General features: G+C 36.3%; 2 protein-coding genes across 2 annotated transcripts; one reads left to right on the top strand and one right to left on the bottom strand.

The window, feature by feature from the left end:
- Positions 1-31,022: 31,022 nt before the first annotated feature.
- Positions 31,023-33,203, top strand: LOC131017600 (LOB domain-containing protein 1-like). The gene is made up of 2 exons (XM_057946407.1): positions 31,023-31,394; positions 32,487-33,203. Exons 1-2 carry the CDS (start codon positions 31,131-31,133, stop codon positions 32,820-32,822), a joined length of 600 nt encoding a protein of 199 aa, XP_057802390.1. The 5' UTR covers positions 31,023-31,130; the 3' UTR covers positions 32,823-33,203.
- A 15,007-nt stretch (positions 33,204-48,210) lies between these two features.
- Positions 48,211-54,233, bottom strand: LOC131017527 (uncharacterized). The gene is made up of 7 exons (XM_057946311.1): positions 52,445-54,233; positions 51,181-51,598; positions 50,499-50,643; positions 49,713-49,828; positions 49,560-49,638; positions 48,995-49,228; positions 48,211-48,888 (listed from the first exon to the last, which is right to left on the bottom strand). Exons 1-7 carry the CDS (start codon positions 53,592-53,594, stop codon positions 48,559-48,561), a joined length of 2,472 nt encoding a protein of 823 aa, XP_057802294.1. The 5' UTR covers positions 53,595-54,233; the 3' UTR covers positions 48,211-48,558.
- Positions 54,234-60,723: the final 6,490 nt, after the last annotated feature.

The following is a 60,723-nucleotide window of genomic DNA, read 5'->3' as shown; positions in this document are numbered from 1 at the left end:
TCATCAGATTAAATCAGTCAAACACGTATGCTTCAACCCAAGGGTCAAGCACGTAATGCATACAGACAATCTCTTGTGCATTTAGTAGGACCTTATTTGTGTATTTCGAAAACGATGATCATTTCGATACTTTTGTATGCCCCTATGTTGGCTTAGTTATTTTGACTAGTATTAGTACGGAAACGCTGGTTAATAGGGCATTTTGGAATTGAGCTCTTTCATGATGAATTTGCAAGATAGTCAGTTCATCATGTATAATGCTTGGATAGATCACCATATCTATATTCAAATGTTGATGAAATAGTTCTCATTGATACTAATTTCCCATGTCTATGTAGCGACCCTATCAGTCTTTCGCGACAAGTCGAACCGCTATGTTTTATTTATATGTTCGCTTAAGTTTTAGCAGGAGCAGAACTCGATGAGTTAAGGAGTAACTATAGAAATGATAGTATGTCCTTATTGCATTTTAATGCGCTGATAACTTGTGTTTTTACTCATTAGAATGCCACCAAGACGAGGGCATCCGAGAGGAGGGGGAAGGATTCCCCGGAATGATGAGAGAGGCCCAGAAGCAGGGCCAGAACCTGAATTAGTTCAACCACCTGTTCAGCCAGAACGGCGGATTGAGGAATTATTCTTGCGACAGAACCCACCCACCTTCAACGGGACAGGAGACCCGGCAGAAGCTGAAACTTGGGTTCGCGCTATTGAGCGCATTTTCAACTTCCTGCGTTGCACCAACCAAGAGCGCCTGACTTGTATGTCCTTTCAGTTGACTGGGTCAGCTGATTTCTGGTGGGAAGCACGGATGAAAACGATGACAGCGGAGCAGTTAGAAAACCTGACTTGGGAACAATTCAAAGCCGGTATATATGACAAGTATATACCCAAGAGCTACCGCAAGAAAAAGGAGGCTGAATTTTATAATCTGAAACAAGGGAAGATGTCGGTAACTCAATACGACAAGATGTTCTGCGATATGTCTAGATATGCGCCGGAACAAGTTGACACAGATGAGAAGATGGCTGAAAAGTTTTGTGCCGGTCTGAGGCACGAGATTAGGATGGCTTTGGCAAGCCACGGAGGATTGTCTTACACTGAGTCGCTCAGCCGAGCGTTAGACATTGAGGCAGCCATGCCAGGAGAAAGACTTGCAATTGTACCTACGCCAACACCTCCACATGATCAAAATCATAATCAGAATTTCAAAGGAAAGAGGAGATGAGACAACAGTAACCCGAACCAAGGCGAGAAGAGGCCATGGCAGGGACGGGTCTTCCAGTCACAGGGCTATGGAGGCCAGAGTGCACCGAAACAGATGGGAAATAACCAACAGAGGGCCCCACATTGCCCCAAATGTAACAAAAATCATGTGGGAATCTGTAAGGCCGACAGTGATAGTTGCTATATCTGCAACCAGAAGGGGCACTATGCAAACCGGTGCCCGAATAAGCAACATGGGATGAGTTCAAGGCCGAACCCACCTATCCAGGCTCCGCATCTGCGAGCAATCCAAGCTCTGCCCCAACCATACCCAAGGCAGCAACCACAGTATCAGCAGCCACAGCAGCACCAACAGCTACAGTACCAACCACAACCTCAACAACAGTATCAGCAACAGGCCCGCCAACAACAGCAGCGACAACAGAAACAACATGAAAAACCTCGTCATGCTAGAGCCTATGCTATGAGGCAGAAGCAGCCCGAGAACAACCAGGGAAACCTGGCAGGTATGGGCATGCTACTCAATACTCCTGTTGTACTTCTATTTGATACGGGCGCATCGCATACTTTCATTTCAAGTACATGTATTGATACATTAAAACTTAAAATGGAAAGAGCTGGCCAGGAGTTGAGTATATCATCACCTATAGGAGGGATGACGACAGTAGATCATGTGTGCTTGAACCTAGAACTGAAAATAGGGTCACTCAAGCTTGTAGTGAACAACTCCTATGTTATACCGATGGGAGATGTGGACATAATCCTAGGAATGGACTAGCTAGCCGAGAACTATGCCACCATTCTTTGTAACGAAAGACGGATATTGTTTCGACCCCCAGGAAGGGAGTCGTCACATTTCCACGGAATTAGCATGGGGAGAAGAAAGATGATCATCTCCGCTCTACAAGCAACGAGAATGATGAAGAAGGGATACCCAGCTTACCTCGTATACCTGCACGGAGAACCGGGAACTGAAAGGAGCATAGAAGATGTAGCAATTGTACGGGATTTTGCAGATGTATTTCCAGAGATTCTGCCAGGGCCACCACCGGACAGACCAAATGAGTTTACCAGTGATTTGGAGCCCGGGGCAGCTCCCATTTCGAAGGCACCATACCGGATGGCTCCTAAAGAGTTGGAAGAACTCAAGATACAACTGCAAAAACTTTTGGAACTTGGATTCATTAGGCCAAGTGTATCACCTTGGGGTGCACCCGTACTTTTTGTAAAGAAAAAGGACGGCACATTGCGAATGTGCATAGACTATAGAGAACTGAACAAAGTGACACTCAAGAACAAATATCCTTTACCACGGATAGATGACCTCTTCGATCAGCTCAAGGGAACCAGCGTGTTCTCGAAGATTGATTTGCGATCTGGTTATCATCAGCTGAAGATTCGACCAGAAGACGTACCTAAGACGACGTTTAGAACTAGGTATGGCCACTACGAATTTGTAGTTGTGCCATTCGGGCTAACCAACGCGCCAGCCGTATTCATGGACCTCATGAATCGAGTATTCCATCCGTACTTAGACAAATTTGTCTTGGTATTCATAGATGACATCCTGATCTACTCGAAGAACGATAAAGACCATGAGGAACATCTGAGAATTGTTCTAGAAACGTTGAGGACGGAGCGCCTTTATGCCAAATTCAGCAAGTGCGAGTTTTGGCTCAACGAAGACACGTTTTTAGGACATATTGTGTCATCAGAAGGGATTAAAGTGGACCCTGAAAAAGTGCAAGCAGTGCACGAATGGAAATCGCCTACTAACCCTAATGAGATAAGAAGTTTCTTAGGATTGACAGGTTACTATCGGAGGTTTATGGAAGGATTTTCCAAAATTGCAAGGCCAATGACGCAACTATTCAGGAAGGGAATAAAATTTTCTTGGACAGAGGAGTGCGAGAAGAGCTTCCAAGAACTCAAGGAAAAGTTTACTACGGCACCAGTGTTAGCCGTCCCAACAGCTGACAAGGAATATGTGATCTACACGGACGCGTCCAAAAATGGACTCGGTTGTGTACTAATGCAAGAAGGAAAAGTGATAGCATACGCGTCACGACAGCTTAGGCCACATGAACTAAATTAACCGACTCATGATCTGGAATTAGCTGCAGTGGTGCACGCACTAAAGATTTGGAGACACCACCTATATGGAGTTAGGTGCGAGATATACACAGACCACAAAAGCCTGAAATATTTTTTTCGAGCAAAAGGACCTTAATATGAGACAAAGGAGATGGCTCGAACTAGTGAAAGATTATGACTGTGGTATTAACTACCACCCAGGCAAGGCCAACGTAGTGGCTGATGCATTGAGTCGTAAAACTCAATCTAAATTGGGAACTCTCATCACTCGAGAGACGGTGCTCATAAGGGAATTTAGCAAAATGAGCATAGAAGTGATTAAACCACCAGGGACGATAGCAAGCGTTGTGGCAACGGTACCTAACTTGAGGAAGACGATCGTAGAAGCACAAAGAAAAGATGGGAAGGTGGAAAAAACTACGGGAAGCAGTAAGGAAAGGAGGCGTCAAGAATTATCAAGAAGCATCAGATAATGCTATCCTCTTTGAGGGAAGGATATGCATCCCCCATGATGATGAGCTTAAGGATAAAATCATGAGTGAGGCTCACGATACCCCTTATACTGCCCACCCAGGCAGTACTAAGATGTATCAAGATCTAAAGAAGCATTTTTGGTGGGAAGGCATGAAAAGAGACATAGCATCCTTTGTAGAGAGATGCCTAGCTTGCCAACAAGTGAAGGCCCTACACCAAAGACCATATGGAAAGCTACAACCATTGGAGATCCCAAAATGGAAGTGGGAGCACATAGCAATGGATTTTGTGACCAGTTTGCCCAAAACAAAGAGAGGAAACACTGCCATTTGGGTAATAGTGGATCGACTTACAAAATGTGCTCATTTTATACCAATACCGATCACACACGGGTCAGACAAGCTAGCTCAGTTGTATGTTCGAGAGATTGTACGCTTACACGGTGTACCCGTGTCAATTACTTCAGACCGAGACTCAAAATTTACTTCTAGATTTTGGATGAGCTTACAAAAGGAGTTAGGCACGAGGCTAAATTTCAGCACCGCCTTCCACCCGCAGACAGATGGGCAGTCTGAAAGGACAATTCAGACCCTCGAAGATATGTTGAGAACAGTGGTGTTAGACAGAGGTGGAAGTTGGGAAGTAGTGCTGCCGTTGATTGAATTTGCCTATAATAACAGTTACCAGGCGACTATCGATATGGCACCATATGAGGCATTATATGGAAGAAAATGTAGATCACCACTTTACTGGGATGAAGTGGGTGAGAGAAAAGTTTTAGGACCAGACATGGTCAATGAGATGGTTGAGATAGTCCGCCAAATCAGAGGGCGAATAAAAGAGGTACAAGATAGACAGAAATCTTACGCTGATGCACGTCGAACTGAATTATGTTTTGAAATAGGAGACAAGGTCTTCCTAAAGGTATCTCCTACCAAGGGGATAACTAGGTTTGGTGTCAAGGGAAAACTTAGGCCCCGATTCGTAGGACCTTATGAGATTTTGGAGAGAATAGGCCCAGTAGCCTATAGGTTGGCGTTACCGCCAAACTTTGGAAACGTTCACAATGTTTTCCACGTATCATAACTCAGAAAATACGTTTTCGATCCAAAGCACATAATCCACCAAGAAGAGATGATCCTTTGCCCAGACTTGAGCTATGAAGAGAGACCAGAGGCCATTCTAGATCGAAAAGTACAACAACTCAGGAATAAGGCAATCACATCAGTGAAAGTCTTATGGAGACACCACGGACAAGAGGAAGCCACGTGGGAGCTTGAAGACAAAATGAAGGAGAAATACCCCGAACTGTTTTAGAAGAAATATGCAAATTTCGGGACGAAATTTTTGTTAAGAGGGGTAGTATGTAGTGACCCGCTCTTTTATATATTTTAAATCCAGTAATGAGTGTTTATTTTTGTTCATCAGTAAATGAAAACGGTTATTATCCTGATATGAATTCAGCTTATGATCCTGAATTTATATTGTTAAAGCAGTCAATGATATTATTTCAGAGTTATAACTGACTTAGCAAAGTCACGTTATTTATTTAAGCGAGATGGAATTTTATTTTATTTTTACTTAGGTCGTGAGTTATTTCCGACTCAAGAAGTTAATTAAATCTGTGGATTTAATTTAGATATCAGAACAACGAACGAATTAAATCTACGGATTTAATTTAAATTCATTTTATAACTTATCGATTTTAGAGAGATATCACATGTCGAAATCGAGATTTATGTAAATACAGTATCAAGCAGAATCGAAGCCAGTATTTTATTACAGTTACAGAATCACCGAGACATAGAAAATACATCATTAATCCTACACTACATTATTATTATTTTTTTATCTTCCACTACTTTGCTCCCCACTACTTTGCCCACCACTATATTTTGCCCACCACTATACTTTGCCAATCCTCTATTAATCATCATCTCCACCATCCTGCAATTATCGAAGAAAGACTTCATTTACTACTGCCAACTTCAAAGGAGTTCCAATTCATTCAACTCAGCAACAACAGTCAACCAACAATTATACTTCAAGGTATTAATTCTATACCAAATATTCATCCAGTTCGCATATCATCCAATAAGCTTGATTAATTAGAAAGAGCAGACTGTATAGATGTATATTTGCATAATGGACTTAGCAAAGTCACACACTTATGTAATCTAGAATGAGCTTGAGTTAGTACAGAAAGAACAGCATAATCGGTAGTCACCTAGAATAACCAACAACCTATAAGCTTCCACACAATTCAATTGCATTGAGAATTTGCATAATCAGTAGCAAAACCACAGCATTTCATAACAAGAGTATAGAATAACCATGATTTCACGAGCTATGAGAATAGCAGCAGATCGAAGTGCATAATATATGATCGAAAATAGAATATCATAGGATTGTAGAACTTAGCTTCGAATGGGAAGGGGGCGACTGCCCTATTCAGCCGAGCTGTGACGAAGATTAAGACGACAGTTCTTGCTGTCACGGTGAAGTCCGAGAACGGCAACAGCAGCGGCGTGGCATAACTCGAACCTCATCGACCCCGGGAACAGCGATAGCAACGGCGGACTCTTCCCTGGTCGCCGGAGGAACGCGAAGGAGATGGCGGCAGAACCATGGTGGCGGAGGTGGAAAAGAGACAGGGCTCGACTCCCTGCCTTGACGTCTGAATCAGAACTGAACGGCTCCGAGGAGGAGGCGAGGCGACACCTTTCGCTGGAAATTGCACAGCAGCAGCGGCGCCGCTCGCCGGTTCCGCGGCGGTGGCGGATCGAAGCAGCGACACGGCGAAGCCGGCCTTCCAGTAGCAGCGGCGTCGGGGCTCGGGAAATCGACGGCGGCAGTGGCCAGGTGTTCCTGCTGCCCGTCGATTCAGAGAGAGCAGTGGGTGGACGGCGGCTGGACGCGGGGGTTGGTCGGCGGAGGGAGAGATGTCGGGCCTGCTTCAGCGAGAAAGAAGAGAGAACCAAGGAGCAGTGGTTGTCGCCGCTCGCTCCGGCGAGCTCGGACGGCGGTGACTTCGGGAGAGAGAGAGAGACGAACAGATCTTGAGAGGGAGTCGGCGACTGCTCTGAATCGGAAGACGGCGGCGCTGAATCGATGGAGCCCGATTTGGTGGGCTGAGAACGAGAGAAAGAAGAGAGGCGAGGAGGCGTCGGACCTTGGCGCGGCTGTCGACCTCGCCGGATTTCGGAGCAGCGGCGGCGAACCCTCATTGAAGAAAGAGAGTCGAATGATTTTTGAGAAGAAGAGAGGGATTGAGTTGAAAGAGAGAGGGACAATGTATCTGAAGAAAAAAAAAAGAGAGAAACGTGAGTTTAGAAAGAGAGAGAACCGAGTGTATTTTTAATTGGGCTTCTTTCATTTATGAAAATTGGGCTTTGCTTAATGGGCTTGTTATTTAATTGATTTGGGCCTTCTAGTTATTATTTTATTGGGCTTTGTTATTTATTTTCAGTGGGCTTGAGTTGGGCTGGATTATTTATTAATTTTGGGCCGATTTTAAATTATGAATTGGGCTTCTGAATTTATTTATATGGGCCGATTTTATTTACTGATTGGGCCTCTGAATTTATTTATTTTACTCAGATGGGCTTTTATTACATTATTTCATTGGGCCGAATTTATTTAAATAGAAGCCCATCTATTTTATTTTAATTGGGCTGTTATATTATCTACGTTGGGCCTCCTTTGATTTATTTAATTGAGCCCAGCTAATTAAATAATTATTTATTGGGCCAAGATTTATTTAATTACTTGAGCCGATGAATTATTTCAATTGGGCCTCTCATGTTAATTATTCAAGCCCACTTTTACTTAATTATTAGGTTGCCTTATGTTGAGCCTTTTAATTATTTAATCTTATAACATTACTTATTCCTATTTATTAAGCCGATTAATTATGAGGTTATAAAGCGAATAAGCTGAAGTATTTATTTATTTTCTATTGACTACGAGGAGCGGAGTTTATTTAATTGACGGATTAGAACACCCCGAAGAGAACGGATTAATTTTTGTTAATTATCCGGCTTCATGAGACGAGACTTAGCTTTTGTTTAAATCCGATAGCCTGGATTAACAATAGAAATTCCCTGATTATTATCTCAGAATAATAGTTCATGCATACGAGATTCATGCATAGTTTAATTACACATTCTCATTTAATTGAGAATTTTCCCTCGATTTAAAGTCTTACGTTATTTTCTCGGATTAAAGGTCGAGCGCAAGAATAAGAGCTCGTCAAGGAGTCACTAATCTGTAGCAAAGCTTTGCTATCAGGTGGGCATTACTTTCATATATATCAAATGAGTTTAAATGTTACGTTCAAGCAAGTTATTTCATGACTAAATTAATTGAAGTTATTTCAAATATTGTCTTGCCATAAAATGTTAAATTTCAGTATGATATCTATCTGATGTGGCTTCGCCAGTTATTATGCAATCGAATTCGGGTCCTGAGCAGTTGATAGCTATCCTGCCAGGGCTAGTGTACACCAGTGACCGTGAGTCATCTAGCGGGTTGGCCGGTCAAGTGACCGTGAGAGGTGGCCACCTCTCCGGCACACAGTTCCAGATATGATAGATTACAAGAGAACTTAGTCTGCAGACGAACTTTAAGAATCACAAATGAATTTAGTAAGCTTGGGCCTTTTTAGCGAAAAACTCCCTTGCTGTACTGTTTATGATGGCATGACAATTTACAACTTTACGAAGCATGTTATATTTCATAGTAGGCATATGTGCCCACTGAGTACTTTTGTACTCAGCCCTGCATATATTTCTAAATGTGCAGGTTGAGCAGCTGCCGATGGTGATGAAGTGACGAGCGGGACTCTTTTGTCTTATTATGTATTAATGAACTCTAGGGTTACATGTCTTCATACATGTAATCAGAACCTTATTCCGCTGCGTACTCAGAAGTTTTATGTTATTTTGGATAAGTCGGAGTTATCCGAACTTACTAGTTATTTGAGTCTATACGACTAAAACTCCGTTATATTATAAATATCCCTGTTGTTAACAATGATACTGCGATCCTTTCTTGTTTGATTATTTCCCTTTCTACCCCGCTTCTAATCTCCCTCCATTAGTCACGGTTTCCCCGGCTTAATTATCCTTAATTATGTCCGGTCGTGACATTTTATTTTTATTTCTAACGCTTCACTAATGTAGTTGCCACTACCGAACAAGGTGGCAAAGTGTTACTCACATATTCTAGAGGTCTCAGGTTCAATTTCCCCAAGCACCTTTTTCTTGTATTCAGTTTTTTTTTTCAAATCATCTTCGATTTTTTTTTAATATTGAAAAAAATATATATAAATGAAAACAAATCTTGGATTATTTCCCCCAATCACCTTTTTCTTGTATTTCGGTTTTTTTTATAAATAAAATCATCTTCAAAATGTTTTTTTTAATATTGGAAAAAATATATATAAATGAAACAAATTTAGGATTATTTTGAAGGGAATCTCTAAATTAGTAGAAACAAAAAAAATTAACATAAAATTTGCAAAATAAAAATAATAATCAAAAACTAAAATAAATGTGGAAATGAATCTAGGATTAGTTTAGGAGAATATCTAAATTAGTGAAATCAAATCTAGGATTATTTTTTAGAGAATGAAAATCTCTAAATTAGTGGAAACAAATCTATGATTATTTTAGGAGAATCTCTAAATTAGTGGAAACAAATCTATGATTATTTTTAGAAGAATATCCAAATTAGTGGAAACAAATAAAAATAACATAATTTTCGAAAAAATATAAAAAAACAAATATCCGGAAAAAACTACCATGATTTTCGAATATAAAAATACAAAATTTCAGAAAAAAATATTTTCGAAACAATAAAAAAATAATATGTGGAAACAAAATAGGATTATTTTTAAGAGAATCATAAAATTAGTGAAAACCAATAAATAAAACATAATTTTTGAATATAAATAAATAATTTAATCATCAATAAAAATAAATAATATTAATTTCGGGAAAAAAAAGATGGAAACAAATATAAGGAAACAAAAAAAACAATACATAAGGTAACCGAAAAGCATAAATTTCGGAAATTAAAAAAACGAAATACAAACAATAAAAACAATATACTCCACTTAATAAGGGATATTTTAGTAAATAAATAATTCTCTCTAAAACCAGCTAATTATGGATTAATGAGAATCGCCCGGTTTTGACCGAGTGTCCTGGACACTCGGTGTCCAAATAGCTTTTCCGTTCCATAAATAGCAAGATGTGGTTTTGTCAAAATTAGTTCCAAAAATGTTTTTAATTGTTCAATGATGAAAAATTATCCCAATTACAATTAAAAAATCAGATTATTAGTGCGGATCTTTTTGTTGGTGCGTAACAAATCTTATCTCACTAATTAACCAATCTATCTGGAATCATTTTCGTTTGTGCTTAGCTAATTATTGAAATAATTATATACGCTAATGGCATCAATAATGGAGACAGGTATCGTTTTCTTGTGAAAAATCAAATCTCTTTCTCAGCTCCACTTTTAATTTCTTATCAATTGACAAAAGTGGATTTTTCTACAGCACATAAACAAAGAAATTTTTAGAGGGAAAATTAGATTATTTTTTTATTATGGTGATTAATTAATGGAAGGAATAATCATTACATTTTGGTTTGCTCAAATTTATTAGGTTCGCAGTTTGGTAACATTTGATGTTGACTGCAATGGAATTATATAGTATGATTTAATTAATCCTTTCGTGGTGTCCTAAAGTCGGGCCAATGTCAAGGAATTTAAGAACCACCGTCTCTTGAGATTGGCTATTTATTCACTATAAATTTAATTTTGGTTTCGGAAGTTTTTTTACCCTAATTATTCACTTTAATTATCTATTGTCACGTCATGGAAATTCTTTTTTTCTATTACCCACCTCAAATAAATTTATTTATACTCCTATTAGCACGCGTGAGATATATATATTTAGAGAGAGATATATATATTTAGAGAGAGAATATCATCGAGAATGCTAAATATTTTGAGAATAGAGAATGCGTCAAAAAATAACGAAATAAGTCTATAATTTCGATGAATAAATCAATATAGCATATGAATAAGATTTTGTTCTAGGTTCGAATCCTGAGAGGGGCGAGATTTTCACTATATTTTACTTTTTTTTATCAGAAAAGATAATATTATAAAAAGGAGCTTTGGGTACCAGAGGTATCGAACTGTCTACACGATTACATTGGAGATGCAATTACTCATCCATGAAGAAAAGCTCCTGGCCTCAACATTTAAATTAAAGATCTTACTCCAACTCCAAAGCCTAGCCTTAACTTCTCCACAAAAACGATGCACGTCCCATGAACTTCCTTCGAATCTGCTCTTATTACGGCTCGTCCAGATTAGCCAAATGATACACATCCAAAGTGCCGAGAGAAAGTTTCTGCATTCCTTCTTCCCCAGATTAGTAAAGACGTCGAAATGGTTAGCCACATCTTTCGGTCTTGGTGTGCACACTCCCAACCATCGTTGAATTTCACTATATTTTACTGTATTTATTGAATACATCTGTTCATTAGTTATGATGATCTGTTCGTAAAATTTAGAGATTTATTCATTATTCTTCATTCTCTCGAAAAATATAATTCTCTATAGATCCTACCCCTATATATATATAGGATGTTTAATAATATAGTTCTATACATAATTATATAACAAATATTAATTATATATATTAATATATATATAGGATGTTTTATAATATAGTTCTATACATAATTATATAAAAAAATATTAATTAATTATATTAATTAATTTTATATAGCTTTAATATTTTATTTATAACTTGTATTACATAGGAATACAATGTTATAGATATAGTGTCCATTCACCACCAAACGACAGGAGGATGTCAACGTACAAGTGAAATTATACTATACATGATTGACCAGAACTACGAAATTTTACCGTTAATTTGGTATTTGGTCAACAATGGAAGAGGAAAAGGAAAACTTGAGTTTGATACCATAAATTATACTTTCGATATTTGCCTTTAATTTCATACATTTGCGTGTGTTTTTTCTTTCTCCGATTTTTTATCGAACTTCCAGAAGAGAACTAAATATATATATAGAAATTTATAATTTTTTTTATAGATTTATCCTGATACTATTTTAATTATTTGTTTAATTTTATATGTATTTGTGTCCCATAATTTTTTATATCATCGTGCCTCGCTATTAAATTTGTTATATTAATGATATTTTTAATAAAATAAAGTTTATTTTTTCAAAATAAAAATAAAAATAAGGTTTACTATATATAATAGTAATATGAATTTAGGGCCTGAGGGCGGGCGGGCATGGGCGACGGCCCAGGGCCCTAAAAAATTGAGGGCCTAATTTTTTAATATATCCCATTAATTATAGGCTTTATGTATAAAAAAATATTAGATAACATAATTTATTGTCAAAAATTCAAAATTCAATTTAAAATCAATTTCAAATTAATTTGATGATAATTTTGTAACATAATTTTGAGGGCCCAAAATTTTAAATATATCTCATTAATTATAGACTTTATATATACTAAAAATATTAGGCAATACTCCAAAAAAATTTGTCAAATTTATATTATATTAAAACTTCAAAGTTCATCAAATCGAAATATAAAATTATGCTAACAATGTCAGTTAGTTACTAACAGACTGTTCTAAAATGAGCTTCTCAAATTTAAAATTGTTGAAAACGTATTTGAGATCGTCAATGTCCCTAAAGAGATTGAATGATTTGACAATATCTATATACATATATAAAAGCTCAATCACTTTCAAAAATAGTAAGTTATGTTTTCCTGCCAAAAATCACCTTACTATTTTTGAAAATAATTTTTTCTTTCTAATTTTTTTATCAATCTACTCTAGATAATAATAATAATAATAATAATAATAATAATAATAACAACATAAAAATCATACAAAAGCGTACTAAAAATTTAATAAATGTAAATCATATTAGAAATTCTATTTTTAAGATATATATATATATATATATATATATATATATATATATATATATCTACAAATTTATATTTTAAGCTAAAGAGTTCTAAAATGAAAAAATATAAATTTAATCTTAGTAACTGCATTAAATTGTTATAATAAAAAAATATAAATATAAAAATAATACCATATAGTAAAAATATAAAAAAAACATAATAAAATAAACAAATTTTAAAATGTTATGATTCTTGATCATGACAAATTTTAAATTTCATCTTTGCTAGGTTCTATTTGTTAATTTTATCAAAATATAAATTTTAAAATTAAACTATATATTCATTATATATATAGTACTGTGTATATTTCAGTAGAAATTTTGTATAAGTTATTTTAATATAATGTGTGTATATTATATCATCTTTAATTTTGTCATGTATGAACGAAATTAAAATTTAGGGCAAATTCATGAATGAGCTAAAGTTTATGTATTTATATTGCAACTTTATATAGTTGAAAAAATAGTAAAATTCACTAATAGTTTGTGGATTTACAGCCAATTAACGCCTCAAAAAAAATATTATGAAATGCAAATTAGTAAAAAGTAATTAAAAGTTCCAAAAACCCTTTCAAAACTAATGGAAAATTTGAAAGAAAAATATCTAGATATTTTGGTGGAATTTTTTTAAATAGATAATAATAATTGTTAGTTAAAAAGGTTTTGTCAAGATCTTGGTCATTCATTTTATATCTTCCAATTATAAGATGGTTTTGTCTTCATTTTAATTCTATTATCTTTATTAAGAGATTTCGGATAACATAGATTTGAACAATATCGTAGATGATTTTGCAAGTAAAAATACTAGATGAAGTCATTTTATATAAGTAATGGAAAATTTTAATTTTCAATATATTGATGTGCTACTATATTGAGGGCCCATTTTTATAATTTCCCTCATGGCCTCATTTTTCTCAGGATGGACCATGTATGAATTATACTTAATTTTTATTTAAAAAAAATATGCACCTTAACTCTGAATTTATCAATCCTAATAATAACGAACTAAAAGTGAAATTAAATGATAAAAAATAATTATATACCCCAATTGAACCAAATGAACCCTATTTAACAATCATAAAAAATTAATTTAAAGCATAAAAATTAATTTTTTTTTAAAATGTGAAAAAAAATATAGAAAATTAAAAGTGAGGACATAAAATGAGACCCCAAATGTGGTACACTAAATCACAAATGATTATATCTATGTCTAAATAGTTTATTGGTACACATGAGTCCTAATTCACCAATAATCATCTACATGTAGATTAGTAGCATAATACATGTAACTAAACAATTAATTAATAATCATGATTGGTATATGTTGGTTGGTATGTGAGTGCATACATGATCAACGAGAGAAATTTACAATTCATTATTTTAATAATTCAATTATGTACTTATTTGTTTGATATTTCACAAATTTCCAAGGTATAAATATATATCTCTCATTATTCTCACCATTTTCTTTTTGACGGAAAAAATGCAAACCGTTATTTCTTGTCTGAATGTACATTAATATCTAAAAATCGAAACAAAAAATTCGACTTTTAAATCATTATAATTTGGAAAAAACCAAATTAGTTTGCTAAACTTTCAACTATCCAATTGGCTTCAAGTCGGGTATGAGAAAACTCCAAAATCACAATCTGTTTTATCAAGCGTAGGTTCCAATGTGATCATAATCTAATTGCTATGTTATTATTTTATTTTATTATTATACATCGTGTATATTATGTTACTACTATAAATGGGTATGAATATAATAAATATCATACTAGTTCACAACTGAAAAGTCATTACTCGTGAATTAATCTTAACTTTTGCAGTACTTAATTAATTTTCACGTGGAAAATACTAAACTGTATGTACAACAATATTTATTTTAATGATAATGCTTTCAACATTCTACAATAATATTTTTTGTAACAATCATAGATCACATATAAAATTCAATGGTGCAAACTTTGCACATTGGTTTGACTAAGGAAGATTTTTACTTGAACAACTCGTGGAAACTATGAACCATTACTTCTTTATGTATACAAAATTTGCATATTGGTTTTATACATACATTAATGCATTTTATGTTGATGTTAATTTTCTATGCTTTATATATATATATATATATATATATATATATATATATATATATATAGGGTGTGGTGAGAACCACATTATTTGTGAGAACGTGAGAATCATCAAATCTAATGCATCCACTGTAAAAATTAATGCATCCGCTGTTAAAATTAATGCACTAAAAAAAATAAAAATAAAAAATTGCTCCCTTCAGGATTTGAACCCAAGTTCTGCATTCATCCAACAAGATCAAGATGATGCATCCACCATAGATCTTGATGATAGAATGACTGAAAATGGTTCTCCGTACTTTTTTTATTTAGTGGTTCTTTCTTGAACATCTCTCAGGGTGTGGTTCTAGAGAGAACTACATTATTTGTGAGATCGTGAGAACCATCAAATCTAATGCATCTACTGTAAAAATTAATGCATTCGCTGTTAAAATTAATGCACTAAAAAAAATAAAAAAATTGCTCCCTTTAGGATTCGAACCCAAGATCTGCATTCATCCAACAAGATTATGCATCCACCGTAGATCTTGATGATCGAATGGCTAAAAATGGTTCTCCGTTCTTCTTTTATTTAGTGGTTCTTTCTTGAACCTCTCCCTATATATATATATATATTATTGGGAACTTAATGAAATATCCTAATCCTAATTTTGATGATACCAAAATCGTTTCTCTTGTAATAAACTAGAACTGCTAGAACTCAAGTGTTAGAGTTATTTTCTAGTTGTGTTGCTGTTCTGAAGACTGAAGACTGAAGCCGAAGGATTCAAGACTGAAGACTGATATTGCCGACTAATGTAACGATGAATGACAGAGTCAAATACTGATATTTGACTTACCAGTCCAAGAATCAGTTATGACTAATTACTTAATGCGAGCCACGTGGATTCAGCGGACTGATACTGAAGTCAAAGTATCAGTTAAACATTCTTCCTCGGACTGAAGTTCCAAAGCTTAAACGAAGCCACACACTCCAGAAGTATAGCCGCATTAAATGCAGAGATCTCAGGATTGTCTTTTCTCTGCAGAGCCCTTCCTTTTTGGTGATTACCTTTTCAGAGATGTCCTATCTCCTGCTCCAAAGTAGTCGTTCTCACCAAACAAAGGAACTTCGAAGATTGAAGCCTCAGCAAAGTTCAAATCATCTCCAACAGATGAATTCTTAAAGACCATTTCAGCCAACGGATCTATTGAAGACATCTCCTATCAATAGAGCTCGAGGATCACTTCAATCTTCACCGATTCAATTACACAAGCTGAAATGCTGCTGAATTCGTTACTCAGCAATACAAAGCCATTCCAAAGTTTGAATCGAAGAAGAGAATCACAAAGCCAAAATCAGTCACCGCTGATTACATACATTCTCTTAGACCTTAGGCAAATATTGTATATCCAAAGCCTAAGTATAACTGATTGCAGAGAACTTGTTCTTTGTAATCTAGTTGGTAAGTTTTCGAACCTCTATTCAACCGACCGAATTGAGAGTTTGAGTTGTAAGAAGTTTAGATCAGTTCGAAGAGATCTTAGTGCCCAGTGCGCGCTAAGAGTGAGAAATCCAACCCAATGTGTTGGTACTGAAGATAGGATCTTCGGTTGTTTAGATTTGCTGTGCACCTGTAAGCACAAGCCCAGTGAAGTTGTCAGTCTGATCAACTGACCGTGGATGTAGGAAGTATTTTCGTAACCACGTAAAAATCCCCTTGTTATTTATAGCTTTCAGTATTTACCTTTCTTATCTGTGCTCAAACGTTTTATCAACTGAAACTAATTAATAGCAAAGTGGAACTTAAATCTTGACAACTCACTTAATCACAAAGGCTATTTCAAAAGAAAAGTTTTCCGCTGCCAGTAATATTAGTCTAACTGTTCAATCTTCGGATAGACAGCAGGATTCATATTACTCCTCTGTTTTTCAAACTCGACTGAAGCTTAATGTGCATCAGTTAAAGTCTCTGACTTAACTGATAACTCTTTACTGAATAGTATTCAGTATCAGTCGTCAACCCAAGTTTTGGTAAACTCTTTTAACTAAAAAGGTTGTGTAAGTTTGTTTTCGATTTAAAATAGCCTATAGGTGTATTCTCCTCCCCCCCCATACACCTATTCGAGACCCTCAAGGACCTAACATATATATATATATATATATATATAGGGTTAGTATCCAGTGTATATTTTATCTAATTGTGAAACTTAGGAACTAATCTAGTCCATTAACTACTCGAGATCTAAGGGTGGATATTTGATTTTGAATTTAATTAGATTTAGCATAAAAATGAACAAAAAATCGAATTATAATATTGAGGGGCATTTTGGTGAACATAACCAAATCCCTTAATTACTGTGAATGAATTTAATTACTCCAATTCTTTTCACCTACCAACCATTTCTATCACACTCATCGATCATCTTCCTCATTTTGAATTTTAGAAGCTTCGAAATCCGGCGTCTTCAATATGTTTGTTTTTTTGTTTTATTTTTTTCCTTTTTGGGTTGCTTTGTTCATTCTTTTCGTGTATATTATCGGTCATATTCTCCGTTACTATACAGCCTTCCATCTCCGGTGCCAGCTGTTCGTCTTCTCCAAATCTGTGAACAGTCTATTCATCTTTGGCGCCGACAAATGTGACATATCTCATGTTGAACAAGAGTGACATGAACATTGAACATGAATAATGAACAAAGCATATGTTGTATATCTTGATGTCGAACAATGGCCTTAATGAGAAGAAAATGTCTGAACATTGAACACGAAATAATGAACAAGACGCGAACATTGAACACGAAACAATGAACAAGACGCGAACGCGCGTATGGACGTCGAACAAGGGCCTTCATGGATTGAACATATTTAATTTGAACAACGTATTTATATCAACTAACAAAACGTGAACGCACATATGAACGTCGAACAAGTGCCTTCATGGATAGAACGTGTTTAATCTGGACAAAATATTTATGTCAACGAACAAGATGGTTGGCGGATGTACAGACGGAATAGAATAAATTACAACCCTAGAATGTAATATCTAAATTGTCGCCAAGAATAGAAGATCTCATGCAATCATGGACGCATGATTATAGGATGTGATATCTACATTTCCGTTATCAGCCGTTAGAAAATGACAAAATGACCCTTTCTTAATAAAAAAAAGCATCAAAATTCGCATGCTTCATCAGCCGTTAGATTAGCCTAAATTGAGGATGTTGGTTGGTTCCTCATTCTCACAATTATCCCTTATTTACACCTGATCATTTTCCTATATATATATATATATATATATATATATATATATATATATATATATATATAGCAACCGTGAATTATGCAAAAATAAATAGTTCAAATTGATTTTTAGCTAATTTAAGATTAAAAAATTATTTAATTCGCTGTTTAAGCGAAGGGGAAATAGACCAAACCCACAGTTAAGTCAAGTCACGAGCACTTTTTCTCCATGTATAATCTTTTGTTAGTCATAGAAAGGGACTCTACTATTTTTTTAAAAATAAAAATAAATAATCAGAAAATGAACCCCTTTTCTCCAACAATTTTCCAGGCTAAGGCCCAACTGTATTAATTGACCAAATTTGTCAATACTGAGTAGAAAATTAACACCATTTATGCATTGTAATAAGCAGTACACATTTTCAAAAAATAGAAAAAAGAGAAAAAACAAAAATTGAAAGAGCTTTTTCCTAATGTATGACGACTTCAAACGAAGTCGCATTCTCGCAGTGCACGAGCCTCAGCGGTACTTCATCTACCTTATTGTAAACTGACACGTAATAATTTAGTTCGCCAAAACACGCTTGTCTCACTCTCCGGGCCTCAACAGTTGTTTTGCCTGCGTTAAAAAGTCGGCAGCGGAGGAATCGCACCGGACCGCAACCTAGTCTTCGTGGCATTTTATTGGGATAGTTAGTATGCAGATTAGGCCCTATAATTTAGCCGCCTCATATAATTAGCATTTCCACTTTAAATTAATTATTTTAATAATATTTATTATAAATAAAAAAGTTATTGCAATATTATAATTTTTAATTAATACATTTTAACTAATATTCATTACCAAATTGGAGTTAAAGTTTTAAATATTCTAATAATGAAATACTTAATCTTAATAATTAATTATTAATTTAAAATTTTGAAAATTAATTACTTCATGTGTCTTATTTGATTTGGTTTGTATTCCTTCTTGGAGCGTCCCATTTTGGATTGTCTTATTTTTTCTTTGGATAATAATTTTATACTATATTAAATATGGTCTGTCATACCTTTGTACTACAATTTTACTATTATAAATAATATTGTCGAAAAGAAATAGGTAAAGTCAGCTGGGACAGAGAGTATATATCATAAATAAGTATAATCAATCCTAATAATTACTAAAAGATTAAGATAAAACACAAGAAATTATAAATGAAGAAAATTTACTAAAATAATAAAAATATTGTTCTATGTTCTTATTTTATATAGTGATGAGAGGTTTATATAAAATGAAAACGGAGAATCATTCTCAATCCTTCAATCATCAAGACTTACAGTGGATATATCATCTTGCTAGATGAATCTTGAAGAGAGCAAATTTTTTAATTTTTTTAAACACATAAATTTAGCAAAGGATATACTACTAATTTTACAACAAATACATTATTATCAAGTTCTCACAAAAAAAATATAGTTCTCATTTTAAAATCTAAATACATTTGGGATTATCATTTTCTAGGGGCCACCATGTACGATCATCTACCTCGCATCCCTCAAAACCTTCAATATAGAAAATAAAATTATGCATAGCAAGTTTTTTTTAGGAGAATTATACTCCCTCCGTCCCACGAAGCATGACACAATTTCTTTTTTGGTCTGTCCCACGAAGCATGACACGTTTATAATAATGGCAAAAAATTTACCCTTTATTCATATTTTCACTTTTTCACCTACCACACTTAATGCACAAAATACCAATTTCTTAATTCTCGTGCCGAAAAGAAGTGTATCATGTTTCATGGGACGGATGGAGTATATAGCAAGTTAAACGTATAATATAAATAAGAAGCCTGCACATTGCAACACGGCCATATAAATGAGATACATTTTCTTCGACAATAATTCCATCTAATTACATAAAGACTTGGATGAAAATGAAATGATTCTTGATGCTACTTTCAAGTCTATATATAGGACAAGTAAAAAAAAAGTCTATTTATAGGAAAGTTAAAAGTCATCGAAAGCGTTGTCTAGCTTAGCCACTAGTAACAACGTTTTAATTTATAGACTCATTTTATGTAGTAATTAACGGTGCACTATCCCCACTCTAATTTGAAAGCATGATAAGCATCAATGTATAGTAAATCGTTTTAATTTTTTATTCACTAGGGAAGAAAAAAAATCATTTTGGGTAATCAAATGAAATAATTAATTGATAAAAGAAAGTGGTAATTGAGTCAAATTAAAACTGACATATAGAAATGAATAAAGTGCTATAATATACGAACAACCATTGAAATTTGGGTTCGAATTTTAGAGGGGGCGAAAATTTCACCAATTAACTGAATTGCGGTTATTCATGCATTACAAGCAGTTTATTCAATACTATATACTGTCTTATTTGTTATTTCGTGATTTATTATTGGGCTTGATGATATCTAACATTCATACCTAAATCTAGACGAGTAAACAAGGCGTTTGGATTAACCTGTCTAGTCGCAAATGGAGAAGAAAACTTGCAGATGAAGAACCTCTAGATTTCTTAAGATATTTTTCGCGTGTGAATAACGGTGGATTACATGAGGTATTTATAGAATTACATTAGGGCGAAGGGTAAATCAGACTTTATAGATCATTCACGTACTCCACATGTGGTGTACGATTGTGAGTCACTATTTACCGGAAACCTTTTCTAACTAATTTACATCTTTATGGTGAACGTGCGGTCATTCCATCAACGCTGATTTCTTTCAACTTTCGTCTGCGCTGACTTCGTCTAAGTGAGCCCTTGTCTTTTCACCTTGGTCTTCTATTTGATGCTATCGAACTCTTCGTCTGCGCCGCCGTCTGGTCTCGTCTACGCAGCCGCCTTTCTAGTTCTTGCTTCGGCTAGGGATGTTTCCTTTCTTGAATCTTCTTTAGGCGTTATCTCAGGGTCGAGCCGCCCTTTGGCCTTGCTGATTCTATGTGAATTCTAGTCTGCGCCGGCCTTTGTCTGCGCCGCTGGCTCCCCTACTTCTGATTACTTGGTAGCACATCTACGCTCTTTAAACCAGGTGTAGTTTAAGCAGAAGTCGGCGCTGCAGATTCTCGCTTCTATGTCCCTTTCCTTGGAATAGCGGCGCTGATGAGATCCTTACTCCTCATCAGGGCTAAGTATCAATTTCACCCCTGACATATAAGCCCATGTCTGGCACCCTATAATCCAGGTTGGGTCGACTAAACCCCTGAAGTACCTAATTTCCTCCAATTAAGCCCTCTGCCCTAACGGAGAGTTAACTCCGTCCATTTTTTTTATTTCTATTTTTAATTTAATTCCGTGGGCCCCACCATTAATGTTTGCGCGGGTTTGTTAACTGCATATGCATACGAAACGTTTCTTTCTCTTCACTTGCTGCAAATTTCGAAGCGAAGAAGAACAAGACTTCAGAGGGCGAAAAAGAACACTAAGACGAATATAATCTCATCCATAGTGCCTTTTTTTATCGATCAAATCTCAATTAAGGTAAGTATTAAACCTCACTTTTTTGGGAAAAAAGTTATTTTTTTTTCTGAGCATGCAATGTTTGGACAAAAGTAATATGAACTTTCGTCTTTTGATTTTTTTTTTCCAGTATTATGTGTAGGAATTTATGATTGTGTAAACGTTTGTGTTTTCTTCTTTTATTTGTTGCAGCATGCCGTCGAGTGTGACTTTCGTTTTTAATTTTTGGGGTATATAGAAGAAAGAATCTGAATCGGCAAAAATATTATATGATGGTTATTATTTTGAGGAAATTATTGATAGCATAGAGAATATGACTTATGATGGTTGGAAGTGTGAATGGCTCCTAATTCAATGAAGTTATTTGAAGCTGCAAAATCTGATGCAATGACTTGCAATGTCATCTGGAATGGGGAATATGGATATGAGATTGGGGAGTTTGAGCACTCAGTACAGCCTGTTCCAGGAATAAAGTTCTGGAAAGTGAAGCAAAATGATGGCATAGAGCCTCTTCTTATGGAGAAGAAGACTGACAGACCCAAGAAGATGAGAGTGAGAGATCCAAACGAGCCTAGGAGAAGCAACAAGCTATCAAGAAAAGGTCAGAAACAACATTATAGCATATGTAAGAGTGCAAGTCATAAAAAAGATCACTGCCCTCAAAGACCAAGTCAGGTATTATTATACCCATAAATTCAGACACTAAAAGTTATTGTATTCTACAAATTGTTAATTTGCTTAAATACTTCTTAGGCGACACATGGAACACAAGCTTCTACTTCATCTCTGCCTACAAAGTTCAAGGAATGAAGGAGTTCTCAGGGCATGGATTGTATATCAATTCTGATAGTGGAAGGACAGTTCTAAATGTAAGCTTCCACAATCCTAAGGGTTTTATTTCTTCATTTCCCTCTTAATATGCTATCACTAAGTTGTTGTATGCAATGTAACAGCCCAATATGTCATAATCAGTGGCCATACATGAGGGAAGATCCATAGAGCCTGATCCAAACACACGATTTGCAATTCCAAATGAGAATGAGTTGAGGAAGAAGAAGAGAAAATAAGTACCAACCAAAGGGGATGGAGAGACATCCAAGGTTAGGAAGGTGGCCTCCAAGTCATTCAAGGCTCCACGAGGAAAAGTGGAACAGGAAAATGAACAAGTTGTCCTCATAAGATCCCCACAAGAAAAAAATGCTACTTCAACTTTGGGTTCTACTACAACTAGTTGAAGCAAGCATTTTGGATTGCAGCTATTGATGATTAACTGTGAAAGAACATGAAATACTTATTTTTGATGCCATAGTTTGATTAAGTTATAGATGGATTTTATACTTTTATTTTTGGATGGCAGAACTTCAAATACTTGTTTTTTGATGGCACAAACCTTGGATGTAACAAAGGATGTTTTATATATATATATATATATATATATATATATATATATATATATATATATATATATATATATATATATATATATTTTTGATAAATTTACAATATTAAATAAAGAAATTAAAAGGCCGCACCACAGGAGACTCGAACCCAAGACCTTTGGCCTTAGACATTAACCCCTTACCGCTTGGCCAACACACGCACACACTTTTTTTTTATATATTTAAACAGATGGATTGTATCATTTCTTCATTCTTCATTACTTCTTGTATTTCTATTATGATGGATGTTTTTTGATGCCATACAATCTGTAAAATGTTGTTACTTATTGATTTCAAGAATCAAGCAAAGGTATATAATCCAAAATGAACTTCCATGTCATTTCCAAAAAAGAGTTCATCCAAAATTACAAAGGCTTACTATGCTAGTGCAAAATAAGCTAACAACAACCAAGAAGCAAGTAAAAGGCAGTAACTAATCTACTTTTCTCGCGAATGTTGTTTGAATCTTCTGTCAATGCTTGCATAACATCCCAAAGCTTAGCAATTTCAGTCTCCACATCTATGGCTGCCGAGCTTGAGCTTTCCTTCATCTTCATGAGCTTCAAATTCTCCTTCTTCAACTCATTTATCACTTGCTTAGCTCTTTCATTAATTGGTTCATCAAGCCAATCAAAAAAGCCACAATTCTTCATCTACTAATTGTAAAACAAGAAAAACAGGGATTTCAAGCCCTTCCAATTTCAACTAAATCAACAAAAACATAATTAATGAAACTCACAAATATACCTTCCAATTTCGACATCCATAGAACTTCTACCCGGCTTCTCGTTCGTCCATGATTTCATTATCGAAGCCCTTAACTTTTTACCTTCAAATTCGCACTCACAAAACCTTGGATTATCGGAGTCCCCAAACTGACGTCGATCGCACCACGAGCTCGACCCACACCCACCAGAGACGGAATTGAAACTCATGATTCTCCTCGAAATGTAAGAACACAGTGAATCACTACTAGAAAAACGCTCATAGATAACGGATTTTATCCGTTATCTATGAGCAAAAAAACCGTTGTGTATAGTGGTGTTATCTATGATACGTATCATAGACAACGGTTAAAAAACCGTTATGTATGTGAGAATAGATAACGGTACGAGACGCTCATACATAACGGTATGAAACCGTTATCTATAATGATTATACATAACGGTTTATACCGTTATGTATGAGGATTTTTCCGTTATGTATTAGAATTTTTTTTATTTTTTTTAATCATAGTTAACAGTTTTTTGCACTTTTTATAACGGTTTTAACCGTTATCTTTAATAGAATAGATAACGGTTTTTCACCGTTATGTATTAAGATTTTTCCGTTATGTATTAATTTTTTTTTTTTTTTTATCATAGTTAACAGTTTTTTGCACTTTTTATAACGGTTTTAACCGTTATCTTTGATAGAATACATAACGGTTTTTTGCACTTTTTATAACGATTTTTTGCACTTTTTATAACGATTTTTGCAGTTTTTATAACGATTTTAACCGTTATCTTTGATTAGAATACATAACGATTTTTAACACCTTTTATAACAGTTTTTTGCACTTTTTATAATTGTAGTATATTTTTAAATTTTGCAATTTTTATAAAACGACAAAATGATAAAATCAACAATAACAATATTATATATCATCCAAAATATTCATACATTATTATACAAATGAACCAAATATCAAGTATACATCATCATTGCATATTCCGATTCAAAAGAGAAAATACCAACTACCTTATAGCTAAAACAAAAATCTACCATACAATATTTCTAGCACCAAGTCCTCAAGAACTAGTTAATCAACCTGCTATGATTCTCCGGTTGTCTTTTGACCTCAAGCCATCCCAAGCTACCATAAATTCATTACGCATTCTTCTAGTTGCCTCATGCTCAAAAGCATCGCCACGGGCGCCAAGTATGCTGTCAACCTGCACTCGGCACATGGCGAAAGATAGTAATGAAGCCAAAGCAGGAATGTCTAAGTTGCACTAAGCTACTGGACAAATTATTATGCACAAGATAATAATGAAACCAAAGCATGATTATTGCCCTTTGTATATCATCTTATGCTATGGACAAATTATTATCCAACCCATCATCTCAATTATGCCCGGTTGTCTTAACATGTATGTCTAGATTTCAGGAACAAGTGTCATCGCTAAGCAACAGCTCTCAGTTCAAAACACATACAATTATAAAAGATCAACCTTATTGAAAAAAATAAAATATACAAAGCTTAATTCTGTGCATGAGTCAAAATAAAGCAACTGGCTAACCTTGAACCCATTTTCATGAGTGCATGGGGGGTAGGAAGTTCTGAGTCATGAGGTCTACCTTCCCCATTTCTCTCCTACAAATAGAATCAGAAATAATTCATTCGGATCCAGACAGTTCAGCAGATTTCAAGATTTAACTGCAGAGAAGGTCGTAGACAAACAAAAAACTAGTTAAGGTAAACATGTTTACTATGTCATTAGAGGGAATGCTACCATTAGGAGCAGCGACCCTCCAAGCTATTGTAGCCGCCAGCTTTTCTGCGATTCTGTAAAGCCTTCACTTCAGATCCGGATTGCCCCCTCACAGCAGCAGCGTCCTGTTCAAATCACAAGTCAGCCGCAGCACATTTAAAGCTGACTAGACTAAATCAAACACAACTATAATCTATTAGTGAACTTCGTTTGATAGCAAAAATTTACATAATTAATTAAGATGAACTTAAGTAATGACAAGAGGAAGAGGAATGTTGGTAGCATCATATAATTACTAACATTATCAAAAATAGATGACTAATCAACTCATTGATTTCAATTATGTATACCTTTATTAAATGTCATCTGATATACCTTTAAAAATGCATATATAAGATCTCTCTTTCCCATCAAAAAGCTGCTGTCAAATAATCATTCATATTCAAACAACTTTGAGACACCTAAAATGACTTAGTCACACATAAACCTCTATGTTAAAAGGGGTAGCACGCATCTTAGCCTTCAAATCCCATCTGAAATGGCTGTGGATTCACCTTTCTCGACCTTCCCCTAGGCCTGCTAGTCTTGGAGATGCTCGGGGGGTGGGGGGAGGGGGGGTTGATGGGGGGCTTCAGCTTTTTGAGTTTTCTTCCACCAACTGTTTGTGTACCTGTTTCTGAAGCAAGCAATAAACTAAGTGCCATAAAACTTCACCATTCCTTCAAATGCAAACTTTTATGACCAAGCAAGAAAATACTACAACTCAAAACCACAAATAAGATCACCCAACTGAGCAAACTGAATACCGAGACAAATATTGTTCATCAAATCCTTATAACTCCCAGCAACCTCAATTCAGTTTAGCCAAAATATGCATAACTCTCTCCAAAACCAATTTTCTTCTAAGTGTTAAGAAGACCTAAATTAAATCTAGAAAAAAATGTAAAATACTACTATATTTAACAACATACAAGTTCTCTGTTTGATTTGCATTCTAATCAAATTAATTGAACCAAGAGATCATTCCAGTTGCAGAAATGAATATAAACCTTATGCCAGTTGCAAATCTAGAAAGATAAGAATTCAGATTATCAAAATGAAGATCAAAAAAAAAAAACACACGTATATACATATATAAATATAGATACCTGGATTAGAAGTGCAATTTAGATCCAATAAGGCCGTGAAGGTTGTCTGAGACTTAATGTGCTGACTACTTCCTAAACTTCTACCTGATCTGTTGTAACAATCGGATAGGTTGTAACACCATGGACTTGAGCATTCATCACAAGTGAACATATCAATAAACTCAACTAACCAGCTATAGTGCTGATGCCCTTCGCCATTCTTTAAATACACAAATTATAAAAAATACTCCATGATTAGTATTCGACAAAGTGTTGGAAACAGTCACAACAAACAGCAAAAGTTAAGACAACTAAATATTGGAAACAACCAGATACAATAGACATACTTTAAACTAATCATTTATAATAAACGTATTCTAATAGATGAGAAATATAAATTAATTTCATCCAGAAAAGTGGTTGATTAACTAAAAGAGAAGTAGAAAATGCTGACTATGCAAGTGCTCAAAGAGTGTTCCATTTGGAGCATACTCGAAAACCATCATTCTAGTGAAAGGCTTTTTTTCCACACAGTATCCCAGTAAGCTAGCAAAATTCTTGTGATTCACTTTTGATAATCTGTCAATCTGAAACCACCAAGGCCATCAAAGTCAACTTAATTAATGAAGAATTTCGGTCTGCTGGTCCAATTTAGAAATGGATGTTTTGATAACCTCCTTATTTTTCATAGTGCAATAATCAATATATTGCAGATTTTAAAAAATGACACAAAATTGCATATTTCATGTAGGTACCTTGTTCCTGAAGTGGGCTTCCATAGATGTGGACCATTGCTTTGATGATCCGACTGCTATCTCAACTCCACTTGACAAAGTACGCTTATATAGAGTACATAACGGTATCTCAACTAAAACAAATTTTTCAAGACTAAACAACAGCTTCATAACTCCAAACGATTTAAACAAAGTGACTGACATACTTTGAATTCAGAAATTAGAAAGAAAGAAAACCTTGTGTAACTTTTGAAGAGAAAACAGAGGATTGGGTAAAAAGAGGAGCGTGTGTGAGGAAGCATGAAAGAAACTGGAATTTTACAGCATCCACACAACAACAATTACACAAAAAAAAAAAAATCGAAATTCGGAGCCCTAATTTGAATTTTATAGCATCCACACAGCACACACACAAACCGAGAACAGGAGAGAGAGAGAGAGAGAGAGAGAGATCGAGAGGGAGAGCAGAGAGAGAGAGAGAGAATAAAGGTGTTACCTGAGGCTGGGGGCGGCGGTGCGACGGCGGCGAAAGTGGCGGGACTCGCCGGAGGGGCGAAATTCAGAGAGGAGAGGGAGGCTGAAAACCCTAGGCGTCGATTCTGGGCAGCTGGTCGACGGGAGTGGCAATCCGCAGGCAGGAGACGACCGCGTCGTCTGACGCCTTCGCCTTCTTCAAAATCCTGCTCGGCGGAACCCTAGCCCTGAGGTCGGAAACCAATTTAGGGGAAATGATGGTGGAATCCGGCCGAGCAGACGGCCGGCGTGGCAGCGACGCTGGTCGTGGCGGCGAGTCGCGACGGCGGTGGCAGGGCGCGACGATGGTGAAGAGAGAAAGAGGCCAAGTTCGATTTGGGAAAATTTGGTGGGGGGGTTGTTAGGGTTTTGGAGGTGTTAGCTGCGAAAATTTTGAAGAGAAATAAGGGCAAAATCTATTCCTTTTGTCTTTTTCTTTTTTTCACTTTTAATATTCAATTTTTGGTATTTAGATTTCTAATTTAGATTTTTAATTTACATTTTATATAAGTGTTGATAAAATAAAAAAATGTTATGAATTTTTTATTTTTCAAAGTCTATATCTAGGAATAAATTCAAATTTTAGGATAAATAATTTATTTTTATTTTTTAATATAATATAAGAATGTAGAAAATTATTTTAAAAAAATTAATAAAAAAAAATTATACATAACAGTTTTTAGAGACGCTCATACATAACGGTTCAAAAACCGTTGTAAATGACTCTTATACATAACGGTTCAAAAACCGTTGTAAATTACTGTTATAAAAGATTGTCATAGATAACGGTGGCACAACGGTTTTGTAATACCGTTATGTATGCAACTTATAGATAACGCAAAAACATAACGCATTTGTTCAAACCGTTATCTATGCATTTAGACAACAGTACATAGATAACGGATTTTCGCAAAACCGTTATCTATTCCTAAAAGTGCGCTCATACACAACGGTTTTTGAAAAAAACCGTTGTCTATTCACTGTTATGTATGTAAACTTTTGTAGTAGTGAATACTGCCAAACTACACAAAATACTGCCAAATTTTGAAGCCCTCGTCGCGATTTAGGATTCTTCTCCTTTTAGAATAGCCCCAAATAAAAAGGGGGATTTTAGTTAGCTAATGGTGGGACCCACGGAATTAAATTTTAAAAAAAAATGGACGGAGTTAACTCTCCGTTAGGATAGATGACTTAATTGAAGGAAATTAGGTATTTCAGAGGTTTAGTGGAACCGACCTCAATAATAGGGTGTCAAACGTAATAAGAACTAATTATATATGTTAGAGGTGAAATTGATACTTATCCTTTTATTATTCTCATTTCTCACGAAAATAATTTAACTGAATCAATAATAAGATAAACTAATCAAAAGGTGTCCATTTTGATTGAAGTCGATTTATAAGACAAAAGAAATTACTATCATGATTCCAATGCGATAATTGTAATTAAAAGTCTTTAGTGCTAAGAAAATGTGTTTGGTGTCTAAGACTACTACTATATATGTCTTCATATGATCATTAACATGGGTAGGTAATTAATTGTCGTGGCATATTTATTATTCCCTTTGTCTCGTTAAAAACGGACACATTATTTTTGGTACGAAAATTAAGGAGAATATCATTATGTATTAATTAAATATGATCCAACAAAATTAAAGAGTTAATTAAATGTGATCCACATAAATTACCGTAACATATTTATTATTAATCAAATAATCGACATGACATAAGCATTTTGACGTGATATTCAATTGGCCCCATATTAGGAGTAAGTTTGGTCGGAATTTTAATTGGTAGTAAAATAAGATTAAATAAATTAATTAATAATTACCATGTTACAACGGTAAGTTTAGCTGATAGTAAAACTAGATTAAATTAATAGATAAGTAATTACCCAACTATAACAATAAATTTGGTCGGAATCATAACTAATTGATAATAAAATCAGATTAAATTAATTAAACTAATAATTATTAAATCAATAGTTCAGTAATTACAACGTTACAATTAGAAATTTTAACTAATTATGTCAGCACTAAATTTAGTCGGGATCCTAATTGGTAACGAAATCAAATTAATTTCAATAATTTATAAATAATTAACCCTAAATTTAAAGAATAAACCATAATAAATTAAAATCTAAAATCTCCAATGAGGTCTAAGTCAAGTGGCAAAGTTGAGGCACCGAAAGACTCTCCCTTATGAGAGGTCTTGAGTTCAATCTCGCTTACATGCAGTGTAATTTTTTCACCTTTATATGATGTAGTGGTCCCGCCTATGGTGTAGTGGTTTTGTCTGCATGCAGTGCTTCCCGTCTATTACACCCAGTGGTCTCGCGTATGGTGTAGTTGTTCCGCTTGCATGCAATGCTTTCCGCCTATGATGTAGTGGTTCCGCCTGTAGATAACAAGGTCTTGGATAGGTGGTGTAGTTTTCTCATATTTGTATAATTTTATCTATATGCAATATAATGATTTATTTAATTATATAATACATAGAGAGAGGGCTAAAATAAATACACTTCTTAAGATATAAAATAAGAATTATTTTCAGCTCTTAGATCATCAAGATCTACGGTTGATTCATCATCCTGTTGGATGAATTCGTGGTCATGAGTTCGAATATCAAATGTAGCAAAAATTTATTTTTCGCAATTCATACATTTATACAGCGAATTCATACGTGTTCTACATAAAATTCATATATTTTTCCTAGTTTTTATTTCTTATTTTAAGAGATGCTCTCACGATAGCCCTTCCCATATACAGATACCTCTTACAATTAAAAAAAAAATCCAAAACCTTTCTATGAAACTCTTATACATTAACCATTCTAATATTTTATAACTGAATCAACGCACACGATTTGATCATTTTCTACTTTCATCCGGTATATATATTTTGATGATCAATAACTAAACCTTAATGCTCATACGTCACCCGAGTGGGTTGATGACGCCATCGACACACATCAAAATTTAGATTCTCAAATTTCCTCATTTTGCCGAGTAATCTGATAAAACTCAGAAAGACAACTCATACCCCCTACCCCACCCCACCCCACCCGTTGGCGGGATTTTTCCTTACTTCTATAAATACCTCGTACCTGTTTACAAGCTCTCAAACTACAGCAGCAACACAGTTAAAACATCTATACTACAATAAAAAAGAAAAGTCACACACACACACTGCCCCCTCACCCCACCCCACCCCCCCACCGAGATATCATAATGGCATACAGCGGAAACTCCAGCGCCAATGCCGCGGCGGCGGAAGGGTCTATCTCAGCCCTCTCCCCCACCTCCTCGTCTTCGCCTCCCTCCTCTCCGCCGTCGCCTCCGGTGATTCTCAGCCCGTGCGCCGCCTGCAAGATCCTCCGCCGCCGATGCGTCGAGAAATGCGTCTTGGCGCCTTACTTTCCGCCCACGGAGCCCCTCAAATTCACCATTGCTCACCGTGTTTTTGGCGCTAGTAACATTATCAAGCTGTTGCAGGTAATTTCTAATAGGGTCTTAAGTCACATTTTATATTTTTTTTCATTATTACATATAATCAAACTAGAACATTAATGTTCAAGAATTGTGTGCGTGGAGTGATCCAGCAGTAGAGTGGTTAATGTTCGAATCCACCGTCGCACTGTTTTTAAAAATTTATTTATTCATGAAATTAATATTAAAAGATTATCATAGGAAAGAAATTAAAAATAGTGTATGTTTTGTTTTTTGGAACATATATACAAGCTAGTGTGAAACTAGCTTTTTGGGGTTGAAAATGGGGAAAGGGATATAGAGAATAAGAAGAAAAGATGGTTTATATTCTAAAATTCAGTAAGTGGGAAATTTTGCATGATCCACTAATTTGCAGCTAGGAGTCTTTCTTTAGTCCATATTGCCACCAATAAATCAAGAAAAAGAGGGGTTTTTTAGTTGTGATTTTTTTTCAAGATTTCTGTTTTAATTTCTCTTTCCTTGACTTGCATGTTTTTTTGTTTTGCAATTGGACTAAAATATATTGACCACTCTAACACTGAAAATGACAATTATAACGGTCAACTGGATTAGGCACCTACTAAATATGAAACTAATTTCTCTAAACACATGTAATTTGTCACTAAAAAAATTATCAAGATGTAGAGTCTTTAGCTTCTACAGTTGCAAAAATCCTTAATTAATTAATTAATTACAGTACTACTAAAAATTAATTAATTGCAAGTCTTTGTGCACTTGTCAACAATTTCAACTATTTGCTATCTTAGTCAATAATTAAAACTCAAGCAGAAAATCCCAGATCCATCACTGAACATATCGCGTAATATGTACATGTTTGATAAGCCTTATAAGCTTAAATAGTTAAATAATTTCGAGTTATCTATGCGTTTAGCATTCCATATTATTAATTAAGAGGGTAGGGGATAAAATTACCAAGGTTCTCTCTTATTTCACTATTCCTCTTTGAAAAATAATCCCATCTCGCCACTCAGAAAATTAATCTTAACGATACAATAATTATTTATTACTATTCATTGTATTACTTATCTTCCAAACATGAATACCAAACACGTGCTAATTATTAAAATTCCAATTCAGGAGCTGCCTGAGGATCAAAGAGCAGATGCTGTGAACAGCATGGTTTATGAGGCAAATGCGAGGCTGAGGGACCCCGTCTACGGCTGCGCCGGCGCGATTTGCCACCTGCAGAAGCAGATCAGTGAGCTTCAAGCTGAACTGGCAAGAGCTCAAGCTGAAATCTTGAACATCCAATGCCAGAACTCCAGCTTGTTTGAGCTCATTTGCAAGCAGATGTCTGCAAAAACACATAATGATGAGGAAAATCTGCAGCCGCCGCAGCCGTTTCATGATAATTCGGCTTTCCTTTTGGATGAGAGCATTTTGGGCGTGGCTTGGGAGCCACTATGGACATGAACTTGATGATATTACATTGATAAAATTAAAGGAGAATTTTAATTTTAACTTATATATATATATATCTATACTTACAAGAATTATCAAGAAAATAATGGGGTCTTAATTAGTAATTTGTACTGATTTCTTTGAGGTTAATTATGGGTAGAAGTTGATATACTTTAGATATGTAATTTGGCAATGTGAATTTCTCCAACTTTTCCAAAGGAAAAGAAAAGTGAATCAAGAAAAGTTATATGATGACTTACAGAAAGGGGTCCCTTTAGAACTATGAAAGTCTTGTATTTGTTGGCATCTATTGGTGACCTAATGCTTTCATATCAAGAGAATTGTTTGATGATGATATTGATAAGTTATGAGATAACTTTATTTATTGTTTCTTTTTGATTGGAGATAAAAAAAAAATGAAATGTGTTCAGAATAAGATAAAAAATCGAGCTACCTATTAATAGTGAAAAGACAAGAGTGAAAAATTAAATACAAAGATAAGAGGTTTCAATGGTAGCTAGCCATGATGGAACTATGTACCTTCGAATTATAATACGTAAAAATGGAGATGCATCAATAGATAAGGTTGCACATGCAAGAAAAGTCTTAACATCTTTTTTTTCATGAGTTGAAAACTCAGTCATAGACCTCAAATTAAATTTATGTATCAAATAGACAAAATATGCATCCTACTGGGGTGGCCTAGTAGTAGAGTGGTCGAGCTCGTGGTCGAGTGCTATGAGTTCAAATATCGCCTAGTGTTTAATTTGTCACTTTCATTTAGTAGTTTGCAGACTATAGTACGAAAACCAGATTTATCATTTATATATGTATATATATATAGGGGCGCGCTCCAGTAAGACCCCCTATTTTTCGTGTAACATGAGTACAATGAATAAGACATATAATACTAATGAACAAAACGTATATCTAATGAACAAGATGTATATACTGATGAAAAAAAAAGTAAAAATTCGTAATGAATAAGACATGTATACTGATGAACATGGCCGTATATACTGATGAACAATATATACTGATGAATAACAAAATTTAAAATATTCTGCTCCCTCCAGGATTCGAACCCTGCGAAAAAAAATCACCCTCCAGATACAATATCAGTCATAGGATTGATAAAATAAACGCTAAACGCATCAGATCGTGCCCTAGATCTCACTAAAATTATGGGGTCTCATTGGAGCGACCCCCTATATATATATATATATATATATATATATATGGATGAGTTCTAGTAGAAACTCATCTCTAGTATTGTAAGAACTGAGAACCAATCTAGTTCATGAATCTCGATTAATTGTGCATTTTATACAAAGATCGACGATTAATTTTGATTGATTACTAGTTCATAATTAAAGGGAATTAAAAAAGTTTTTATTTTATTATTCTCTATATATATGTAGATATATGGGAGAGATCTAGAGCTGAGTACCTAACTAAGTCAAGATTAATTGATTTGGAGTTTACATTAGTCTTAATTAAGATAAATTACTCATGATTAGATTCTTGATTTTGCAATAGTCAAGATATTGAATATGACTTTGCACGGTGATGGTGAGAATTCAGTTAATTCGAGTCTCTCTCACACATGTTGGCTGCAAAGATCGATTGTGGGCTACATACATATGCACACACTTTTATGTCAAATTAAATGCAAAGTCTTATATATGTGAGTATGAATTCACAATTTTACTCCCTTTTTAAGACCAGCGTCTGTCGTTTTTCAGTATAAATGTGTCGGCCTACCGCTTAGCTAAAATGTGAAAATTGTATCACATCTTTTTGTTTATATGTTTTGTAGTATTACACTACCATATAAACATATGCATATATATAGCTGTGTCGGTAAACCATATACATATATATATATATATATATATATATATATATATATATATATCAATTTGATTTTAGAATTTCTTTCGATTAATTCAAAATTAATTAATGTTTGGAAAAACTATTGTATTTAATCATACTAGTGGTCAGAACTTGTAGTTTTGTATATTTGGTCAAGTAGTGATGAGCGCCGCTAGGGTTCTGCTTGGGTTCCCACGCTAGGGTTCCGGTGCTCGCTTGTTTTTCGCCGGTGTGGTGACGGCGTTCACCGTTCCAGGCAGCAGTTATGGCTTCTACTTCGCAACAACTCGATCACAACAACGACTTTCCTTTACTCCCAAGCAATCTCTCACAGAAAAAGACCAATAATGATCTATCGATAACAACTGCACAACAAGATCTGACGATGACTAACGCGACGGCCGCCTTGATGAACGTCAGCGACAACATGAAAACGGCGGAGGAACAGTCCTCTATTCCTAGGGTTTCGTACTCTAATAAAGTTCAGCAATCTACGACAAAACCGGCGGATGTTCTCGCGCAAGATTACTGCTCTCTTCACCCTTTCAAGAAAAGCGATCGCATTCACTTTGAGATTCCTGATGATCTTTATAATCAACAGCTGAAGCGATTCTCTCTTGCGTTACACGCTAGAATTATTCTGCAAAAAGGAGAATCCCATAGGTTTGCAGAGGACATTAAAAAGGAGCTGCAACAGAGATGGGAGATCTCGGCTCCGTGGCAAATCATCCCTCTCGGCAAGGGTTTTTTCACACTTCGCTTCTCTGGTGAAAGCGACCTGGCGAAAGCTAAGTCGAAGGCCTTCTGGAAGTTAAAGACTGGCATTCTAAAAATTAGAGAATGGGTTCCTTTATTTAACCCCTATAAAGAAACGGCTGCCTTGTCTCAAGTCTGGCTACGGATTTATTACATGCCACATGAGCTTTGGCATCCTGACATTGTTTCTGGTCTAGCTCGTTCTGCGGGAACCCCGATCAAGATTGATGGTTCTACCTTTCTTGGGGCAGTTGGACATTATGCTCGGGTCCTCATTGAAATGGACGTTACGAAGGACATTGTCTATAACTTAACGGTCAATAGGGGCTCGGCCTCCTTTGAAATTGAGTTTGTTTACGAAAACTTACCGTACTTTTGCGGAATTTGTAGGAAGGTGGGCCACTCTGCGGATAAATGCAGGAAGAATTCTGAAGAAAAGGAAGTGCGAAAAGATGAGGAGAAAGATGACTCTAAGAATAAAAGGGCTAATGCTCCGGCGGCTAAGGCCTTAGGGCGGTTTTTGGACAAATCCCAGAAAGAAGTTTCTCATGCTAAGTCTATGAAGCAGTTCAAAGCCAAAGAGCAAGTTATTACTAAAAATTCTTTTGAGGTCCTGGAGAGGGAGCAGGATGCGACCTTGGTTGATGAGGGAGAGTTGGAGAAGGCTAGCAACTCTGGAGTTGTTTCTGGGGAGAAAGATTGTCTTAATAATGAAATCGTGGACAATAGAGACTTTGCAGGGGGTGCTCCGGCTGCGAAGGGCACGGTTGACCCACGCGGTGATGAATTAGAACAGCGAGGGCAGGTGTTTGACACACCAGCTGCCAATCCTTCTGTACGTGATCATTTAACTCCTGAAGAGGAAGTGGATTGGGGTTTGATAAACAAGAAGGACATCAATGAAACTACGGAGGAGATCGAGGAAATAGAGGTTGAGGATAAGCATGGGCATGTGATTGTTAATCAAAACATGAATGAAAAGCAGTTTGTTACGGCTGTCTCCACCTTAGTACAGGAGGAAATGCAATGGATAAAGGATCAAGAGCTTAAATCTGCGGAGAAGCAAAGAGAAGCCAAACAAATTCAGCAAAAAATTGATTCGGCTACGCAACAACCGGAGAAGAGAGTGCTGCGGTCTAATGCAAAACCGATGGGGAATTCCAGTAGGGATTTTGTGGCTGGCTCAAATAATAAAGGACAAAAATTACCTGCGGAGATAGGGAAAACACGGCAAAAGCAGGCGACGAAACCCGGCATTGAAATTGTTAAAGAACAGCTAAGCATTGCGCATGCGGCAGGTAGAAAACCTCGAGATTTTGTGGTCGATGACAAGACAAGTCCTCAGATGCGCACGATGGCTAATATGGCTACGAAAAGTTGGGCTAATGAAGTTGAGAATGAAGAGAATTCTTCATTGAACGCTGCCCATTCCCAATGAATGTGATCTCTTGGAATGTGAGAGGACTTAACGATGATTCACGTCAAGTTCTCCAGGAACATTGTACCAGATTTTCTCCCATACTTTTGGGTATTATTGAGCCAAAAGCGGTTTTTGCTAAGATTCCTTCGTTCTATTGGAATTCTATTAATATGGTGCCGGTACATCAGAATTCGCGTGTCGGTATGAGCTCTAATATATGGGTCTTTGCGGCTCCCCACGTCTCGGCTTCGTTGGTTTACTCTTCTAATCAATCGGTCATTATTGACTGTAGCTGGTATTCACGCAAGTTTCGGGCTGTTTTCGTGCACGGGGATAATCTTTTGAATGAAAGGCGACGGCTGTGGGTGGATTTATTGACGCATATCGTTGATAACACCTTTTTTATTGGAGATTTTAATGCTGTTAAAGGTGCGCATGAGCGAAAAAGTAATCGTATCCCTTGTGCTTCTTCCTGTAGAGAGTTTTGTGATTTCATTGCGGCTTCGGGTTTTATTGAATCAGAGGTGACTGGTCTCTTTTTCACTTGGTGCGGTCGCAGACTGCTCCCTTCTCATGTGGAGTCGGTCTTGGACCGTTGTTTGTTCTCTGAGGGCTTTTCCTCGTTGTGGGACTCGCTGAACACTCACGTCCTACCTAGAATCTCTTCCGATCATTCGCCTATTGTCCTTCAATGTCAAGAGAGTAGTGGTCCACATCGCAGTAGATTTAAATTTCTTGATATGTGGTTGCTTCATTCGGATTTCAAGCAATTAGTGAAAGACTCGTGGGATGCTCCGACGGACGCTTCCTGTCCGCTTTATACGATCATGTTGAAGCTTAAGAGGCTCAAGTTGACTCTTAAAGGCTGGAATAAGCACGTGTTTGGTAATGTTGATGAGGGCATTCGAAGTTTACAATCTTCCCTGGAAGAAATTCAGCTCCAGATCGCGCAAGAAGGATACACCGATTCCCTTTTTGACGCTGAAGTGGCAGCTCAAGCTCGGCTAGGGTCGGTTTTGAATCAGAAGAACTCTCTCATGCGGCAAAAAAGTCGTGTACGATGGCTTAACGATGGTGATAGAAATACTAGCTTCTTTCATAAACGGTTCAAGATGAGAAGGAAGCAGTTAATTTTGCCGCACCTGAAGATCGACGGTGTTGATGTCTTTGACCAAGAAGCTATTGCTGATCATATTGTGGGTTATTTCTCCAGCCTCTTTTCGGAAACCATAGCTCATGCGGTGACTGTTCAGGACCTCCAATCTATCATTAATAAAAAGATTTCTCAGCAACAGAATGGTTTCTTGACAAGCATCCCTATTGAAGAAGAGATAAAAGCTGCCGTCTTTGACCTAGCTAGTGATAGCACTGCGGGACCTGATGGTTTCTCGGGGAGTTTTTTTCAACATTGTTGGACGACGATTCAGAAAGATGTTCTCAAGGCGGTGAGTACTTTCTTTATAAAAAATTATCTTCCTGCGGGGTTGAATTCCAATACTCTTATTCTTATCCCCAAGAAGGAAGTGGTAGATTCGGTGGCGGACTTGAGGCCTATTATTTTATCAAATTTCTTCTTCAAGATCATCTCTAAAATTTTGGCGTCTAGGCTCTCTTTGGTGGCGTCTGAATTTGTGACCTCCAACCAATTTGGTTTCATTAGCGGTCGTCTGATTCATGACTGTATTTTGCTGGGTTCTGAGGGTGTGAATTGCATGAAACGTTCGTGTCAAGGAAACAACATGGCCTGTAAAGTTGATATCAAAAAAGCCTTTGATACGATAAGTTGGAAGTTTATCTGGTGCGCGATGAATGCTATGGGATTTGACCCCATGTTTTTGAACTGGCTGTCAACTATCTTCTCTTTGGCGCGTCTCTCTATCCTCTATAATGGTCAGCTTTGGGGCTACTTTCCTTGTTCTCGTGGAGTGAGGCAAGGAGATCCTCTCTCGCCTATTATCTTCGGCATTGCGGAAGACGTTCTTAGTCACTTGATCCTGAATGCGGTGGAGGCCGAAAAAATTGATTCGATGTGTATGAATCGTCGTCATCTTTTCCCCACTCATTTACTTTATGCTGATGATATTCTCATTTTTTGTAAGGCTTCGATGAAGAATGCGCGTGCGCTCAGGGATATTTTTAATCTTTATGGTTCGCTCTCTGGTCAGATTTGCAGCCGTGAGAAGTCGCATCTTTATTTCGGAAAGGGAGTTTCCCTAAGTTATCAGAGACATATATCTCGTGCTCTTGGCTTTTCTACGGGAGTGATTCCCATGGTTTATCTTGGTGTGCCCTTGTTTGTTGGCAAACCTAGAAGGATTCACCTTGCGGCAATTAAAGATCGCATCATTAACAAATTTTCTCGCTGGAATGGTCTTCACCTTTCGATGGCAGGTCGGATCTGCCTTGTGAAGTCGGTCATCCAAAGCTCTATAGTCCATTCTATGATGATCTACAGTTGGCCTAAATCTCTTATTAAGGAACTGGATGCGGCTTGCAGAAACTTCATCTGGTCAGGTGACATCAGAAAATGACCTCCGCATGCAGTGAGCTGGGAGAGAGTTTGTGCGATTAAAGAAGAAGGTGGGTTGGGAATACGTTCGTTTGCCATGATGAATGAGGCCTTCCTCATGAAGTTGGCCTGGAAGTTTATCAAGGGAAGAGATTTTGGCTTCAATTTAATGAAAGATAGATATCTGAATGTCTTTGGCAGGCCACGTGCCTCGGCGATGGCCTCGGCGATCTGGGGGGGTTAAATATTTGGTCCCGGACCTCATTGATGATTCTTATTGTTTGCTGGGAGCAGGTGATTCCGTGTACTTTTGGAATGATGATTGGATTGGTTACAAGATTGCCGATAAAATGAACATCCCAGGATTCATCAAGTTGTGGCTTTCACAAACCGTAGCTGACTATTTCTATGATGGTGTTTGGCATTTTGCTCCGGAGTTTGTGGAGGAATTTCCTGGTATTGTCTGCGATATTCTTCTTCTTCCGTTTGGTAATGAGGAAGATACACGGTTATGGAAGCCCTCGGTCCATGGTGAAGTGACCTCCTCTCTCGCCTTTGCTTCTCGGTGCCAACGTTTTCCTCGGGTTTCTTGGGGGCTGTGGATCTGGGAGAACTTCATTCCAGTTCGTCGTTCTATTACGTGCTGGCGAGTGATTCATCGACGAATGCCTACTATGGATCAGATGATCAGGAAAAGGTTTGATTGCACCCAACTACTGTTCCTTCTGTTTGAGCGACGAGGAAAACCTTGATCACATTCTCTGGAGTTGTACTGAAGTTCGTCAGGTTTGGTCTTCGTTCCTGTCTTGGTTTGGTCGTTTGGATGGCATGTCTTGCAGCGGCATTCATAGTTTTCTGGTTTTCTCTTGGACGATAAAGCTTAGTTCGCAGCTTCAGAATTTCTGGAAGCTCGGAGTTATTACGATCATTTGGATGATTTGGTCCGCTCGTAATCAAAGTCACTTCGAGGGTGTGAACTTCAATTTTAGGACCATTCTTGTGTCCATAAAATCTACTTTTTTGGAGGTGGACAAAGCTTTCCCGCGTCTGGGCCATATGAATAATAAATGGGAGGACTACTTGGTCACTCGGCAGTTGGGAATTAGCATTCGTCAGCGGCCGCCCCCGAAGTTCGAGTCTGTTTACTGGTCTCCTCCTGCGTTTTCTTGGATCAAAGCTAACACTGACGGCTCTGCCATTGGCACACCTGGACGTATTTGTGCTGGTGGGGTGTTCCGAGATTGGAATGGCATGGTGCGAGGTTGTTTCCATATTGAAGGGGGTAACGGATTTGCGTTTGAGGCTGAACTCCTTGGCTTGATTTCGGCTATAGAGTTTGCGTCTTCCAATGGTTGGCAGAAAATTTGGTTTGAAGCGGATTCTTCTTATGTAGTTCATATTTTATCTACTAAATCGCGCAGAGTTCCTTGGCGCTTTGCGGCTATTTGGAACCGGGCTCTCGCCATGCTGGAGAATATGAAATTCCGCATTTCGCATATATATCGGGAAGGAAACTCTCCTGCCGATATCATGGCTAGTCCGCATACTCCTCAAGGATGGTGGACGCACTCTATTGATATCATCAGGGATGCGGTGGTTAGAGATCTTTCGGTCCATAGTCATGTTCGACAAAAAGTCTAGCGTTTGCAATAGGACTCTCGGTTGGAGCTTTGTCAGAAGGCGGTGGCTTGTTTTTTGTTGGTTCCAGTTGTACTGTCATTGTTGGGCTGGAATTTGGCTTCAATGCCTTGGTTTTGGGGTGTGTGATTTATTCAGTTTTGCTGAAGACTGTATTACAAACACTTGGTGTGCGGATTTTATGGCTTGGTTTCAGGAAAGGAGTGAGGGTGATCTGTTGCTCTTTGATATTAGGCTGCCTTTTCCTCGTCGGGCTGATTTTCAATGCCGTCGCTTGGGGGTGTTTTTTGGTTGTAGGCTTTCTACGAACAGGTGGTGTGCGGATGAGAGGGTGGATGTTTCTGCTGGGATTTTGGAGCGGGGGTGGCTCGCGTTCTTTTGGCTTGCTGCTTTGGGAGAGTTTGGGTTGGAAAGCAGGCTAACTGGAAGTGCTGGTGGTCTTGCAACGGTTTATGGGACTACCTTCCAAATCTTAAGGATCCATGCGGTGAGAAGTTTGCTTGCTTTAAGCGCTGTTTTGCCGATCTGGTACTTTCTTCGAGCACTTGGAAGGCATCGCGCTGGTGTCTGCATCTGGCTTGTGTTTGATGTTTGTGGAGTTTTGGGGCGATCGCTCAGCCTTTTTCAATCTTCGGGTGCGCTCGGGATTGAGGCTGATGTGGGTTTGCCTTGCTGGTGGCCCTACGATGGAAGTGCTCTCTCTTCATCGGTGGGGATTTTCTTCGGACAACGAGCTTTGGTCGGTGATGCGTTGTTTCCGGCTCTTCTACGAGCATTTTTTCAGACTGACTTCTTTTTAGCTGACTTGACCTTTGCCTTCTCTATGAGGAAGTTTGCGATCGATGTTTTGAAGGTCTTTGCATACTCTTTGAGGAAGAATTTGATCGAGCTTTTGGTGGCCTTTCGGGGTGGCGGTTCTTTGAGTTTTTGGTCCTTTTTTGGTCTTGTTTTCTGCGTTTTTGCCTTGCTTTTTGTTGGGCAAGTTTTGTTAGTTCTCTTTTTTGTGCGCTTTGGTACTGGTGCCGGTCTTTTCGTTCATGTTTTTAGTCTTTTCTGCGTTTGTAAGCCGGGATTATTTAGGGGTGATGGTGAGGCCGGAACTTCTGAAATAATCCTAACTCCGCTTATGAACGCTAGGTCCTCTAGACGAGCACTCTTTTTCCTCTTTAAGGTTTCCCTTGTTGGGTTTTACTTAAAGAGGTTTTAATGAGGCTCGGCCCTTAGTCTGCTCTCTTGTGCTTTCAAGGGTTTTTCCTTGGTTTCCTTTTCTTTTTTTCTTTTTTTCTTTTTTTTCCTCTAATAAAATTCCATTTTAATAATAATCATACTAGTGGGATGACACGTGTGACACATCTTTATGTATTGGGTTTAGAAGAAAATATATTTGCAAAAAATAGATAAGTCGTATCACAATTTTTTTCATGTTCTTGATGCGCTAGGTCTTAGATCCGATTCAGTCGGGCTCCGTTCGTTTTTGTTTTCCTTTTGAGTTGATATATGTTTTATTAGTCACTTGTTCGCATCTGGTCTCAACTTTTTGTTTCTTATCTTCTTTTGACTTGTAATAGAAGTGTATATTCTTTTCCCTTTTCTAGGGTTTCTTCCTTTGGATTTTCTTCGAAAAGATTTTGATGAGGCTCGACCCTTAGTTAATTAACATTTCTGCTATTGACCAATATGTGTTTATGTTTTTATTTTTCTCTTTTTTTTCTTAATTAATAAATTTCAATTCAGCGGTATCACAATATTTAAAAAAATTTAGATGAATTAAAAAGATTCTTATCTTATATCAAATATTATATAACACACACACACATTACAAAACTATCACTAAAAAGTAAAACATGTAATTAAATACTATAGCCGATAGGTAGAATTAAAAAATATAATAGAAATAGATAAAAGAATAATAATTGCCTTAAATCTAATCTATAATACAGATATAATAAGCAAATCAATTTTTATATAAAAAAAAAACAAACTTTTATATTGGGTATATAAGTTAGTACTGTAATCTACACATACACTGACACAAGTTAATTAATTTCAAAGTTGTGATAATATCATATAAATATTGAATGAAGTCAGAAACATACACACACCTAACAAAAGAAAAAAGAATTACTTTGTTACGTAGTGACGATATAATTTCTTAGGCGAGGGAATATTTGTGAAATAATTAAGAAGTCAAAATTAAGTAAAAACATAATCAAATCAATCGAACTCTATTGTCATTATATATGACCTTAGCCATTCAAATACCTAGAGAATTAATAAATAATTAAGTATATTTTTTTACGTACCTAAATATGGCCATGTTGGAGTATAAATATTAATTAAACCGAATTCCGCCAAACAAATTGGAAAGTGATGTGTGGACTTTGATCTGATTAATTAATAATCAGGTAAACTTATTGACTAAATAGTTTTTTGGTTTATAAAATTTGATTAAAAACAATGTCTGCATCAAGTGTTTGTTAATTACAAATTTGGGCAATGATCGGCCGACGCGTGCAATAACCAACTTACTATCCTGCAATAATGTCTATATTTAGTTAGTTTTCCACTGTTTTTATGTCCTTGGATTATGCTAAATTTGTAATAACTAGCCGACAAATCAGTTTGTAATTATAAATTATACTCCCTCCGTCCGCAATATCATTTCCACATTTGTCATTTCGGTCCGTCTGCGATATCATTTTTACTTACATTTATAAAAATAGGGTTCACAAACTTCCACTCACAATAATAGTGAGACTCAAACTCCACTCACTATAATATCAACTCTATCCACCACTTTTCTTAAAATTCTACTTACACAAAAAAATTACTTGTACAGACTGCCCGAAAATTTTGGCTTGAGGCCTATCGCCTCCGCCCCCGTTCAATACCATCGAGTTCAGCCCCCCCTATCAACAAATCTTGGATCCGCCCATGATGGAAACGATATCGCGGACGGAGGGAGTATTATATATTTGAACTAGAAAATCAGTTATTTGAACTATAATTAATATATTGAATAATCTACTGTATTTCGGGTTTATATACTACTATTATTTAATTTTGGCTATACTTACTCATTGACTTTGTACCGAAAGATTCTTAAATAGTTAATTTAAAAGACCTAATTTATCCAAATGCCTTCAAAACGAGTTTAGTGTGAAAATTTGAATGGTGACAATGTTTTTCATACTATTGTGGACCTAAGCTGTGTATATATTAACCTATTATGTTGTAAAAAATGGGAGGTCTTACCTAAGCTTGTACGATTTAGCGTTTTTAACTAAAAATATTATTAAATGAATCATTGCTATTGTTAATTCATTCTGATTGGTACATAATATTATGGCGATTATAATACTAAGAGTGTGTTTGTGAATATTGGATGGTTGGAAGTTGTAAAGCGGTATTTGTCATAATATTTGACCTTTTTTTCGCTAGTATCACGCTTTTTATTTTTATAGAGAATTGATAGAAAATGTTTCAATATTATTTTTATGATATTATGAGGCCAAAATTTCAGTATCACAATATATATTCACGTACGTGGCACGAAAATTTGATGAAGAAAAAGGAAAGAAGTATGATTTTCCATGAACTAAAGTTTGAAAAATGAAATATATTTTATTATCTAAAAAGTTATTTTAAAATTATAATCCAAAACTTTGGCCCCATGATTTCTTAGGCGAATTAAAATATTACAAATATAGCATGTACTTATCTCTGTAATTGTTATTCCGTAATAGCTCGAACCACAATTTTCAAAATTTAATAGAGATTTCATTGATTTTTCAGTATTCAAAATTTTATTTTAGGTTGTTTATAGGCATGCGTATATATAATTGATTTCGATGTTTGTTTCTTGAAGTCACGTCAATTTAAATTGATCGAAAATTTTGACATGAATTATAAATGAACAATAGAAATAAATATAAATTATATTTACTATATTTTTAAATTTGAAATAAAAAAAATCATAAAATCAATGTTCAAATTATAATTTTAGAATAGCTCTTTTATATATACAAGATAACGATAAGAGATTTATGCCACGTTTGGTTGGGTGTTTTTAGAGGTTGAAAAGAGAATCAATTAATTGAATCCATTACTCATTGTTTGGTTTGGGTAATGAGTTAACCATTATCTTTACTTGAAGGTAACTCAATCACCCAATTTGTTACTCAAAATAAAGAGAAAACAAAAGGAAAGGGGATCCCTTACTAATGATACATTTTCATTATTAAATCAAACATTCAATAAAAATAATAATTATTATTACCAGTTTACTTCTTTATTTAATTTCATTCTTTTTCTATTCCCCTACTTTAACCGCACGAGTACTTAGTTCTGTAACATAATGGAAATGCAAATTGGATAGAATTGGGTGAGAATCAAATCGACAAAAGAACAAGACGAATGGCACAGTTCTCTATGATATCTGATACTCCTAAATTAATTTAACATACATTTCAACATTAAATATTCTGGGCCAGAATCTGCCGTTACATAGAAGATGGAATTAATTGGTATTCCCTCAAAAGAAAAGCAACAAAAAAATTGGATTAAATGGGAACATGAAGACTCCGTCTCCCACACCTTATATCATAAGAGTTGGTTCAAATAAATCCAAATATATCATATGATAGAAATTATTTTCAACTATCCGAAAATTTAATAAATCCATAACTTTATTGAATAAATTATTAGTTCAAAATTCGAATCCTAACTTGGCAAAATTTTCATTTTTTAAATTGATCAATTTTGACCATGAATTTAAGGTTAATTGCATGTAAAATACTGAACTTTCATCAAATTCTGATTTTGCATATAAACTTTAAAAAATAGCATGATAATTACTGAACTTTCATCAAATTCTAATTTTGCATACAAAGTAGCCTAAGAACTTGAAAAGGTAGCATGACCATTACTGAACTTTCATCAAATTCTTATTTTGCTTACAAAGTTTAAAATGTAGTGTCGTAATTATCAAACTATTGATTTAATTTGATTTTGCTACCAATCGAGATTCCGATCAAATTTACTATCACATGCCTAGCCGAATAATATGATTTTGCATAATTCAAATAGTGGTTGTGATGTCATCACATACGTCGTTTTATTCCCTCGCTGATATTCAAATTACCATGTCAGTATTTTAAATTTGGCCGAAATCACAATTGATAACAAAATCAGATTAAATCAATAGCTCGATAATTATCACGCCACATTTTAAACTTTGTATGCAAAATCAGAATGTGGTAAAATCTCAATAATTACCACACTATTTTTTAAAATTTGTAGGCAAAACAAGAATTTGATGAAAGTTCAGTATTTTAGAGACAATTAACCCATGAATTTATAATATTTTATAGAAATTTTGTGATAAATTTATTTTATATAATAAATCTAATCTAATTTGTATAATAACCACCACTCCATACATTGGAATATCAATAACATGGTTATCCAAACTCATGATATATAGCTAACAAACAATACTTGTTTTCTTATTACTTTGCGGCTCTCTCTCAACATCCACACACACTCAACTCAGTCCTTTATTGCTGACTTTCATGGCCTCTTTCTTACTTGAACATCATAAATATTGTAACCTATTACCTATGTGTGTGTGTGTGTATGATATTTAAACTTTAGGGCGCAGCAATATTCTAGAGGCTTTTTTAGTTTTCATGTCACACCAAACATTGGTCGTGCTAATAATTTCAAAAGAAAATCAATCCCTTTTTTGTAAGTCCGTGTAGGTCCTTCATGTTAGAAGATAGTTCATTTACCTTTTCAGTGCAAATTTCTGAATTTTGACAAAACGAAAGCTATGGGAGCAGAGCAGCATATATTTATGTTCAAAAAGTTCATATCAAACTCAAATATTTGCTAGCGAATAATGTAAAGTCACTTTATATAGGATAGGACCACTTAAATTTAAGGATAATAGTATGTACATTAATGAATTTTTTTTTTTTATCAAACTATGATTTTACACACCAACTTAAACATATGCCCAACGCTGGATGAATTACTATTAATTGAAATTTTATTAAAAGAAAAGAAAAGAAAACCTAAAAATGAAACCCTTGGATGCACAGAGACGTAAGCTAAGGGTCGGCCTTGTTAAAATCTCTTAGAGTCAAACCCAGAGGGAAAAAGAGTACCCATTTAAAAACAAGCAGCAGGAAAAAACAAGCAAACTTGGTGGGAAAATTGCCAGACTCCGAACTTCGAACTAACCATCACCCAGAACCCAACCACCTTAACCGTCAAGCTACAAAAAACAATATAGGAACTTGAAGAATTTTGCACTAGTCTGCAAACTTGAAAATATTGTTGAATTTTTTTGATGTTGCTTAATTTATGAAAATAGTTTTTGTGGGAGTTCGAATTAAATTGAAGTGCGAAAATGCCACACGTTTAACATTTGGATGTCTAATTAGTGGGAAAAAAATGGCATCACTTGAGATATGATAATAGTGTTTTGATGAGATTTGAATCGAAATAAAGTGTAAAAATGCCACACGTTTAATATTTGCATGTCTAATAAATGAAAAAATGTCGCACATATGCTACACACCCATAATTATATCACACTGGGACGTGTCATTTTCTAATTTGGCCAGAATCAAACTCGTTGGAAAAATCCAATGAAATTGAAAGTACAATAATTGCCAAAACAACAAATTTTTAAATTAATGTCCAAATTTAAAATTTAGTCAAAATTTAATAATTTACGAGTTATTATCCGTAATTAAATTTATGTATAAACAGTTTCGAGCTGACTTCTGAGACCAACGCGGAAACTGAGAAGAAAATTTGGGCCTGTGTGAAACATTTCCCCTTTCCCCACTGCTAATCCATTTTACAGCTAACTGTATCAAATACACAACTTAAGACACTTCTAGAAGCATCCACATCATCTTTATTTTTTTCAAAATTCCCCAATATATTACTCCTTAGTTTCATTTCAGCTAACTTCAGCTAACTTGATCACTTTCTTTTCGGCATGAATTTTAAGAAATTAATGTTTAGCGTGTTACGTTTGATAAGTGAAAAAGTGAATAAATAAATAAACTTTTGCCATATAAAAAAAGTGATCAAGTTAGTTGAGACAACTCGAACGAAGTTAGTTGGGACAGAGGGAGTATAAGCTATATACATTGACCAAAATCATCGATATATTGTAAGCTATATCCACACAAGTCTCTGAATAATTCATACTGGATCAAACATTCCTCGTCTCCTCACAAAGAAGGAAACGAGAATGCAAATAAAGTTTGCAGACTATTGCACAAAAACAGATTTTATACACCGGCAAATGCAAGTTTCACCGATGAATCCGATTTTGAAAGCTAGTTTTTCATATCAAGGAAAAACTGAGCATAAACGAAAAAAGTTATTAAAAAAAACAGAATTTTTTCGACGAATTGAACAGCTACCTGTATTCTAAGAAACAGCTCCAAAAAAAGAAGAAAAAAATTCTTCAGGCAGCTTTCATATGACAAACAAAAATCTGGTGGAACTTACCAGTACTGGTTTATCTATTTCTGCAGAAGGGGCTCACTGGTTTCCTCGTTTTTGTCCATCGCCTTTCTCGCAAGCTCATAGCCCGCGAAGTTCATGGCGCCTAGAGGAGCAATCCAGAAGAAACGGGGTACAGCACCCTTGAATAGTCCGAGAGGCCCTTCGTGACGCAGGATTGAGAAAGCTACGATTGATAGTGACACGGAGCGCCCCTGAGGAGCGGTCATTGTCCTCGTCTTTATGACATCAAAGGGAGTTGTCAAGACCGCAGCCAGTCCACCGGATAAAGCCCCAACGGCTATAGTTTCCCAAGGTTCTAGCTCTCGTTCCAGAAGCCGTTGGACAGCCTGAAATAGTGAATTGTGATAATGAACTTGGTTTGGTGACAAGGTCTTGTTTTACAAAGCACGAGTAGAGAATGTGAGCATATAACTATGATAAAGAGATCGATACCTTCTTGGATTCAGCATAAAGGCCCATGCCAGCAACGTAGAATGGAACTTCTCGGCAGAGAGTTGCACCAGTCCCACGGAAAAACCCCCGGAGACCATCTTGCTGCCATGTCCCAACAATAGCTTCACCCACATTATCAAATAGACCAGCCTGACACCTTTGCTTCAACACCTCACATGGAATACGGACTGCTGTTCCGAGAACTGTGCTACAGAATGACGCCAAAGATTGAACCTAAACACCAGTAGTAAGTATATATATTAGGAATGGACTGAGGTGGTCTCAGTTCCATTGAATATACGAAGAAAGCTCTCAATAACATATCCTCCAAAAGCTTGAGCTTTTCTATCCACCATGATAAATGAAGTAAATCATTGCCTCTTCTCTTTGTTAACAATCTTAGGGACAAGTGTGTGTAAATATCTCGAGTGTGCAGGATTATTAAAATACAAACGGCCATAGGAGTTATGTGGGAAGAGAACAATAGTGAATCTCAATCACTAACTAGGGCTAAAAATGATGCAGTGGAGACCATACAGCTAAAGGAGACCATCATGATTCTAACCTGTAACTCGGGAAGTGTTGGTGCAAAATTTATCAAGACGAGCCTGCTTGCTTCCATAATTCCTGTTCGGAGGCCATGACTGTACGAATAGTTAATCAACATTCTGACAGGAAGCAACAGACTAATGTGAAGAGAAGCTAAATGAAATTATACCTAGAAAATTGCCCCAATATGGCTGGAACAGAACCCCTATACAGACCCCGGACTCCGAGTTGAGGAAGCTTGGCTAGAATTTCTGGAAAGGTGAGTGTTGAAGCTTGAACTCTTGTCTGATAGACAAACCAGTACAGAACAGTCAGATCGGCTCATTGAACGTTGAAATCAGACAACCTGCAAAATGCATAGACTAAACCTATTTGACTCAAGCATTTTTAAGTTATAGATTCATCCTAGAGGATCTTTTCTGATGAATATTCAACTAAGACCTATCTATACAATATGACAGCCAGTCAGCCACCACACAAGACGTCGATAACAGTTTGCCATATGCTGAACATAAATCAAGTTTCATCAGCTTTGCAAGACTTGCAGAGTTCTGCTATAAGAAAATTATTCAGCATTTGTAGTGTTTGAACAACAACGATCACGAGACCTTAAAGGAACCAACAGGTTTCACATGGACAGACATATATCATGAAGAACAACCGCTTTTATCTAGATTTACAGACTTCGTAGGGCAAATAGTCTGAAACAACCACAGTGTACCACAAAATAATGATTAATTTGCATCACTAGGGCATAAAGTAACATTGACTCGGTACATAAATAAACCCTAACAGGAAGACTGCACATCGAAAGGTGTTTACATCATGTAACCAAAACATGATCGCAAAATACCACAAACCATGATCAATGGGATTTCATATTACCAAGATGATAACAAATTAGAAAAGCAGAATAAAACAAATACATAAAATGTTCTGTTTCTCAAGAATTTACCTTAATCGTGTCAATAGGATGCATTAAAGCTGTAGACATAGCACATGAAAGCCCTCCAATCAGTGCTGCCTTTAGAACACTGCCAGCTGGTATTTCTACCGGTGGAGGTACAGCAACTACAGTAGCAGCTTCAAACCAAATGCTTCTGAAATTCACAGAGAAGAGCTGTCAGAGACCGACACGAATAGTTAATCAAACAAGCAGAACTAAATTAGAATACTCAATTCACTTGGGGATCCGTAAATGTTAAAAATTACATCATTACTTTGACAGGAGATGTGACCTATCACATCACCAACTATATACTTGCAAAAAGATTTAGCTCTTTTAGGATCAGTCAAAGATGCAATAGAGCTTGGATTGTTTTTAGAGCAGTTGGAATGTTGGATAATCGAATGTAGATGCCAGTAACAGGAAATCATCATCAAGGAGCTTTAAAAGATATACATTTCATATACTAAATTGAACAGAGTGCATTCAGAATGGATTCGTAAACACTATTCCACAAAAGAAACATAGTGGATACCAGAAACTTAGTATAATGCCTGTAATCATTCATCTTGTGAGTGTAACACATTGAAGTAAGACAGCAATCTAGGATTCAGGCTGGAGTTATACTAATCAGTTTATGATGGAAGGGCCAAAAGGAAGGGGGGATTATAGAAAATAAACCTCAATATACCTTGGATCTTCTTGAAGTCGTTCAGATGGGAGTAAAAGCATGAAGTTCCGGAAATGCCCATACGATATGGATTCCCCTATATCAGCATTCAGAAAACGCATCATTGCAACAGCATTATCCTCATTCGCAGGCAGTCCTGCATTCTGCAGTGACGCCACAATTTCACTTTTCATTAGAGTCCCAGACTTGCTCAAACAGAGACTGGTGTAAGCCCGAAGAATGGTAGGCTCTTTCTGTTCCATCAGGGACAAAAACTGTTTCCAACCAAAAGATTTTGAGAACAAGTGGCTTCTAGCACGGCGCATGAACTCATTGGCATATCTCTTAGGTAGTTTTCTCTTTCTCATGGCAACTTCAAGATCTTCCAGGGTAACTTGCCCGTCACCATCTCTGTCCAATTCAAAAAAAAATCTCTTTCCTGCAAACAAAAATTTAGATTGATATCATGACGATATGGTACCAAAATCAGTATATTCAGTAAGCAGAAATTACAAAGATTAAATCTTTCAAATGTCAAAGCTGATGATCACAGTATTCTGGAAAATGGAATGGCAATTTCTTAATGCAAGCCCTTAATTTTTTTACCCAAGAAACCACTCTGATTTAACAAGATTGACAAGGATCGTAATTTTACCTTTAAACTCAATAAAATGTCAGAACCTTCTTTAAAGTTTAAACACGTGAATGGCTCATAAGATAGCCCAACTAGGGGTGCTAACAACTAAGTTTTTCATTGGCAAACCAAAGATTCACTAAAGAAAAGACTAACTACTTCACAAGAGAGCTCTCAGTTGATTGAAAATTGTTCAGACATGAAAGTTTTAAGTTATATTTTTATAAATAGCAAGAAACAAGCACAGACATTTTGCATTGGTCGTGACCTCTTTGGTATCACGAAGCGCATGCTTGAGGCGGTTTTAAGCAGGGTGGTACAGTCATAATAGTAAACAGTAAACACACTCGTCAATGGAAGTTGTTATAGCCCTCTCATCTAAATTTGCAAGCGATCTAATGTTGGAATGCCAATATGCCTCCACAAAAACACAAAATAAGATGGAACCATGAGAGAAATGTAATTGCACATTAGGTGGTGTGTGCATATAGATATTATCATGATATGCAAAACTAAGCCACATCATACAGAAGATAATTTCACATGCACACTGAACATATCAGCCAATTTTTTTGCTCAACTGAACCACTAAGATCTCTGTAATATATAGTCAAGAATTTCAGCGAAGTAATCTTGATGTGAAAAGCACACCTTCAGCTTCAGTATATCTGAAGAAGTCCTGGACGGAAATAAGTTTTTTCTTGTCAGGATGATCTTCTTTGGATTCTTTGGAAGGTCGCCCAATCTGTGGTAAAAGCTCAATCAACTCTGTCAATGAAACAGTTGACAGAGTCGACCTCAAACGCTCAACATTGGACATAGGAATACTTAGCAAGCCATTGGCTAATTTTTGCGGTGAAATGCCTCCAGTTTCTTCCTGATTAACAGCATTATTAATGCCATCATCTCCGACATCCTTCACCGAAGGCACTCCAACCATACTTGATGGAACTCCTCCCACACGAGCAAACTTCAAATTCCCAAAAAACCCATTCACATCTGCTCTTTTACCTTCTAAAATACTAAAAAATGCCTTAAAATGGTCAAACTGATTAACTGGTGCAGGCGAAGGTTTACACTCAGCACTCTTACACTCATTTTCCTGAACACCCACATCAAATTTCGGGAAATTGTTGAACTGATCAACTACAAACCCTATAAAGTACTCAAAAGGCAAATCTTTCCCTTCTTTAACCTTCAACTCCTGCTTAATCTCACTACCAACCCTCGATTTCACTTCAGCTTTCACACGAGACTCTTTATCCGCATTACTCATCTTATGAACCTGCCTCTTCTCGTGCTTGAATGATCTTGGGAGAGCCTGTACAAAGCCATTTATCAAAAACGACAATGCCACATCAAGATGTAGACAGTTCCCATGAAAGCTCTTATCCTCATTACCACCAGTATCATACCCATACCTCTCTTTCAACCCTTTCCTCGACAAATTTACATTGTCATCGCGACTAACATGTACGTTACTATGCACACTACTTACACCTTTATCCTTAAACACTCCAACAAATATCTTGATCGGAACTCTCTTTTTCCTCCCATCACCGCCATTTCCATCAACATGTTGACCACTCTTCTTCTTCAAATCCAACTGAGCTGCCACCACCTCATTACTAGCATCATCCAACCTACCGTTCAAGTTCCGATTCTTTGAAGCCCCGTTAAAACAATGCTCGAAATTTTTGGTAACCTTCTGAAAATTCGATTCTATAGGAGAAAAGGCGTTCCTAACAACTTGAATCGAATTCAAAAACGACTCCAACGGGTCATTCCCTGACACCACCATCACTTGAAACCCTAGCTAAATCACAGCTCATACGAAAATCAAATTCCCCTAAAACACAAATTCAGAAATTATACCTTCCCGAAACGCACAGAAATTCAGCCTCTGATCCAAACTAACCAGAAATTCACCAATAAAATCAAACAAAAATCGAGATTACACCGACACCGCTTCAGCTCAATGGGCAGCTCTCCTTGCACAATTCATTCCAAGAGTAATTAATTCTTCATAAATTATGTCTGCTCTGCTCGTGTGCAATTGTATATATCAATACATACATGAAAAACATATACAAATATATACATCGATAGGCTTTTTTACCCAAAAAGGTAGTGTATGTATTTCTGAAATGTATACATTCGAGAGCTCAGAGATATGTAGATAATGAGGTATATTTTGTGGGATTTCTGCCTCCTGTTAAAATATAATTTCACTAGAAATTGTTCTGGAAATTTGTGAGGCTAATAATATTTCAAGGAGGTATTTTTCAAAAACAAATTTGCAATTCTTGAAGCAAATCTGAGGAATCTGAATGGTGATAATGAAGAACAACAAACAAAGGCGGTAGCAAATTAGCAGTGAGGCTATTTTCCGATTTTAGTATCTCACATTTAATACAGATAAAGAAAAGAAAAAAAAAAAGAGGGGGTCATTTTGATAATTAATACACGTCCCTTGCATAATTAAATATTCGGTTTGTGAAATTACATTAATACCCTCATAGTTCGTTCTTATCCTTTGACACGTCATACGCCTCATTTTCATACTACTCATTTTGCGTAGGGGCATCTTTGGCAAATCCCTTTGATAATGGCGTGTCACATCATGAAAAATATTTTATTAATTCCGAAGGATATATAGGTGGAATCTTTTGTTAATTTAAAAATCAAAATGTGTTTGTGAAGAATCTCCTACCACACACTTCTGCAATGTTTTATTTATTTATTAAAGCCATTATATAAATTTAAAGTATAGAGAGTGAAAATGAAATTCAAATTTTCAATTAATGATCATAAATTGATTTTCATTAATTTCAGTATTAGTATAGAAAATGAATGACCAAAACTATCAACTCTAACTGCACCAATTGATTTTCCTAGGTAGTGTGTATGAATTAATCATAAATACTTTAGTAAATGAATATCTTAGAATGGAATATGGTACACCATACAATGTGATGGATAATTTTCCAAATGAGTAGCAAATCCACTTTATGAAATTTCCTCCTAAAATAGTGATTTTACTAAATAATAGTGACAGTTGAATATAGTCAATTTGCTACGAAATCTAAAAGAAAAACATCCAAAAAATAATAATCCAAAAGGATAAAATGACTAGATAAGACGATACGGTGTCAAGTCTCAAAGAAAGCAATAATAGGGAGAGGAGAAAAAAAAATGTATGAGAAGATCGTAAATTTGTGTATCGATTTTTTTTTAATAAATAAAATGTGTTTCTATTCGTTTTGTGTAGTGATTATTGATTAAGTAATAAAATCCAATTAAAATGCTCCATGCATTAAGTCATAAAACATAGTTACTCATATTTCAAGAATCTTATCCAATATATATTACCAAAGAAACCTTATCCAAAATGTTCACAAAATACCATGGTATTAGATATTTGTGGGCGCAAAAAATTAGTAAAAGTTTCACACAATCTTATTGGTTCTAATCCATTTTTGACCTCATATAGAATTGGCATTTATCTCGGTCATATTTTGTTTTTTTTAAGGTCGGTCATATTTGTTTATATCCCAATATTATTCTTTTTGAAATACAAAATTACATATTATACCGTAAAAATTATATACTACATTAATAAATAAATCAAATAAAATTAAAAAATTAGCATAAACTTAATAAAATATGTAAATAAATGAAAATAGTCGATAATTATATCTGTAAAATTGGATAAACACTGACGCATAGTTGTTTTTGAGGCACTCTTCCGTTCAATGACACTATGATTGCACATGAGTATTTGTGTTTTTATTTTATGTAATAAATGCAGTGGGTTCATAAACGGAGGTTGGTGGTGCATTAACTCCTCGGATTTCATTCATATCTACCTCTTGTTTTCAAATGACACGTTTTTCGTTTGTGTTTTTGTTTTTGACTTTTTGTTCTGGATTTGTTTTTCTTATTATTATTTTTCGTTTTTGTGTTTTGAAGTTTAGCTAATGGCGTGTGAGGATATGTTACCGGTTGAAACATATGGAATCTTGAATTATGGATATCAATCATATAATTTAACTACCCCTTTCATATAACTGATCAAATTACAAGTCCATGGATTATCCATGAATGATATCGAATGTCCCATGATTTTTATATATAAACATATTTTATTATTATATTTATTATAATACTCCCTCCGTCTACGAAAGAACTTCCTATCTTTCTTTTTTGGGACGTCCACAAAAGAACTTCCTACCTATTTTTGGGCTATATCCCACCACTAATAATCCTCTTACTTTTCACTTTTCATAACTTCCAATATTAATTATAACACATTTTCACCACTCTCAATACACTCAACAATATTTTTTCTTAAAACCCGTGTCACTCCCTCCTAGGAAGTTTTTTCATGGACGAAGGGAGTATTATAAATTATACTTAATTTTTATTTTTTACAATGAAATTAAAGGCGATTAGACGTGTTATTTTGGTCATATAATTCGTTTTCGAGTTTGGAATATAGTACTCCCTCCGTCCCAGGCCAATAGGCCCAGTTCATTTCGGCACGGAGATTAAGAAACTCATTTTTAGTAGGTAAAATGGTGTGGTCCACCAATAATTAAGGTTTTAAATGTTCCCTTATTTTTCCTTAATCATATTTGCTTCATTATCTCATTTTTTATTTAATTTAACTAAATTAAATTTGCATTGCAATTTATTGCACGAATTAATCAGGGGAAATTCTGGAAATTAATTAGAGGAACACTACGAATTCAATAGCAGCACCCAAATCAGGGGAAATTCTGGAAATTAATTAGAGGAATCAAACACTACGAATTCAATAGCAGCACCCAAATCAGGGGAAATTCTGGAAATTAAATCAAACACTACGAATTCAATAGCAGCAACCAACAAAATTCTGAGAAAGAACTTAGAAAATCGTCCTTCTACCCATTTGACAATCAACAAAATCAACAAATCAACAAATCGACCTTCTATCCATTTCTCAGAGTTTGAAAATTAATAAATCAACAAAATCGTGCTTCAGCCACCATATCTGCAACACCACCCAAAATCAGCAACCCAGATCGTCTCCACCCAAAATCAAACTCAGAGAAAGAAAATTCCAGATCTGGTGTACAAGGCGGATGGAGGTGGTGGAGACCGACGACGCGGTGGAGACGGTAGAACGCGGTGGAGACGGTAGAACGCGGTGAAGACAGAGAACGAGGTGGAGGCGGCTACGGTTTACGTCGCTAGAGACGACGGTAGAGGTTCTGGGATCTGGAGGGGGAGAAGACCACCATAACCGGGAGAGGGGAGAAAGATAGCGACGACGGCGGCGGAAATGGCGGTGGCGCTCGTCGTTGAGAGAGAGAATGGAAAAGGCGGAAGATGGGAGAAGGAGAGGGGAGAAGAACAGCGGCAGGAGTGAATTCCAAAATGAGAGTTTTTAGAGTTTTAATTAGGGGTGTATATTCCCTTAATCAAGTAGTTATAATTTTAATTAGAGCCCTAATTATTTCCAATTTTAGACTGGGCCTATTGGAGTGGGACGTCCCAAAAAGGAAAGCGAGCCTATTGGGCTGGGACGGAGGGAGTATATCCTAAATATGAATTTATCAATCCTAAATTATTAACTAATGAAAATGAAATTAAATGATCAGCTCAAAAAAATATGAAATTAAATAATAAAAAATAATTATATATTGTAGTTGAATGAAATAAATCCTAATTAAAAATTACAAAATTAAATTAAAACATACTATAGAAGAAAAAGAGAAAAAAAATAAAAATAAAAATGCGACATAATTATCGTACATTGAATCTCAAGTGCATATATTATCCTCAAAAAAAAAATCATTATTTTCTGAAAAACGATCGTTAATAGTTTTAAACGATCGTTTCATGTGGTTGCCGTTTGCATCATATTAATATTCAATTACAGAAGGATTTAACAAATTGAAACAAAGTTTCACAATACATTACTTAAGCCTCTTCACTTTTTTCAAAAAAAAAAAAAAAAAGCAAACCTCTTCACTAATTAAAGTCTCTCTGATAAGTTCCCTAGGCATCTAGGGTTTGGTTCTCTAGAGTTTGCTAGGGGCTGGTTCTCATCGTGAGTTTCTGGTTTGATTTTTCCTTGTTGCCGGCGACGTTTTTGTCCGGTTTTTTCCCCTGATTCTGGTTTTCTGCTCCCCTCTGTCTTCCCCCCTTTTTTCTTTCCCTCTGTTTTTACGTCTTTTGTTTCCTCTTGGTGCGGTTTGCAGTGGGGGTCCTGTGGAGTCTCTTTTTTCTGTCTTTTTGTTCTCTGCAGGTTATGGAGCGCGGTGAAGCATCTCGGGGTTATGAGTTTGCGGCCGGAGATGAGACGCGCACTGATCGTGAGTGCGAGATTGTGGAGATTGAGGGGGATGGTGATGAAGAAGGAGTTCAGTCAAAGGAGAAAAATTTCTGCCTGGTGGGGAAATTGATTTGTGCTAAATCCCCAAATGGTTTTCACCTGCTGGAAATTATGAAAAAATCTTGGAAAACACAAAACGAGTTCAGTGCGAGGGAGTGGCGGAAGAATCTATTCCTGTTCTCATTTCCAACTAATGAGGATCGAGAGTGGGTTTGTAAAAGACAACCTTGGCATTTTGACGGACACTTGTTCGCCATTGCTGAACTTAATGGAGCAGCGCAACCTTCAAGCATAAAAATTAACCGAGGAAGTTTCTGGGTCAGGGCGTACGATTTACCAATGAAGTGCACAAGTCCAACCATCCTTCGGTGCATTGCAAGGAAAATTGGAGTTGTGGAAGATATAGATACGGAGGAGAATTTTGCTGGGTGCTTTGCTCGTTTCAAAATCAGCTTGGATATATCAATGCCCCTCTTGCGAGGAATAACTATTTCTTTTGAAGGTCAACAGATGTGGATCCCTCTGAAATATGAAAGTCTCCCCATTTTCTGCTACAGGTGTGGTCTAATTGGTCATCATACACATTCATGTGATAAAGAAACGGAGGATGATGGTAATGGTAAACAATTTGAAGAACTCTTATACGGTCCTATCCTCAAAGCTTCCCCTCTGAAACGCATCTGGTCTATCCGTCAACCTGAATCATCTACACCCAAATGCCTCTTTCCTACGCCAAACTTACCACCCCCACCCTCTGGTCATACCCAAAAGCAACAAGCGATCATCCTAACCCGTAATCCCCTGCGCAAACCCCGCCCACCACCTCTATCTTTCAACCCAGTTCTTTCTGATTATACTGATAATACTACGACCCATAAAAACAACTCCCCCTCTCATCTGAAACACACGGACTCTCATACTCATAAACACCCCTCCACTACTCTTCCCCACACCACCTTCTCATCGCCTACCATCACCCCTCCTGATACTAAAACGCACCAATCTTCATCTTCCTTACCTACTGATAAATCTGTTCCTACAAACTTGGACATCATGCAACTACCTTTCAATCCTTCAAACCCATCCTCTAATCATACTAAAATCAGCCCCTCATCTGAACCTATCATTTCCAAAGCAGCTCCCTTCACTCCAACTCCCAAACTTCTGAAGCTTCTCAATATCCAACATATCCCCTATAACCCAAAACTCTCTCCCTCATCTGACCTTACTCAGGGAACTGAGTTTGCTGATAAAAGTGGAAAAAAGTGGAAACGTCGGGCTCGGAACCCCTCTGCCCTCCCTATACTTGACGTAGTGGGTGGTGATTTTGAGAAGAAGCGTTACTTGTGCGAGGAGGAAAGTAATACTTCTTCGACAAATCCTGAAGTTCTGGAGCTTGTTCAGAAAAAACTAAAGTGTACTGTGTTGGAATCTGAATCCCCCTCATTTGCATCAACGGCGGAGATTGCCTCGGAGCAATCCCGCCGAGCACAATGAATTCCCTTGTTTGGAATTGTCGGGGGCTTGGGAACCCTTCGACAGTTCGTCAGTTGGTTTGGTTAGCCAAACATAAGCGGCCCGAGGTGATTTTTTTGATGGAAACAAAACTTTTGCAGGAGGATTGGTGTTGTATTCTCCCTCAAGTTGGTTTTAGTAAGTTTTTCTCTGTTGATTGTGATTGTACGACTGGTGGACGTAAGGGTGGTCTTTGTTTGATGTGGGTAGACGATCTGTTGGTTAATATCAAATCGTATTCTTTTCATCATGTTCTGGCGTCTCTGGATGATGGAGAACACGAGCCCTGGGATTTTTGTGGTTTGTACGGGTGGAGTGTTACTGATGAACATTATCTCACGTGGGAGCTTATGCTCTCCATTCTTCCCCAAGTCTCTGATAAATGGATTTGCGGAGGTGATTTTAATGAAACTATGTTCCACTTCGAGAAGCGTGGTGGTCTTTTGAAAGCGGATTCTAGACTTGATAAGTTTCGCGAGACTGTAGAGGTGTGTGGTCTTCATGATTTGGGTTTCTTGGGTGATCCGTATACATGGACGAACAATCAAAAAGGGGATGCGAATATTGTGGAGCGCCTTGATCGTTTTTTTGGCAGTGAAAGTTGGATGTCTTCTTTCCCGGGGTTTGAAGTCCATCACCTTCTTAGAAAATCAAGCGATCACTGCCCGCTCCTACTTTGCCTCGAGAAGAATTCAGAGGAGACGTTGAATCGGCCTAAGCCGTTTAGATTTGAAGCAATGTGGCTTCGCAATGAGAGTTGTAAGCCTTTCTGTGAGAACTTATGGGCAGATGGCAGTTTGGTGACCACGACGGAGGATATTCGGGATAAAATTGAGAAAATGGGCAGAGAACTGAAAATTTGGGAAAAGAATGTCTTTGGTCATGTGAGGAAAAGGTGTTCGAAGATTAGGAAAGAATTGGAGGAGCTGCAGACAGTTCACAGGGAAGCTACATCAAAGGATGAGCAAAAGCGGTTAGAGGATGAACTTGATGAACTTTTAAAACAAGAAGAGTTGATGTGGAAACAAAGATC

The sequence above is a fragment of the Salvia miltiorrhiza genome, chromosome 3 (genome assembly GCF_028751815.1).
Source record: "Salvia miltiorrhiza cultivar Shanhuang (shh) chromosome 3, IMPLAD_Smil_shh, whole genome shotgun sequence".
Taxonomy (NCBI): Eukaryota; Viridiplantae; Streptophyta; class Magnoliopsida; order Lamiales; family Lamiaceae; genus Salvia; species Salvia miltiorrhiza.
The sequence above is the reverse complement of the archived record's forward strand: the minus strand, read 5'-3'. Positions and strand labels throughout refer to the sequence as shown.

Bases quoted from the DNA above. Each gene is read 5' to 3' on its own strand.
- LOC131017600 (XM_057946407.1), top strand. From the start codon at position 31,131: ATGGCATACAGCGGAAACTCCAGCGCCAATGCCGCGGCGGCGGAAGGG. The intron at 31,395-32,486 runs GTAATTTCTAAT...ATTCCAATTCAG, and splicing joins ACATTATCAAGCTGTTGCAG to GAGCTGCCTGAGGATCAAAG.
- LOC131017527 (XM_057946311.1), bottom strand. From the start codon at position 53,594: ATGGTGGTGTCAGGGAATGACCCGTTGGAGTCGTTTTTGAATTCGATT. The intron at 51,599-52,444 runs GTGTGCTTTTCA...TTTTGTTTGCAG, and splicing joins CAGATATACTGAAGCTGAAG to GAAAGAGATTTTTTTTTGAA. The intron at 49,829-50,498 runs GTAAATTCTTGA...TTTGTCTATCAG, and splicing joins ATCCTATTGACACGATTAAG to ACAAGAGTTCAAGCTTCAAC.